The sequence below is a fragment of the Adiantum capillus-veneris genome, chromosome 5 (assembly GCF_014529385.1).
Source record: "Adiantum capillus-veneris isolate H3 chromosome 5, ASM1452938v2, whole genome shotgun sequence".
Classification (NCBI taxonomy): domain Eukaryota; kingdom Viridiplantae; phylum Streptophyta; class Polypodiopsida; order Polypodiales; family Pteridaceae; genus Adiantum; species Adiantum capillus-veneris.
Genome location: NC_140935.1, coordinates 48,971,379 through 49,043,467, shown reverse-complemented (window position 1 = coordinate 49,043,467; position 72,089 = coordinate 48,971,379). Strand labels below are relative to the sequence as shown.

At 42.7% G+C, this 72,089-nt stretch overlaps 1 pseudogene; it reads left to right on the top strand.

The window, feature by feature from the left end:
• The first annotated feature begins 43,894 nt into the window (after positions 1 to 43,894).
• Positions 43,895 to 55,264, top strand: LOC147457276 (uncharacterized; annotated as a pseudogene).
• Positions 55,265 to 72,089: the final 16,825 nt, after the last annotated feature.

Sequence of the window (72,089 nt, the reverse complement as noted above, 5' to 3'; positions counted from 1 at the left end):
AGACACTTGGGGAAATAGGGGGACGACCTGGGTAACACCTGAGGGGGATGAAATTCCTGTACCCTTAAATATGCTACAAGCAATGCATATCGCTTCCGACAAGACTCATCCTAATGTAACGAAGAAAACATACAAGTGGGTCCCTAAAACTTCTTTAGCGACCATAGCTAGTGCTAAAAAACAGAAGCCTTGTAAGAAATGTACCACTCGCTCCAAGAAAAGTAAGAAAATGTTGCGATGGATCCCTAAACAACTATTGGAAGCCCAAGGCTACTATCAAGGAAATGATCAAATCTGGGTACCAAAACGTAGATTGTGCTCTTACCTATCACCTGACCCAAGTGAGCCCAATCCCGTAGCTCCAAAACGAGTCAATGATCGTGGAAAGAAAAAAATCACAGAATGCTACACACCCGCTCTCGAGCTAGTTTGGGTACCAAAGAAAGAACGATTTGTTCCACCTGGCTCAGGAAGGGGGGAGTCCCATGAAGATTCTAACTCATCATGTAATACATCCATAGAGGTAAAAGCTTCTACACAGCCTCCATCTATAGTAGTGGACCTACATGAAGCTACAAAAGAATCCACACCTCCCAGTGTTCAAGAATCACCTAATGAACCACTTCAAGTTCGATCCTGGGAGAGTACCTTACCACCCTTGCAACTTGACAAGGCACCTAGGGTAATAGAAAACTACTGGCAAAAATCCTCACCTATTACCAACTGGAACAATTGGTTTCAAAGAGTGACAAGCTCATTTCAAACGGTATGATCTACCCAAGGAAGGGGGGAGTGTTTGCTGACTGTCATCATTCACTTGCTTCCCTCTCAACCTTTTTCCCTGACCTCTATATCTCCAATCTTAGGGAATGTACATATAAAGCTTTATACTCACAAAAAAATAAACAAAAAAAAAAAGAGCAAGAGCAATTAGCAAACGAGTATGCACATTAAAGTCAAAACATTGACTCAGACCTACACATGTCACATCTGGTACAGTGAAACAGAAACCTATGCCATAAAAAACCTTTGATCCTCATCACTTGAGTGATGGAGGGTAGGTAAGATTAGTACGATAGGAGTGTTTCTGTTTTAGAGTTGAGAGATTAGCAAAGTTCTCTTTTCCCACTGATGTTCCTCCTAGAGGTATTGTTTGTGTTTCATAGTGTGTACAGGAGCGTGTTGCTATTGATAGGATTTGGACCTTCATGGAACCTTCAAATCAAGCGCGACCATCAACACAAACAGGTGTTTCTTGTCCATTAGCATTGCCGTTATCTTTTTGCATCTATGATTGTCTGCTTTGATTGTGATTGGTAGCATAATATTCAGCGCATTTGCTTAGTATCAAACATTTAATTCAATGTAATGTTTTGTCATAATCACTTGTTAGGTTTAAAAATCAAGCAGTCCGACTAAGCTAGTTTGACCAAGTTAGGTGTTAGAAATCTTCTCTTAATACCATGGGGAATGCCTTCCTAATAAGCAATGGTTACTTAGGTTCTTAATCCGATTTAGGCAGCATTGTATGAAATGTACTAGGGCTTTCTAGTGGGCTTGACCCTATTGACCTTTAGCTTAAGTATTATAAAGGGAGTTTACTAATGTGATGAGCCTGGGGAGGGTAACAGTGTTATATGACCCCCCAAAGTTACAAAATTAAAATGCTGAAAATAAACAAACAAAAAATCAAAGTGCCACAATGTAAAATCTTAAGCTAGAAGAGAAATCTCGGCTTGATTTGGTACTTCACTCACATGTATCGCCTATGGTACTAGAGCCCTAGAGGTTCCCAGTGTGGGCGCTTTTCCTTGAAAAGCAAAAAACCCAAGGCATACAAAATAAGCACACACATCATAATTGAATCAATGTGAAAAGACTTTGGGGGGTCAAAGAAAAAGTAATCAGTCAGGCGATGATTTCATGAGAAATTCCTTTTATGGTAGCTTAACTACAAGGTTTTCTAGATATAGCCTCTAGTCAGCCCTCGAACATGAATACTTGGCTCTCGCGATTAAACAACTTAATTGATCACTGAAAATTAAGAAGCTTACCCATGGTATTAATATTCGATCTCTAGTGCCTTTCGACTGTCAAATTAGCGACCCCAGACTTGTTTAATTTTCTACCTTTACATCTGTTTATGCATTTGATTACATTGCAATTTAATGTTCATTGCTAACAAATTGTTTGAAATTCTTTGACCAATCAATGTGTCTACCTAAAACTGCATATGCTTTTTAAGAGAATGCAATTACTGTGCCAATGTTGTTTGATTTTGCAGTGACTGAAGAAGGCTAAGGACATTCATCTCAAATGCTCTTCCACCTCGACGAACCAGCTTCAACTCAATAGCTTCCGAGGACGGAATCTACATCAGGAAGGGGGGCATGTTAACCCTCACGGCACACGGACACCCTATGATCTATAAACGTTGTATTATTTGGAGTCAGGTACCGGGCTTGTCGGTCCAATAGGGAAAGGAAGAGTGATCGCCGATGAGAGGCGCACTTTAACTTGGACATTCAAGGGATTAGTTGGTTAAGCATGGGCGCCCAAGTGTGAATGGGGTGAACTCATATAAAAGCCAACTAAACCTAATTTTTACTCATTCTCTCATTTGTGCAATTGAAGAGTGCTCTTGCTCCATCTCCATCTTCTTCTTCTTCACCTCCTTGTGTGTGTGTGTGTGAGAGAGAGAGAGAGGGAGAGTGTGTGTGCGATCGAGCATTACGAAGGCACGACAGCGGCGAAGCGGTTGAGCGCGGCACGACTGCAGCTTCTTCTTCATCGCGGCGAGGAATCCACCACGAAGGCGAGCGTAGAGCGGTGAGTGACACACCCTTTGTTTTCTTGAGCTTGCTAGTTTAGGCTTGTTGTGTGCTTGGAGCCGTTTGAGGCTCGCATACGGTGTATTGGCAAGTCCCTTGCTTCGACAGTGCGGCAAGGAGCGCACACACACACACACACACACACACCCATGTCAAACAAAAGCTTATCTCTCAACCCATACTTATTTTACCGGATCTCACAAAGACCTTTGAGGTCCAATGTGATGCATGTGGTGATTGCCTTGGAGCAGTTTTGCTTCATGAAGGGCATGCCATAGCATATGAGAGTAGGAGAGTGAATTCGGACGAGTGAACATTGGGCATTTATGCAAAAGAGCTATTAGCTATCCTACATGCCCTAGAAACATTATCTCCTAGGGACTCCACTTATTCTACATACGGATCATTAAAGCCTCAAATGCTTCATGACTCAAACCAAGCTTTTTGAGGGAAGAAAGAGGGAACAAATGAGGTGGGAAAATTTTCTTTCGCAATTCAATTTTCATATTGCACGCAAGCACAACCAAGTGGCCGATGCACTTTCACAACGGCCAAAAATAAATGCTGTGACAATAGCAACTCACAATGTTTTATCTTCGATGATAGATGAGTATGCTATTGATCCATGATTTTATAGATGTGATTTTTTCCCTTGTGTTAGGGAAGAAAGAAGAACCATTCCTCCCAACTCCCTTTAAATAGGTCCCTAGGCCTCATTCCCTATCCACACTCGCAACAGTCCGTTGGGCCTGGTCCTTGACCATCGGGCTATGCCCTTGGCATGACATTACTCCCCCCTTGGAGAAGTGTTTTCGTCCTCGAAGAAAAGAGTGATGATACACTAATATGTGCCACAGTGGCATCCGTCAGGGATCCATTTGTTATGTGGGAGGTGCAACAAAATCATGAATAACATCCTGATTTTCTACATTGTTGTCCTTTTGCAACCATCTTGGTGTAACCGTCTCATATACAACAGAGTGTATAAACTCCTTTTAAAACTCACTTGAGTATGCCAAACGAGCTATCACAAGTAAGATGTACCCAAAGAGTACCCCTTTCACTTTTCATGAAAGTAACTTGCTGTCATAACTCATTAGCCAAGTTTAAGTCCTTGACTTGTTATCTTCTCGTATCAGTAAACAACCCCACCATTAATGGTCAAGGTTGAGAACCTAGATTATACTTGAAGAGACTAAACCTAGTTGCAAACTTACTTTAGCTTACTGTAGGCAAATTCCAACGAGAGCAATAAATGCATAGTAATTAGATTGCTTGGTGCTAGCGTACGCACTTTGCATATCCTTTAGCACAAGATTACGCTTTGTAATCTACCTAATTTGCCTATCCCCGTGGATACGGATAGTAGCATAACTATTGTAATCTGCCTATCCCTGTGGATACTGACAGTGGCATAACTATTGTAATCTGCATATCCCCTTGGATACTGACAGTAGTGAGGTTCCTAGGATTCCCCACACGGTTTACAGAGAGTCTTCTAAATGACTGGTAAATAGAGTTAATCGTCTTGGTTAACTTGAAATATCCACAAGCACCCAAACCGAGCCATGACCTCTATTGATGATTGGTAGACCAAAAAGTAATCTCATAGAGATACGGCACAGAGAGTGCAAAATGCTTCATAAGCAACTAATGTGATGAATATGCATGCCGCTCCAAATCAACCTTTGTTAAACACTAAGGCCCATAACACCTAGTGTGCATACATTTAGCCAAAAAAAATTCTGAACCTGTATATCCATGATCATCCTTGCCAATACTTATGGCGAATGTGATGCTCCTAGCACACATGAAAGAAGAATGTAAATAGTTTTGGAAAGAAACTAAATAATTTTTGCTGTAATCATTAGTAAGCCTTGCTAAAACGTTTGAACCATAATAGCTGGTGAAACATAAATCAATTCTAGGTCAATGAAACCTTTTAATTAACAACTCACGTGCTATATGCACAAATAACCATCCGTTAATGTTGTTTAGCAACACTTGTACATTTAACAAGTCATTTTGGGTATCCGACAATTTTTGGCCACTGAAATTGTTCCTGATACGACGTCTTGAAAATGATCTTAAATGGATTTGACCAGCACCGAGGGACTGTCGCGACACATAATCGGAATAACAGGCACTAGTGTCAGTCCGAGAGACTCATATTCTCCACATGTGGAATATGTCTCAAGTAAGGATGTCTGAAAAAAGAACTCCTTCAAGTACAAGATGTACTTGGGTGTGGAGATAACTGTAAACATGCATGTGACGTTGGAGAGGGGGAATGGGGAACACACCCGACACACACGCAACTGCCCCTATATAGCTCAGGATATTCACAACACCCCTGTCCTCTTGAAAACACTTTCAAAAAAAGCAACTCACACTAGCAGGGCCTCGCCTGCATTTCACCCAACGCACACACGTCCTGTAGAATCGCGAGACTGCGATCACACCAATCTTACCCGCTTCCAGTTCTTCCACATCTTAACACCTCTCTCTCTTTCTCTCACGCACACAGGGGGCCCGGGGGACGCACACGCTCACACACACCGACACCACACACCCTGGAGATGAGCAAAGAAGAAAGGGGGGAAGGGGAGAAAGAGGACGCCAAAATCAACAATGACAGCTTCTCCTTCAAAGGAAAACCCCATGTACAAAATCCGTACAGTCTGCTCTAGGCCGCACCATGGCCATCACCGATTTGTACAGAGGGCCACACACCTCCCTCAAAGTTTGACTCCATCGGCACATGCCTCGATAGAAAATCCAACTTTGGCTTCACTTTGACAACAACTTTTCCTCTTGGTAGCCTTCGTTGGCTACCTCTCTTTCAAATCCCTTGCTCTTTCGAGTCGCTTCACACACCACGCATCCCGACGTCGAGCGCACGAAGCCTCAAAGCACCTTCCATAGCTACCTTGATGAGCATCTTCATTAGCATGGTGCCACACAACACCCTCACCTGCATGTCTCCATTCCCAAGCTCTGATGCTATCACCTGCTCATCCTTTATAGTGGCAACCACCACATCCTTATGCATATACGAAGGTAACTTTACCTTTACCAGCACCGACTCTTTGGATTCTGTCTCCTAGCTTGTATCTCTATCCTCCTCGCTCGTTTCCCAGAAACTTGAGCTTGTAGCCTCATCATCTTCACCATAGGCCGATTCGGCATCATCATCATCATCCTTTAGCTGCTCCACAAAAGGTGGACCATGGTCGTTCCCACTTTTGTCATCAATCCCAAGCTCTCAAAACCTACCACTTGGCCATGATCTGTTACCCTTTCATACAAGCACTCCATGAGAACAGGCTCCACCTCTTCAAGCTTCACTGGACGCTTGGCATCTAACTCCTCAACACACAGGCTCTCTTTAACAAAAGGCGCATCTTCATTGACAAGCTCCTCCACAATCGGCATAGACGCTGCACCACAACAGGTAATTCCCAAGGAACATAGCCAATTATAGGTCTTACCCTAACAGGCTCCACACTTCGCATCACTGGCACCATCCTCGACGGGCCCATAAAACAAACTACTGCTTCAACAGGCACACAATCTGTAGGCTTTAACAAGCCTAACTCCAACTTTCTTTTCATTTTCCTGCTCTTCACCCTGGCAACTCTAACGGCCTCGGCATAAGACCTTGGCTCTTCATCATCCACCTTATCTTGAACTCGAAGACATAGGCAAGGTAGGAATTTCTCCAGCTTGAAACCATCCGCATTGAACACTCTAGTGGCAACAACTAGATCACTCCAACAAGCTTCAAACTTATCGATAAAAGCATCAAAATTTTCACTTACTTCTTGCCGCAGTCCTTTAATCTTTGCATCCGCTTCAACAGCTGACACCACTTTGCAAAACTTGCAAAACTTGCAAAGAAACTACTCTTGAAAACCAACCCAATATTGCTTATTTGCAGCTTCTAGACCATCGAACCATGCCTTTGCTTTACCTCGCAACACCAACGACACTGTCTGCATCTTTTCTTCACCACTCCACATGTGCAATGATAGCATAAATAACTCAAAATCTGCCAGCCACTCGTCCGCATCTTCATCATCATTAAAAATCGGGCCAACACTCTACCACATTTTTGCTTAAAAATACATCACCAAGGAGCAACCAGTGTGCTCCTCTGTGGGGGCACCAGAAGATGGAGAGGGGGAATAGAGAACAAACTCGACACACAGGCAACTTCCCCTATATAGCTCAGGGTATTCACAACACCCCTGTCCTCTCGAAAACACCTTCAAAAAAAGCAACTCACACTAGCAGGGCCTCGCCTGCACTTCACCCAACGCACACACGCCCTGTAGAATCGCGAGACAGCGATCACACAGATCTTGCCCGCTTCCAGCTCTTCCACATCTTAACACCTCTCTCTTTTTGTCTCTCACACACACAGGGGGCCCGGGGGACGCACACGCTCACACACATCGGCACCACACACCCTGGAGATGACCAAAGAAGAAAGGGGAGAAGGGGAGAAAGACGACGCCAAAATCAATAATGACAGCTTCTCCTTCAAAGGAAAATCCCATGTACAAAATCCATACAGTATGCTCTAAGCGGCCACACCATGGCCATCATCGATTCGTACAGAGGGACACACACCTCCCTCAAAGTTCGACTCTGTCGGCACACGCCTCGACAAAAAATCCAACTTTGGCTTCGCTTTGACAACAACTTTTCCTCTTGGTAGTCGCTTCGCTGGCTACCTCTCCTACAAATCCCTTGCTCTTTCAAGCCGCTTCACGGACCATGCATCCCGGTGCCGAGCGCACGAAGTCTCTTTTTCCTTTTCCCTTCTCCTCTTCTTTCCAAAAGAAAAACCCCCCTCTCGAAAACGCTGCCTTACCCTTTTCTTCTTTTTGCAAAACTTCTCTCCAGCACTAGCGCGGGCTTCACTACCTTCTCAATCCAAGCTTTCTTTTTTGGCCTGCCCAAAGGGCAAAGGCTATAGAGATCACTTCTCTTTTTGCTGACTAAAATAGGAAAAAGGTTGAGTTGTATTTTTAAGAATTTTTTGACATGTCAAAAATGTTGATTGGTTGAAATAAGATAGTGGGTACTCATTGAAATGAATTGTATAAATCTAATGATGGGCATGTCTTGAGCTTTGAAATATGAAATGAACTCTCATATATCAACGGAAAGATTTTGGGTTGCCCAGTGCCTTTGGAAGCATGAAAAGTTGACAGCCTTACATGTTAAATGATAAAGCCATAGAGGCTCCATAAATCCCAAGAGTCACCTTTTCATTTTGAAATTTGTGTTACCCACCTTTTCATTTTGAGAATTTGGTTCACCCCTTGAAACTTAAGGTAATAGACTAAAGTTGTCATTTTTGTTAGTTAAAACTTTATGGAAGGAATTTATCATTTGGGGCTTTAACCTTTAAAGATTTTTTATTTTTATTTTTAAAGATTTTAAAGCTAAGTTAGAACTTAAAGATGTAGAACTTTTAAAGTAAGGTCTTCGATGATCCAATGAGGACCTAGAGTTTTTTTTTATTAGAAGATAAAACTTTGAATTAAAGAAAGTGAAAATGTTACATGGATCCACAAGTAGGGGGAGGGTCACCCCGAGATGCTAGAGTTTTAGGACTTAGAACTTTAAAGCTTTTAAAGTGGGATTTACAACTTACGGATCTACAGTTTTAAATTTATAAAAAGGGTTCTAAAGCTTAAAAATGTAGAGTTTTTAAAGTGGGGTGTAGAACATAGGGATCTAAAGCTTAGGGTGTAGAGTTTAAGGGTGCTTTTTTAATTCAATTCTATGTGCACGCTTATGTTTTTTTTTAAAAAACTTAGAGATGTAGTGATTTTAAAGTGGGATCTACCCTTAGATCAAGGCCTAAAATTGACGCTTACTTTTTTTGTCAAGAGCTATTTTGCCTATCAAAACAATCTCAAAATTGCATGTCATTTTTTGTATTTATATCTTTAAGTTAACGTTATATATGGCCAATTATATAAGTTGATTGCATTACACAAAGCATATGAAAGGGGGCTTGAAAAATTGGATGTCAAAAAGAAATTTTGATCATGCCTGGTAGGCCTTGTGATTTTATCACTTGTTTTAAACAAACTTACGAGCTTTACTTTTTTTTCCCTTCTTCCAAGTCCACTCTTCCCTTTTCCCTTTCATTTACAACTCACAACTAAAGAGGTTTGTAGTCTTCATTTCCCATGCATTCATGCAATCGATGCTCCATGTGCTCGAGTTCGTTGAAGCCCCTTTTCGCCAAGCCACACGCTGGCCAACTCCAAATCTCGAAAACTTTGCCGCTTTCTATCAATTCACACCCTCGAACATCAAGTCGCCAAAGTGGGAAAAAAAAACTGATTCGCCTCCATTCCGATTGTCCGCCAACCTCTATTGGGCGTACCATGATGCGTTTGACTCCGATCAACGAGCCATAAATTTTGGTTGACTCCCCATACCGCACATGATTTTCCAGAACCCTAGCGAGCTCAAAAAAACTCTTGGCAGTGTGCCTGCCAACGTGGCCCATTGAGCACATATTTGACCCCCCAACAAACATTCCACAGGCCATAACTTGCCCGTTTGAGCTCCAAATGGCAATCAGAAAAGATCGGCATGCTTGCTAGCTCAAGCACTTGATGCCTATCCATTCACATCACCTCAAGACACCTGTCTCTGCCTGCCTTGTCCATCGGGGATCTACAAGGCCTTCTAACTTCGCATTGCAATATCTTGAGCATTGGGGCTCCGTTTGACGAGCCGTCTGGACCGGCTTCTAGAGCACATCAAACACTACATGCTTGAGCACCGACTCTGCACTTCGGGAAACTTCACATGCTACCCCATCTGGACCTATCTTGAAGCTTTTTGGCCTAAAAAATCTGCTTTAGACATACATTTCTGCTACCACCGGTCTGCCCAGGACCTTAGTACCTGCCCTAGCCTTCTGCACTACACTTGTCTGCAGCCTTTTTCTGGCATAGATCACTTTCCAGCGTGGACCAACTTTGGTTGCACCAACGTGCATGAGAGAGACCCTCATTATCTATGCTCCACACTGGCTAAACCGAACTCATTGAGTTCTTAGACTATGTTGTATCCCATGTGGCAACATGTGCCAAATCAAACCCTACAAGTGGGTTTATAACTGCTGCTGATTGCAGAAATTTATTGTGGACACTACAACCCAAATTTCTTGCCACTTACGTGAACTTGTAATCTCGGTGAAGAGCAAAAATGGATGAAAACATAGAAGTTTATTCATCCAACTTGAAAGAGTCAAGCAAAGCATATGAAAAAATAAAAATAAACAAATCATATGCGAACCTGGAGGTTGAACATAGTGTTCACTTAACTGGAGTCAAAGACACCTGCCCAAATTCTCGCCTGGAAAAATTAGTGATATGCAAGTAGTATTGCACATGTAACCTCGGTTAGTAGTATAAGCAGCCAATAATATCTGAATTGACTATCGAAGTTGAATATATCCACTACACTTGGCAGCTTATGGACTTCTTTCCTTGAAAGTGCAAGTGCGATGGTTCCATGAATTGACCATCAACACTTAATAAGTGATTTAGTAACCACCAGCTTAGTGCTAAAAGAGAAGACCACTGAAGTTGGAATTGTATCCACAACTAGATCGTTTTCGGACCCAAAAAGAATCCACAATCTCGGGTTTTTATGAACAACCGTGCTGGCTGAGATGGTGGCTTCACCTATACACCTTGGTAGGGATAAACTTTACACATTTAAGACATTCAAAAACTCAACTTGATCTTCACGCTTAAAGTGTGTAGCACCACAATAATGCCCCAAAAAATCACTAATGGCAAGACTCGTGCTTGTCCATTAGAATTGATGGGTGCTCAATGAAATATAATTATTCGATCTTGAAAGGAATCACTGGTGGATGACAAACAGATGACGCTCATTCCAAAAGAGGTGGCAATAGATGGTGGTTAACCCTTCATGTTGGCTCTTAGCCCTTCCTATTACCGTATTGATATAGAAAGATGTCAATAAAAGCATGCCTAGTTTCACCTTTCCCGCAAAGAAGTTGGAAAGAGAGAATGCTGGGCTGAGGAAAAATCCTTATTTGAATATGTTATATGCCCCTTGCACATGATCCAGTGCAGACCATGTTTGTGTCTTAGCTTATCCTATAAGCGTGTACAATAGTGTACTTGTACCACGTCCTCGTAGAGAGAGGTACCGTAAGTCACATCTTGACCGACATACCATGTATGTGATTGTGATTGTTCCTTGACAGAGTAGCTAGTGTGATAGCGGAAGCGTATACATTGATAGTCTCAACCATGTGCGAAGCTGGTATACGTGCCTTGCACGATTACACTGGCATGGATACAGCACAGTGCGCCGTTGCGTAAACTATGAGCTTATATCCACATAGTGCCAAAGATGTGTGCCATTATCATTGAGCTGAATTCAATCAATAATGCCTTGGCACATAAGAGAAGCCGTACTTTACATGAAGTCGGGCAAAGCACTTTGTTTTGTACAACGGCTTCTTATGGAGTCTGCACAAGCACTTTGCTGTGCACAACAGAGAGATCTTTTCCAAAATGAAAAGTAAAACATAGACGAAAACAAATATAACTTGAAAGTTACTAACCTTGTCGCCCACTCGTGGCTAGGTTTCTAGTAGTTCGCTTGAATCCGGCTCATAGCCATATGTACTGCTTGAGTGAGTTAGCGTGATGTATCGGATACACGCTCTTGTGATGTGAAGAAGCTGTAGACAGCTTGGCAAGTTTCCCTAAGAGCAATTAAAAGGTTCACATTATTGAAAAAAATAAGTTAGCACTCTTAAAAATCAGAGCTTTAGAAAATGAGATTCCATTTTTTTAAATATTTCGGAGTGGATGGTTTTTGGAAGGGAGTTGAAATAGAGTGCGTATTTCTCTTGGATGTCTATATTTACAAGGCTCCAATATCTGATATCAAATCCTAAAACAATAACAATAGTCATTTTGTGAGATATCAGCTCAATGAAATATATGTGCAACTTACCTTGAGCAATAAGGAAATATGACCAATCTCATTGTATATGGGCAATATGACAACCATGGAAGGACTCTTTTGGAGCTTTTCTTGCATTGAGGACTTGAGAAATTGCACAATCTAGAATAAAAACCTCTAGTTGAAATTGTTCATTAAGTTCACACTTTATAATGCTGCAAAATAATTCTAACCATTAGATGTACATCCGTACATCCAAATATGTAGCAACTAGAATCTAGCTACTTAAGAAAAAAATAATTAACGTGCAAAAAATTGAAGAAAAGTATTCAATAGATCTGTATCTCTACTTTTCAACATTTCAATTTCTTCATCTCTTAGAGCAAAGGCTTCTAGAGGTCCTTGGTATGTCACAAACTCTTTGACATTGATCTCAAACCTTCTAATCTTTTGATCATAAGCCTCTCTCTATGAAGGATCATTAATTGTTGAGCTAAAGTTTGTTATTTCAATTTATCTTCTTCCTTTCTTTTTTTCTAGTTTTCGTTTATCTTATTTAGTATCCTTATCATGTGTTATATCTTGAATCTTCACCCTATCTTTAGGAAGCCTTGCTAGGGGAATTGATAGAATATCTCTCATTTTTTTATCTACAAAAATTGGTTCATGCCTAAAGTTTAAAAACTTTGATCTTAGCATTGCGAGACTACTAAAATCTTTCCACATGATAGTAATTCTTTGTGCATGAGCAGCAAGAATACATGTGTCGTTTAAATACTCTATCAGGTAGTTCTACAAGCTTCTTGAACACATGCTAAAGCTATATTTCCTCATCTCAATCCCTATTTACATCTGGCACTAATTTTCTTGACAACTCAACCAAATGGAGCTTTTGAAATACAGAAGGTTACTTTATCTTGCTCTTTTCTAATTTTGCTAAGTACACATGCTCTGTGAAACATGTCTTTGCCGAGTTCTAATCAAAGTCTTTGCACATGATTGAATATTGTCTTTTGGTTGACCTACTCTTTGCCATTTGCTTTGTTCTAGCCATGAGTTTTTCTTTTTAAAAAAAACAAACATCAACTTTAACTTTTTTGTCTTTTTTGTTTTCTTATTTTTCTAAAAGATTTGAATTTTGTCATCCGTATATCTTTTTATAGTGATGAGACACCATCTATATTTTTCATATTAGAGAAGACACCAATTGATCAATAATCAAGCTGAATAGATATTTCAAGGATATTTTTCAATGAGTATTTTTAAAACCTGAATGCACCTATTGTGCAAAAATCTTGAGCCCATTAAGGTTGAAATTTATTTTTGAGAACGATAGCTATGTTTTAACCCTTTTAAGTGTGTTGACACCCCTTTCGCTTCCCTCTTCCCCCCACTTGCCTCGTACTGAATGCACTTATTGTGCAAAAAACTCAATCTGTTATGATTTGAAAAGCCTTTTTGGCATAGTGGGTATAGTTCAATTTTTAAGAACCCCCCCCCCCCCCCCCCCCCCCCCCCGTTCATTACTTGAAAGTCCTGGGACTTGCCAAAAACCAAAAGAAAAAAGAGCATGTCTAAATGATCCTCTTCATTTTTTGGTCATGCCTAGTAAAATTTTACCGGTTACTCTAACCTCCCAATCTGATCGAGATTGTATACACTAAATGGTGAATTTTTGCAAAAGTTGGGTGGTGGACGTGTGTTGAAAAATAAAATCTCATGGCTATTTTTGCAGAAATCTTGCATGCTTTTGGACCTACAACAATAGGCAAGGTCTAAGAATAGGCTCTCTCTCTCTCTCTCTCTCTCTCTCTCTCTCTCTCTCTCTCTCTCTCTCTCTTCCCCCCCCCCGCCCCCCATATAATTGTGTCAATAAGTAGACATTGATTGCACCATTCACTTCATTGAACTCAAGTTACTCACTCCCCCGCCCCTCAAAAACCAAAACCAGCATCACTAGGCACAAACATCCCTAAACTAGCAATCTCCATTGTTCCAAAGAAAATTTCCCCGTACATTTTAAAGAAAAGGGCTACCAGTTTGCATGCGGAGGGGGGAGAAAGATAGAGGGAGGGATAATTTTTTTTATTTGTCGTATGATGCACTAAGCCAAGCCGTAGGGAGATAGACAAATTTTCTTGTTTTTCTTCCATCATGCTGGCGAGCGAGTAGGTGATTCAATTCATTTAAAGGAAAGTAAGAGGAGAATCTAGGCATCAATAGATACACGATGGATTATTTTGCACTACCTTGGTTTATTCTCCCTAGACCTTTGACCATGTCGTCAATATTGGATCCTCTATAGACCTTAGCCGAAGAGGCAATAAGACAAGATGTGTGAAGGGTGCACATGTCGAAGGCCACAGAGCAAAGCCCTCACAAAAGCTCTCACCTCTCTCTCTCTTTCTCTCTCTCTCTGAATGCCTGCAAAGAACTCGTAGAAAGGCTCACACTCTCTAACTTGCTCGACAGACCCTTCTCTCTCGCTCGCTCTCTCTCTCTCTCTCCTCTATTCCTCAGACCAACCTTGCAGCCAGAGCCCCTCTCGACAGCCCTCAGATGGATTCCCTCTTTCCCTTCAATTCCCAATAGAAACCTTCTCTCTCACTCTCTCTCTCTCTCTCTCTAATTTTGCAGAGAGAGAAACTCTCTCTCTCTCTCTCTCTCTCTCTCTCTCTCTCTCTCTCTCTCTCTCTCTCTCTCTCGTTTTGATTCAAAACAAAAGAGCTCGTCTTTCCCTCTCTCTCCTCTATGGAGAGCATACACACACAATATATACACCGATGCTCGCAGATGCAACAAAAAGCTCACAACATACTCTCCATCAGCAGTCGGCACTTGGAAACAGAGCCCCTTGCCCCTCTTCTCCTTCACGAGCAGACACCAACCCAATGCACCCTTTCATTTCTTTCAAATCATGCTACTTCTAAAGAAAACTCAACCTTAGACTTCTACAAATTGAGTGAGCATTTGAAAATTAATCAAAGTGCGAAAAAAGCAGTTTGGCGCTTCATGTCGGTCCATGTCATGATGACTTCGCTCATTCACAATCCCACTGCAAAACTCCTATTTCTTGGGCACTGCAAAATGGAAAACTTCGCTTGACCAATATCAAGTGCGACACTTTTAGGCAATCATGGCATAGGCAGTGACCAAATGGATGCAAACAAATGCAACACAATAGAAATAAACATACATATGTAGATAAGTTGCATGTAGTGATACAGACATATAAAAAATAGCATCCACTCCAAAAAAATGCAACAAAATACCTTCCCAATGGCTTGTTATGCTTTAGATGGAAAACTTGTATTGGGTATTCTCTCCACACATTCCCAATTGGTATTCTCTCCACATACTCCCAATGAGATATAAAAGGGCTTATTTAAAGGTAAATAGAGTGATTAAATATGAGCTTTACACATACTTGATGGATACTCTCTTGATACACGGATCAAGATATCCTTCCACTAAGCACCTAAGCTTAGAAGAGCTGTACTCAACCCTAGCTACCATGGCTCTAATACCATGTAAAATACTATGGATTCAAGGGAACTAGGGTGGGTGATGCTTAACCATAATGCATAAGTGAGAGAGAGTAGTGTAAACAAATGATATGACTCAAGCAAATTAGTTTCCAAGATAGATTATCTTGGACTCATAAACACGATCTTGAGTTGAGTGTAAGTCATCACAAGTTCATAAGAAGCAACGATGGGCCTCTTTTATACCAAGCCATAGATTTCCATATTGCATATGGGTTTTGTGCCCTTCACTCTCTACCAACCCTACCATAATCTTCAACAATGCAGGGGTTAATAGAAACACCAAGTCTTACTTTGCTTTTGAATTGGCAGATTTGTATCGAATCTGGTGGACAGATCCGATAGGTGGGTCCAATGTTTTTTTTTTTTTGTTCCATTGGTGGGTATCTATGGAGATGCCAAGGAGAAAGGTAAGGAAAGAAAAACAGAAGAGGAATTTGTTGGAAAATGGGCTCTCTCTCTTTATAAATGTGCTCTCTCTCTCTCTCTCTCTCTCTCTCTCTCTCTCTCTCTCTCTCTCTCTCTCTCTCTCTCTCTCTCTCTCTCTCTCGATAGTGTGGCTGTGTTTAACCTAGTAGACAACAATTCACTATTTTGATCATAACTTCTTCATTCGAACTCCGATTTTGGTGATCTATAGCCTCAATCAAAGAGCATGATGTCCTCTACGCATTAATATAAAGACATAAATTTTTAGAGTTATGGAAGACATTTTTGTAACAAAATTTTTGAAGTGAACAGGTTCATGAAAGCTGATTTTCATCTCGTATTTTACATTCAATGTCTTCCGACACTAGCAAGGGTTCTTCTTCTTCAACAAGGTCCACAACCATTGTAGAAAATGATCCAAAATCTCCTAAGTGTATAAATAGCAACACAACCACTCAACCAACAACATAAAAAACCATGATCCCCGCATACTTGGCATCATTGCAAGAGACCGTAAACAAACAAGGTGAAGATTTATGGGCACTTGCAATGGAGACTGGCACCCTAAGGGTTCTTGTGGTTGAGAATGAGATCTCAAGAGGACGCTTGAGATTCAAACAACACGTTTGATGCAACTTGAAGAGGAACTCAAGGAATGTAAATGCTCTCTTAAGGACCTGAATACTTTGAAGGAGCGCATGAGCAAAGTAGGGCATGACCATGAATTGAAAGAGGAGAAATTTGACACCACGAGCCGGGATGTATGCGACATGAAAAATGTATGCACAAACAAGTCTTGGGTTGATGTATGTGCTAGAAATGTGGTCTCTAATTGCTCTCTCATGCAAGCTATGGCTCAAACAAATAATGTTGAGAATGTGGATGTGGAGGAGTTGAAGGAATGGGAGCGACGTTCCAAGAACATTGCTATTCGTGGATTCCCAAAGATAAGTTAGAGACGCCTCCTTCTCTTGTCATTGTTATTGAAGATTTCTTCAAAATCCACTTTGGCATGTCTAGAGTTATGGTCTATGGAGCACATAGAGTGGGTAAGCAAGGAGCTCCTCGCTCAAGAGAATGGCCAATTGTATGCACCATGCCGGACGAGACCAAACGAAAAATTATCCTTGATAATAGTTGGATCTATTTGAGGGATATCAAATGTTTTGTATGTGAAGATCACACTATTAAGAAATAAATATGCGTCGCAAGGCATATGAGGAGAGGAATAAGAAAAATAAGGAAATCTCTCATGAAGAAAATGTGCCCAAGGAGGAGGAAAGTCCCTCGAGAAAATAGGAATGTGCAACCTATGACGCCAAGTTACAATTGAAAATATGATTTTGGAATTGCAATGGACACCCATGGAATGTGGAGGTTGGCATTGATGAACTAACAAGCAAAGTCGATGTTGTATTTCTTGTTGAAACTTGGGAGCATGATAACAAAGAATTAATTGCTTGGAGGATTACTGTTGGAATAAGGGTTGTAGAGAAACACACACAGCTTGGAGAAGATGAAGAAAGCTCAAGGCACACAATAGAGAGTGTGTTACTTAGTGTGCAATGGAAAGATAGATAGCCCTAGAATAATGGACATATGTACAATGCATGAGGTAAAAACCTCCTAAAGAGGGAAAAAATGCCCCGACGGTCCTAGTGTGTTCACACACATCACTACCACATGTATATGGTAACAAATCCCCCCTGGAGTAATGCGGTGAACGAGAGCTGGCACATGAGTAAAGAGAAGTGCCATGCCCTGAGGACATGGTCAGTCCACAAAGGGAAGTAAGCCCAAAGCTTTGCGGAAAGCTTCAAGCTTCTCATGAGACAATGCCTTTGTGAAAAGATCTGCAAGGTTCTCCTGTGTTGGCACATAAGCCAAGCTGATCTCTCTTGCTGAGAGACTCTCCCTGACATGGTGGTAATGCACCTCAATGTGATTTGTGCGAGCATGAAAAACTGGGTTCCTTGCAACTGCCAATGCGCTCTGACTGTCAGTGTAGATAGTGTTGACAATGTCCTGTCCAACACCCAAATCAACCATAAGGCATTTGAGCCATACACACTCACCCATAGCTGTGAAGATTTCCCTGTATTCAGCCTCACAACTCGAAGTGGCCATAGGAGGTCGCTTCTTTCTCAACCATGATATACATGAACTGCCAAGCATGAAACAAAAACCACTTGTGGACACTCGCGTGTCAAAACAACCAGCCCAATCTAAGTCCAAAAAAGCATGTAAGTCTGGCGGCAATGATCCCCCCTTCAGATAAAACACGTCAAGATGTAAAGTGCCACTAAGGTAGAGGAAAATGCTCTTGACAGCCTGCCAATGCTTAGACCCTGGGCTATGCATAAATTTGCTCATCTAGGAGACTGCGAAGTGAATATCTGGCCTCGTGTTGCATACATATATGATGCAGCCAGCAACAGTTTGGTAAAGAGTGACATCAGCAGGATCACCAGCATCATGGTAGACTCAACTTCAAAACTGTTTCCATGGGAGTGGCAATAGGTTTGCAATCCTCAAGTCCAAACTTACACAGCAATGTCTCTATGTAACTTTTCTGACACAAGTAAATACCACCATCACACTACTTAAACTGTATGCCCAAATAATTATGGAACATCCCCAAATCTTTCATCTTGAAAGTAGCATTCAAATCAGCCTTAAGTTCATCAATATGTCTCTCATTTGGTCCAATGATCAGCAAATCATCTACATAAAGAACCACAATGAGAAGTACATCACCCTCACGCTTTACATACAATGTGCTTTCTGTTGGACTATTACGAAAGTCGCGTTTGACCAAATGAGTGTCAGCTTTCTCATACCAAGCATGAGGAGATTTCTTCAACCCATATAAAGCCTTCTTACATCTGCACACTTTGTCCTCTTGTCCTTTCACGATAAAACCGTGAGGCTGCGTTACATAAACTTCCTCAAATATGTCACCATTCAAGAAAGCAGTAACAATGCTTGATTGATGTACATCCCAACCAAAATGAGCTGCCAATGCACATAGAAAATGCACAGTAGTCATACGACAAGAGGGAGAAAAAGTATCTTCATAATCTATGGCTTTTTGCTGTGCATAACCCTTTGCAACAAGTCGAGCCTTATGGCGATTGATCTCACCATCCGGCTTGCGTTTCAACTTGTAAACCCACTTCGTACCAATGGCGTTTTTGCCAGGAGGCAAATCACATAAAGTCCATGTGTCATTTCTATAAGTCCATCATATTCTGATTGCAAGGCAGCCATTCAATTTTCTGAATTCTGTGCTTCATCAAAAGAGAGAGGTTCCTCAACATCACTTAAGCTAGACACAGCCAAAGCATAACAATCTGATGCATAAGATGCATGGTGAGATCCTGAACAAGTACGATTAGACAAAGATGCATCCAATTTACTGTCACGCAATGTATGCACCAGCCATTTTGGCATACCTCTAGCCTGCTCATTTTTAGCCCTTTCCTTATCAAGTACATCACGTACATCTACATCAGTAATAGGCTGATCTGTAACATTTTTGGAAACCCCCATAGGCTGTACATTTGCCTCATTGGAATTTACATTCAAACTTCCACCACTAAAAAGAGGCAACAAAGTGTCATAAATGTCATGTGAGCTTACATTACTGTGTCTAGTCATGACAGCAAGGACCGAACAGAATCTTCCACAAACACTAAATCCCGTGAAACCAGAATACGTTTTGTTTGCGGATGATACAACCTGTAACGTTTTCTTTCAGCACTATAACCAACAAAAATACATTTGTCAGCCTTATCATCCAATTTTTTGCGCTGTGTTTGTGGCACCAAAGTATATGCCAAACAACCAAAAATACGCATGTGCTCAATAGAAGGCTTTCTATCATGCCATGCTTCATATGGAGTAATAAACTGCAAAGATTTTGTAGGACACCTGTTTAGTACATAAGTGGCACACACATGATGGCCTCAAGCCAAAAAGAATGTGGCAAAGCTTGACTTTTGACCATACATCGTGCCATTTTCGTAAGTGACCCGTTTTTCCTCTCAGCAACACCATTTTGCTGAGGTGTACAAGGCACTGTACATTGGTGTTTTATCCCATGACTAGCAAGAAATGCATTGAATTCATGAGACATATACTCCCCCCCTCGATCGGAACGGAGGGTGCCCATAGTACATTTCGAGATATTTTTAGCCATAGCGAGAAATTGTTTGAAGCACATAAAAACTTCGGACTTCGCTTTAAGCGGAAATACCCGTGCATGCCTGGAGTAATGAGTGTTACCATGGCCCGAGCGATATTTCTCGAGCGAACTAAACCCCGAGCAAACTAGGCGGTATCACTTGGTGTCCTTCTTCGCTAGGTGGTACCACCAAGGCCCGAGCGAACTAGGTGGTATCACCTGCCCCATACCTCTTTCTTTCCACTGGTTGCCGTCCTTATCAAATTGGTATAGCTAATTGGCCTTTAGGTCAATGAGAACATCCTCATTCTCCTTGCCAGTACTGATAGCAACGGCATCAAGCTTGATGATGCGGCACCTATGTCTTCCTCCTCAGCTGCAGGTCTTGCATCATCACCTTCCTCTGCAGGGGCATTTTCCACGGGTTCTTTCTCTTCGTTGAGTGCTTAGCATCCATTTGGGCTGAAGTGGATTGAGAGAGAGAGAGAGAGAGAGAGAGGGGGGGGGGGGGGGGGGGGGGGGGGGGGGGGGGGGGGGGAACAACCTACAACAAGGACGAACAAGCTCGGTGTCGTTAAGCTCTGCACCAAGTACTCTATAGCAAGGGCGAGAATCAAAGTTTGCCCTGCATCATTACTTGATGCAAGGAACGCACGTCGGCATGAGCATGGCCCTCCAACAAGAGTAGGTATATTCAATTTTTTTGAGGTGTTGCATTTTGGGAATGTGTTGTTGTGGTAGCTTGGAGTAAAAAAGGAGCAAGGGTGGGGGGGGGGGGGGGGGGGGGGGAGAGAGAGAGAGAGAGAGAGAGAGAGAGAGAGAGAGAGAGAGAGAGAGAGAGAGAGGCCCACTATGATCCTTGAAACTAGAGTAGTAAAACTCCTTGCATTGAAGGTCTACAGAGTCAAGTTCATCTTGCATCAAAGTTTTCTTGGGAATGTTTGATTGCAAGATGACTTCCACCAGCCCTAGTTTTAGATGAGATACTCTCTCTCTCTCTCTCTCTCTCTCTCTCTCTCTCTCTCTCTCTCTCTCTCTCTCTATCTCTCTCTCTCTCTCTTTCTCTCTCTCTCTCTCTCTCTCTCTCTCTCTCTCTCTCTCTCTCTCTCTCTCTCTCTCTCTCTCTCTCACCGCCATTAGGAGAAAATTGGACTCACTTTTGGGCCCTGTAAGAAGTGCCACGTCGGCTTAGAGAGAGAAAATGAAAATGTTAACTCGTGCATTTTATGTGATACTTTTCTGCGCAACAAAAAGCCAAAATGACATTCTTTGGTAGGTAGCCGCCGTCTTTATCATTCTTATCCTTCGTTCTCTTGTCAGGAATCCAACTAACCGTATGACTAATGATTTGAAATGCCAACTTACAAGCGTTCCCTCCAGAAACATAAGCCACACGAACTCTATCAACTCTAAACTTGAGAATATGGCTTTCCCTCCCAAAACCTGAGACATTTCTCCGTCTTCTTCTCTATCAACTCTAGGAATGGAGAACGCATCTTTTCCTGATAAAAACACTAATTTGAACTTACAATCCTCGGCCCCTTCATCTTTAACACTTACCCAAAGAAAGAACACACATCATCTTCATGTTGATGTATTGCAAGAGTACGCACCATTGCAGAAACGTAGGAGGGAGTCTTTCTTATCTCAACGGGAGAAAGAACTTAGAGGGACAAACAAGGAACATCATTTGGATTTGTGGACCGATGGGTCTATTTATCCAAAGGATCCTACAACAAATGCGCCACCTCCCTTTGCTAATATCACCAACCTCTTACATTTCACAGGAGATGGCAAGGATGGGCTATTGCGATACACCGAACATTTGGAAATGAGAGGATTGAATGCGGAAAGGCAAAGAAATTTCCTGGCAATGAAGAACATGTAGCTGAAGAAACTTAATGAAGCATGCTCTCAAAAGATTTCATCAAACAAAGAGACAATCCAAGGCCTTGAGAAGAAGATCACAAGTTTGCGAGAGAAAGACACCGTGCTTGGTAGTCGAAAAAGAAAACGAGATCTGTGCAACCTTGAGAACATGAAGGTTGGTAGTAGTGGCCTGAAAAAACGAATACAAGCTTTAAGGTTACTTGAAGTTTGTTTCTTCAATGTGCTTCATTAAGAAGTGGATACACTTACTTTTCGATACATGATCATAACGCATTGTGCTTTTTTGGCAGGTCTTTACTGCATCCAAACTCGAACGGTGCAGGCTTCAATGTCGGAGTGCATTATAGCCGTCTAGTTCCAAAAGAAGTAGTTGAAGAGATGATAACTCAGAAAAAATTTTGTAAGTTGAAAGGGAGGCTACTTACCTCCTTCATGAACGAGAATCAGCTGGAACCAATGGAAGTGCAAGCAATACTTGATGAGAGTGGCATCTCGCAGATGGGATACATGGCACTCTTCAAAGCATTAGCTAAAAAGTCTCAAAATAAACTACAGAGAGGATCATTGCTGCCAAAGCCATCACATGTAAAGGCTGCTTGCCGGCACGTAAACGATGAGGTGTTTGAGAAACTTGGGTCACCATTCCATATTGAAGCAATGTTCTTAGGCAAGGGCGGTAGAGAGGTACAGTTTAACGAGCACAACAACATCTTCGTTGATCTTGAAGCATTGCAAAGGTATGCAGTTCACTTCTTTGACATCAGTCGAGACGAGTGCGGTGGGGTTCTCTAGTTTGTTTTGAAGCTCGACGAGTGCGAGGTCCTGAAGAACAAGAAGTTGGAGAGAGTCACCATTACCCTCATGAAGAGAGCTCTAGATCCATCAATAACGAAAGAGGATCCACGATACTTCAGCGTGCAATTAGAAAACAACATTCTATCTCTAGGATCATTTCAGGTATACTTCGTTCAATCTTTGATAACAAAAATATTGATTATTTGGTTGTTGATTTTGTGTTTTCATTTTTCACTGCAGGTTGATAAGAAAAATTTTGAAATCCTCGATTGGGTTTTTAGTCAAACCCAAATTCCTTCTATCATCAGTGAACAAAGAAACGGAGCCGTTCTTTCAGTGGAAGGATTTGGCGACTACACAGTGGAATGGCACATGGCAGGTGACTTAAAGACTCTTAAGTGTATGTACAACATAACACATGGAGCAGCTGTGGCAAATCCATGCTTATATTGCATGGCTGATGCACAATCACTTGAGAGTGTGCAATGGATTAGAGCTCCCAACAGACATCTTCAAGATAAAACCTTTAAACCAGTGTTTGATATTCCTCTGAGTAGAGTTCACGTCTGTACACTTCATGCACTCTATCGAATAATTGAAAAGGTGGTTCATTTGTACATATGTTTTGCATGGACATTAAAGCCAGAGAGTGAGTCGAAAAGAGTGATCAAAGCATTAGAGGGAGTGCCTCAGACATTGGTTTGCATGGAGGCAATGTCAAAATCTAAGAGGACCCTAAGATGTCTCAAAGTCGGTACAAGGTACCGAGGAAAGCATCGATAGGCGGAGTGAAGGCAAGAAGGTTTGTTGGGTTTAGCCTCAAAGATTCAGATAGAGAAAAAAGGAGAATCTCGTTCAACAAATGGAAACAGTTACGTAAAGTGGTTAAAGACAATGCTGGTGGTGGGGCAATCCAGAATCACAAGGCGAATGTGTGGAAATCACTAGATAAAATTTTCCACTACCTTGAGCAACATTCTTGGGACCAAAGTAAGCTCACATCATTTCAAGCAGCCTTGCTGGATTGGAAAAAGGCTTACCTTACAGGGTGGGGTGGGCAACATATCACACATTACATGGTAGGTTGGCATTCTACGTATACAAAACAAAATTTTAAATTGTACTCAACTGACCATTTTGTTTTATTTCAATGCAGCACATACTGTTCAACCATGGTTCATATTTTGCCAAGACATACGGCTCACTATCAATATGGTCCACACAAGGCATGGAAAAAACCCACTACATGGCAAGAACAGGTTATTTTAAGCACACTCGACATGGGGGAGGAAAAGAAAAGGCCAATAGCCTATTAGAGTTACACCAATGGACTTATAGACGACTAATTCATAGAGCAAGGTAGAAGGAGCTTCTTAAGAGTTCAGAAATTACACGGTCTTTACAACACATCCGCAAAGAGAAGAAACAGATGGCTTGGGGAGCTTCAAATGCGGCAGAGCACCATGCGAGGTGGCACCGGTCACGAGTCAGGAGTGGGAGAAGATGGACCTGAGCCTGTCGTTTTTATCCTCTTCGATGCACCTCCTTCCTCCTCACTTTGTACCTCTTCGATGTGCAAGCTCTGTAGACGAGCTCGTTCCTCTGTTGATGGCAGCATCCCCACGGGCATCATGCGTCTTCTTTCCCTCAGAAACAACCGCTTATTGTATGTATCTAAGCTTTCCGGGTCTTCAACCCCTGCAGCCAGAGCCTGAGCTGTGTAGGACATGAAATAGGGGGCTCTGAGTGCCTGGCACCCATACCCAATGCCAAATACACGTAGAGCAAACTGTTTTTCAATCAGAATTACTTTTTCTGCGTTTAGTGGGAGGGGGTACCCACCACACAATCTTGTAATAGCTTTCATTGCAAACACTGGGAACTTTGCATTGTCATCGGAGTATGCCTTGTGGTATATTATGATCTACATAATAATTGCAATGAATTTATGGGCCGTAAGTGAGATGAGTACAATTGTCAAGTACTTGAATTGTTTCTACAAACCTTTTTGTGGTTGAAACACCCGATGTAGTGAGACAACGCCGCATCCTTGCCCTGGACTCCAGTGACAAGCCCTTGCTGTGAGCCTCCCGCTCTTCTAAGGAAACTATCGTCATACACTAGCACCTGGCAACAAAAAAAAAGCTCATGATATTTTATCACTCGGCCATCTCTAATACCATCTGAATGCACGACAAAAGTTACCATCTGATTCTCGTCCATTTCCAGCATTGAAGGCTCCCCCACAAGTGAATAGGTTGACTATTCATTACATGATCTTCAGGTGCCACGTGTCTACCCATGTTTTCCAAGCCGAGTTGTTTTGTTGTCAATTCAAACTGCTCATCTGTTGGAAAATTGGCCTCTCCGGACTTCGCCTCATTGAACCTATCTTTAATCAGTTGTGACCCTGAAGTGAACTGTGAGTCGCGGACAACTGTGTCAGCAATAAGATATTGGTCCACTCCATCATCATCCACAAACCCCATGTCTGCCTCACAAAAATTTGCAATTACAGCTAGGCAGTAGTCCTCCCGTATATTGAGCTCATGCATGATATCTGTGAGCAGAACATAGTGGGTGTCGCCCGCCATAGCAAAGCTGGGAGCACAATTCAGAGGCAAAGTCGCTTCCATACTTGGGATTTCTTGCTTGCACCCTATTGCTGCATCCGCAAGAGAAACAAGAGTTAAGCCCGCATCAAATGTTTCCTTTAGTACCTCTTCCTGCTCTTCTTCTGGGTTGAATTGCACCTCCACATCCTCTACCTCTTCCTCAGGCGCCAATGGACAACTACCGAAAGTTGTTGACTGCGAAGTCTCTGACTCGCCATCCGTCTGCAAGTATAAGTAACAGACAAACCCATGGTGGAATTCCAATAAGCGACATTTTTTTCAAGTGCTTCATACACCTGTCTTGTACAAGCAGTGCATTGGAGGGACACTTTTCAAGACAACGATTCAGTCTGCTTGAAGCACTCTTGTCAGGGTCAAGGTCGGCAGGGTGCACATATCTCATGCCATCAACTGTCATGGAATTGTCACAAGTGACTGCCTCATACTGTTGCAAATGGTTTTGTAGGTACTCAAAGGAGAAATCTATAATCCTCTGTATAGAAAACTCTGCATTGAACATTCCTGATAGTTCTGGTGCACAGTGATGAGCACGGGCGTTATATAAGAATGTGAATAGTTTTTCTTCACATGTATCCTCGCTCACGTCTGTCTCCAGGACTATGATCCCCATGACTGAAAGAAAAAGCAAGCCAAAAATATTTGGTGTCATTACAAAGCGAATGTTGGGCCTCGAGTATCCCTCAATGTCCCATTTTCCTTGGTTCGTCCCCGTGCGCTAATGTCATAAGAGGTGACGTTACTTGAGTCAGAACCAAGCGAGTAGGTTCCCCAAGAATATCCGAAGGACCCTCTGCTTGATGGTTCTGTCCCGTGTGCTAATTTCATAAGAGTTGATGTTAGTTGACTCAGAACCAAGCGAGTAGGGCCCCCAAGAATTTCTGAAGGACTCTATTCGCTTGGTTCTGTCCCGTGTGCTAATGTCATAAGAGTTGACGTTAGTTGAGTGAGAACCAAGCGAGTAGGGCCCCCAAGAATTTCCAAAGGACTTTATTCAAACGCAAGAATGTTTACTTCCGTATTAGTAGTTCAAATCATTAATTGGGAAATAAATTGAGCGGTCCTATTCACTTGGTTCTGTACCGTGTGCTAACGTCATAAGAGTTGATGTTAGTTGAGTCAGAACCAATGGAGTAGAGGCCCTAAGAATCACCGAATGGCCCTATCGACGGGTTATGTCCCGTGCGCTAATGTCATAAGTGGTGACGTTAGTTGAGTCAGTACCAAGCGAGTAGAGTCCCCAAGAATCTCCGAAAGACCCTATTCACTTGGTTCTGTCTGGTGGCATTCGGAACAGGTGGATAAGAATTATCAGTGATAGATTTATAGGCCTACTCACTCACTATGCCCAAACTCAGGCACGGTCACATAAGGAGTAATTATTCCAACCATGAATGCGATACGGTCACATAATGAGTAATTATTACAACCATGCATGCGTTTTTATCCTAAAGCAGTGGCTTCAGTGCGCACACAATTAACAACACACAGGAAGGGGAGAGGCAAGGAGAAAGAACCTGTCTCTGCAATATCCAATGGCGCCGAGTTGGATGGTGATGTCGCAGGTCACCGACAGCAAGAACCGGAGGGGGGCGATGGCGACGCGGCGGCAAAGGACTCGACCCAGTGGAGGTCACTCAACGCAGGATCACGAGAGCTAGCCAAGGGGAAGAGCGCAGAAAATGCAAAGGCGATGGCGATGGCGATGGCACAGAAAATGCAAAGGCGATGGCGAATGCAAGGGCGATCGACGTCTGATTCTAAACGCAGGATCACGAGAGCTGGCCAAGGGGAAGGACGCAGAAAAGGCAAAGGCACGAGAGCTGGCCAAGCAGAAGGTGCGAGATGGAGATGGAGATGGTGACTGCAAGGGCGATTGGCGTCTGTCTGACCCTTAACGGTCACTCAAAAAGGCACATGGGCTGCGCTCTCAAGGGCAACTAGTATTAAATGGTCTCAGATTCCCATGTAGTACCATTTACCAACCGCAATCTCACGCATAAGTGAAGTTGTCACCCTCCCCAAGGCAAGCATTCTAAGTTAAGGCATTACCCCCGCCAAACATCTCAAGTTTCAACTATTCTTCCTCTTTTCGCGTCCTCTACTGTGCATCATTCTAATTAACTCTATCCCCATCGACGCTACGTGGTAAGCAAACTCCATCACCTCTTACTCTCGCGCATCCTCCTTCTCTTACTCTTGTTCTGCAGTGCTTCAGCGATGCGGAACTCTACACACAGTGAAGAGGTATGCTACTTACTACCCTTCTGTGCACTTGTATTTTGTGTAGTTGGTCAGTACCAAGCGAAGGTAAGGTCCCTTAGTCCGTAGGGCCCTATTCGCTTGGTACTGACCAAAAGAAAAGTTAAGTGATGTCTGCTAGTACAGAGGTCAATACTAAGCAAATAAGGGGAAGGTAACCCCTGTTGGTTGCGGATTTAGGGTTTTCTTTTGCCAAATACGCCTTTTGATTTCGGTCCCGGGCGCTTGTATTTTGTGTAGTTGGTCAGTACCAAGCGAATAAGGTAAGGTCACTTAGTCCGAAGGGTCTTATTCGCTTGGTACTGGCCAAAAGAAAAGTTAAGTGATGTATGCTAGTACAGAGGTCAATACTAAGCAAATAAGGGGAAGGTAACCCCTGCTTGTTGCAGATTTAGGGCATTCTTCTGCCAAATACGCGTTTTGATTTCGGTCAAGTGCGCTTGTATTTTGTGTAGTTGGTCAGTACCAAGCGAATAAGGTAAGGTCACTTAGTCCAAAGGGCCCTATTCGCTTGGTACTGACCAAAAGAAAAGTTAAGTGATGTCTGCTAGTACAGAGGTCAATACTAAGCAAATAAGGGGAAGGTAACCCCTGCTCGTTGCGGATTTAGGGTTTTCTTTTGCCAAATACGCCTTTTGATTTTATAAGAAAGAAACAAAATTACAACTGAACACCGGGTTTGAGTTAGAAAACACTTCAGACTTTACAAAGAGTGGCCTATTAATATCCGAGGGTTTCTTCACAGCCAGGCTATCTCTTCGCAAAGCCTGTTTGCAAAGTTAACGGCTTCCTCATATTTACTGGCTAGCTCAAGCACTTCATCCTTCATTTCCTGAAGCCAATCCTCCATAGAGCCATTCTCGACGAGCAATCGCTGCATGTCTTCAGGCCTTCTTGCTTCTAGAGAGTTTTTAAGGATTGAGACCCTCTGCCTGACGATCAATATTTGCTACAGCTTCAGGCTAGCATCCTGCACAGAGCATTTAGCAAGTAAGCTCTTCAAACTAGGAGCTTGGAAATTGGGAGCAGAAAGCAAAGAATTACCAGCGGCTTACCTCGAGAATTGACTCCCGTGTTGACAGCAACCACTCCAGAGCTATGTCGGTCGAGAACATTAAAGGTAACATCGGGGGAGGGCCAAGGGGGGACCTCATGAGGAGGGCCCAGATGCGGTGTTGCTGGCGCTGCGGGAGTATACCTTGGAAAGGAATCGCCACTATCCTAAGCTTCTTTTAGTTGTTCTGCGAAACCCTGAGGGAGGTTCTGAAACAACTACTTCTTAAATAGACTTTCAGACATGCCTAAAAAGCAGAGCCTGGGCTCTGGCTTATGAGTGAGTGGTCTGTGAGGGGTGGTACTGCCATGAGGTTTCATAGAGGTGGACGTGGGAGAGAGAATCAATGGTACCATCCCCTCGATATTAGGGGAAGTGATGGGAGGGAACGACATGACAGTTAGAACCACATCGATTTAAGATCTCCTTCACATTGGTATTTTGTATCAGCGGATGCAAACCTATTCGCTTGCTTGTACACTTTTCTGACGTCACCACCCAGCAAATAAGGTATTTTGTTGCAGAGGTTGCAAACCTGTTCGCTTGGTAGTGATCTCAGAAAATGTAAGTGATCTGCTATTACTATTTTTGAAGTCACTACCGAGCGAATAAGGCAAGGCAAACTCTTTCCTATGCACCTATTCGCTCGGTAGTGACCTCAGAAAATATAAGTCATGTCTACCATTACTATTTTTCTGAGGTCACTACCGAGAGAATAAGGCAAGGAAAACTCTTTCCTGTGCACCTATTCACTCGGTAGTGACCTCAGAAAATATAAGTCATGTCCACCATTACTATTTTCTGAGGTCACTACCGAGCGAATAAGGCAAGGCGACTCTTTCCTATCCATCTTTTCGCTTGGTATTGACCTTTTCTTAAATCTGAAGTCCCTTGTGCTGACAAATGAATTGTCTTTTGGTGTTATTGTATTTGTAGAGATGCCTCGTGTAAAGGCCTACGCTAGGAGGGCAACATGTGAATCTTTGAATGCTCAAGCAAGAAGACGCCGATATGAGGCGCGCAGAGGTGTACTGCAAGAGCTGCGCAGGATAGAACGACACGTTCAACCTGCTATTCCACGTCTCCCTTTCCAGCGAGTAGTGTGGGAGATTTGCAAGCAGTGGAGAGTCAACATGCGATGGGCCAGTAGTGCACTCCTCTGACTTCAAGAAATTGCTGAAGACTACCTTGTGGAATTCTTCAGCAATGGATATATCCTGGCTGCCCATGCACACCGCGTCAATATCATGCCGTGGGATTTTGATACTCTTCGTAGGCTTTGTTTTTGCTACGATGGGCTGCTTCAGCCAGTGCCTATCCAAGATAGTAGAACCATGGATATTCTCAACATCCCCCCTCTCCATCCTCGTGCACGACAGACAGAGCCGTTTAGGGCTGAAACAAACAGCAGAAGGACCCGATCTCACGGGTCGAGAGAAACGACACAGATGGGCAGGCTGAGATAGTTGCAGAGGGCCAAGAGCAAGCCAGAGTGGACCCCAAGGCAGTCATGGAAGAAACAGAGACAATTATAGAGGAGCCAGCTAGACACCAAAATGAGCAAGTCATGGAGGATCCGCAACCCATCGTGGATGATGAGGGACAAGAGCAGGTCAGGGTGGAGCCTGAGGCATCTATGGAGCAACCAATATTGAAGGAAAATGATCCAAAGCCTGAGGAGCCTGAGGCTGTTAGGGAGGCTGTTAGGGAGGAGCCTGAGACAGCCAGGGAGCCAGCTCAAGAAAGGGAAGGGCAAGGCTCTGCATTAGAAGGGCCATCCAACGTATCAATTGAGTCAATTATTTTAGAGCAAATCAATGAGGAGAGTGAAGAGGAGTTGAGAATTTTGTTGAGCTCAGCGCCTCTGCATGCGCACATACAGCTGCCTGCAAGGTCAGAGGAGGCATGCATTACCAACCTCGATAATGTAGACTTCATGTGCATGCGCAATTTCACCGACTCGCTCGCAACAAATGAGGTCGTCAATGTTGGTTTGTGGTACTTCACATGATCTTTAATTCTTATGCTCATTAAATGGGTCTCTACCGAGACATGGGTCAATACCAAGCGAGACAGTGGCTAATGAAATTGGATTTTTGTACTACTCGCTCGGTATTGACCCATGTCTCTGTGGCAGTTGCCAAGTTTTTCTTTATAATGGTTCACTACCTTAAAGACATGGGTCAATACCAAGCGGGTCAGTTGCTTATGGAATTGGAATCCGCCGCTGACTCGCTCGGTATTGACCCATGTCTTTGTGGTAGTCGTCAAGTTCTTCTTCATTTCAGCCAAGACATGGGTCAATACCAAGCGAATCAGTGGCGTATGGAATTCGATAGCTGCCCCACTCACTCAGTATTGACTCACTTGGTGTTCAAATCTAATCTTTTCCATTTGTTCATGTTAGCCACGCTGTCTCGCTTCTGCCCCCTGAGGTTCAAGAGAAAGTATACGTAATAGATCCGCTGATATCGCCTTATCTGTAGAACAAATCAGTTTCCTTTTTGAGTCTGATGAACTGGTTTAGCAGAGTCAACTTTGATCTAGCGCACTTTCTGATCACTGTGTACAATCAATCGTGAGTATTTTCTTGCCTTGTAAAAAACATCTTGCATTGCGAATCTCTCCTCATCTTTGATGGTGTCTTTGTAGTGATCATTGGAGTCTGATGTTATTTGACATGGAAGCTAAGATTGTTTACTACGCAAACTCAGGGCAAAGCAGGGCGTTTCACGGTCGTGTAAAAACGTAAGGTCCATTTGGGTACATTTGGAAAGCAGTGTAGTGTCTCTTTGCAATGTGTTGCTAACTCAAGTGGTTATGTATGTAGTGCCGCGAAAAAACTTGTATGTTGTGTAGAGCATCTTTTGTTAGAACATGATCTAGGAAATGTAGTCAAGCACGAACGGATAATCGTGCCCACACAGACTGATGACTATAGCTGTGGCTAGCGAACCTGTTTGAATGCCGTGTTGCTCATCAGTCAAATTATGGATATACCAAACGTAAGTAATCTGCTGTTTTATTATTTACTGCAACGTATGTATGAAGCAACAGATGTATGTATCACGCTTCTACAAGAACTTCGATTACAGAACTACACCAACAACGATGTGCGACATTTTTCTGTAATGGCTATCCAACATATTATAATCTCGGTAAACAGACGCACAAGAGAGGAAGCGGCGAGAGCTGACGAGTTCGAAGAGGCTCGCATTAACAAAATGACGCAACGCCACAATCAGACTCAAGAAGAAGTTTGAAATATGCAAGAAGCAATACACCAATATTGTGCGGACACCGCAGAAGTAGAGGAATGGGATGCACGTCGACGACAAGAGCAAGAAAAACGGGAAGCTTCACAGGTGAAAGAAGCATGGGAAGCCATGGAAGAGGCCCATGATTTCAAGCGACGCGAAAGGATGCCCGAGACCAGCGTCCCCAGAGGCAGAGGTAGCAGCAACCGGAGCAGAGGGCAAGGGACGAGTGGCACAAACCGGGGGAGAGGATAGGGGACGAGTGGCACAAACAGGGGGAGAGGACAGTAGCAGGGAAAGGGAGCAAATTACTCTTGACAGAAACAACACAATATGTAAAGTTTTGAAACATTGAAAATGTACATTTTTGAAACATTGTTTGACCGCCAAAAAATATCTCTGCATTAGTCATTTTGAAGAGTACATCATGGTTTGCATGGCATCAAAGCTCTTTGCGTGCACAAGGTATGTGACCTAGCTTCCGGTGGAAGCAATTAAGTGAAGTGTATTTGTTAGTGACTCCTTGCACAATGTTGTTTTCTCCTTGCTCCTTGGAATCTGAAAAGAAGAACAAAGTTAGATTCAGTCATAGTGTATTAAAGACAATCAAAATTTATCGATTTAGTAAGCACCTTTCTATTGTTGAGACTGAATGCATACAATTCCTGCAAAAGTGGAAGTTCTTCACATGTAAGATCTATCCTGAGTTGTGCCAGAGTTGTGCTTGACATTGTCTCCATCACAGTAAGTAGGCTATCTCGAAAGTAGAGCTCCATTGATAAAGGTTTGTTCTCAAGGCTGTTCTCTGTATCTTGGTCGAGTGGAATAAGCTGCCCACTAAGAAGATGATATCTAATATAGTAAAACGATACTAAGAAATTTTGAGAGCTTATAATGAACTTGAAAATTATGGACTTCTTTTGCAAAATACAGATTTTGTTATGTGATTGTTTCCTATCCCAGTTATCATCTAAAAAGTCCAAACAGCTCTCAGACTTGCAAATGAACATTGTTGCGGTAGTTCTTATTTGCTCATCGAAGAAAAAATCTGCAAAGGCATAAATAGTGCGAGTTGAACTATTTTTGTGGCAATTGAATACTTGCAGGACTTTTGGATATCCTGAAACAACTTATTCCTGAAGCTTTCACTAGTTTGCGAAGTAGGCAGGGACCAATCCTTGCTGTCAAAGGATGGAAGTGACAAAGAAGCTACATGACCCCAACCAATGGAAGTTCTCGGTTCCACATATGAAATATCATAAAAGAAAATTCCATTATCTGCAAGTTCCTTGTGTTGTCTTCCTCGGTACATTTGATCACCAATAAATGCATGGAAAGCATCAAAAATCCCAACTATACTTTCAACTGGTTGCCAATCTGTCCTATTCGATGGATAAATATCTGAAACATACCAAAGATGATATCCACCACTTAATATTCGAATATAATCATGCACTAAGCGAGATGCTGAAATAACTTACAGTTGGGTCGATGCCTTGGAAAACTTGGAGGAGATGTTTGCAACCTTAAGTCTGCATGCTGGAAAGCATGTTGTATGAGGACCTCTTGCACCCGCTTGCTTTGTGCACATACTTTAAACTCTTTAACTTGACCCTTGAAAGCCTCCACGAAATCATTGCGTTGCCTCCTCTTCCTCCTCCTAGTTTGCAGTAGAACCCAACTTCCGATAGTTATACGAGATGGAATCCATGCTTGATCGTCTGTAGTATAACTGTTAAAAATGCTAACAGAGTCAATGGTAGTGCTAGGCCTTCGAGAAGTAGAAATGGTGTGCAGTAGAATGAATACACAGAAAGGTTAGCGCAAATATAAAAAAGGAAAGAAGTTTTGAGAGGGAAGTAGAGCTACTCAAAGTCATATTTGGGCGGGAACAAAGTACTAGATAGAGTCTTCAATGAAAGTTCTGAAATTCCTCGGTACATATTTAGTACGACTTACGGCATTTATGCCTTGAAAGTGTGAAATTGTGCAATTTGATGAACCAAAATAAAATTTCCTCCCTTTTTTTTAAAATTTCAACGTAACGTTAGCCTCTTTTTCATTGGTCGAGCACCACTCTCTCTTTAGAACTGAAAGGCCCAAAAGTGAGTCCAGCTTTCTCCTAATGGCCACAACTCTCACCGGCCACACGCAACGGAAGATCCACATGTGCCCTATGTGATTGCTTCTCTCGGCCATCCACTGTCACACTACATGTTTTAATACTCACTGTTGCAAGGACCGCGCATCGGCGTGCGGTCCTGGCAGTAGTGAGTATTAAAATAAGCATATGATAGAGAGCTAACGTCTAATAAGGGCCCTTGATGTGGACCAAAAACAATGAAATCTATTAACTTTTGTGTTGGAGAGAGGATCTACTACAAGGAGTCCGAGGGGGTTCTATTGGTAGTTCCTATAATATATTGTACACGAATCTTCCGAGATCCAAGACTCGAATCCATTTCCTACCTTGGCGCACGCAGAGTAGCAAACCCACAATCAATGAGCACATTTGAACTTAATCGGATCTGCACAAATATCTTAGCGCTAACGACCTCAGCCAACTACTTTTAGAGATGTCTCTCCACACCTTTGATTTAATTAAAAATTAATTTCAAACCCCCTTCCCACCCTCTCATCCGCATGCACTGCCTTGCTGCTGCTGAGTCTAATGCCGCCGCCCTGCTGCCCAGGTTCACGCCTCTGCTTCAGTCCACCCCCCCCGGCTGCACAACTTCTGCTTTTGCTTTCTTCCCTTTGATAAGAATTGGCATCCACGCCATATTCTTCTTGTTTTTGTATTTTTCCTAGTCGATACCACCTACTGCAAGGACCGTGTGCGGGCGCGCGGTCGTAAACAGCCTCCCAAAAAACGTTTTTCGAAGAACTGGGGGCGGGATTATAAGGGCTGCAAGCAGCTGGGACTGGCTGAGTAAGAATTGAGAGGGGAAAGGATGCTTGTGCATCTTCACAATTGCAGACGCTGAAGAAGCCAGAGGTCCCTGCTACTATAGCATGTGCTTTGCAATGGGGGCGAGGGTTGGCATAGGAGGTGGCCCCGTAGAGCCCGTGATAAGCAGCGCTGCAAGCAACTTGACCACTAACTTGCGCAAGCTGGGATTGATGGTGAGGCTGGACGCTGCAGTATAGAAGTAGCTAAGGACACCTAAAATGGCCATGAGGAACAAAAGGCCCCACCCATGCTGTGTGGAAGCAGCCCCGGCTTGTTATCCCTTGCAAATTTGGACTCTCTTTATAGTCTCCCTCTCCGCATTCTGCCCTCCCGTCTTCTCATGGCATACACCCCCGCCTTGGCTTACAGATCAAAGCTGGACACCTTTCTTCAGTCGCGCTGCTTTAGCACAACACCTGAAGCCGCTGTTGAGAAGGTGTTCCGTTCGCATCTACGTAGCCCCAGAAACGAGAGAGAGAGAGAGAGAGAGAGAGAGAGAGAGAGAGAGAGAGAGAGAGAGAGAGAGAGAGAGAGAGAGAGAGAGAGAGAGAGAGAGAGAGAGAGAGAGAGAGAGAGAGCTCTCTTCATGCCCCTCCACTTACAGGGCTTCATGTGAGAGCATATGTGACTCCATGTGGAGCAGTGTTTGGGAAAAATGTGTCTCAGGTTAATATCGTGCCATCCAGTTGAGGGCAAGGGGAAAAGGAGAGATTCCAACAAAATAGTGTAAAAAGCCGCAAAACAAACCTAATTTTTTGAAAATTTCTCTTGGAGAAAGCATACCCTTTGCAACTAGTCCTGCCTTCTGGTGCTCTACGTACATCCACCAGCCAGAGAGAGAGAGAGAGAGAGAGAGAGAGAGAGAGAGAGAGAGAGAGAGAGAGAGAGAGAGAGAGAGAGAGAGAGAGAGAGAGAGAGAGAGAGAGAGAGAAGAAGAAGAAGAAGAGAGTTTTAACGTCATAGGAAACTATCCCAAGAGACCTTAAAGATCTAGCTGAAAAGGAGAGTTGAACTCAAGAGCGACACACACACACACACACACACACACACACACACACACACACACACAGAGAGAGAGAGAGAGAGAGAGAGAGAGAGTTGTTATATAAAACGTAGGCATCGGGACAAGCGCGGATGGACCATGCATCAGTGGCTACATAAAACGCAAGCACCGGGAGCAAGCAATACATTAATCTTCACAAAGGCATATTTGCATAAGGTTCTGCCTTTTGACGATTTTCATTGAATCGTCAGGAAATATTTGCAACATTTAGAAGACATTCCTTTTTTCCCTTATATTCTTTGGAATCTAAGATCAAAACCACTTAACCACTCTACCTCCTGAATGGAATCACATCATGAAATCTGTACTCAGCTTGTAGTCTCTCTCTCTCTCTCTCTCTCTCTCTCTCTCTCTCTCTCTCTCTCTCTCTCTCTCTCTCTCTCTCTCTCTCTCTCTCTCTCTCTCTCTCTCTCTCTCTCACACACACACACACACACACACACACACACACACACACACACACACACTCACACACACACACACACATTGTGGGAAGTCCTTGAAGCAAAAAATGCCGCTTGAGCGCAAGAGGAGAAGGAAAAACCCCGCTTAGATTTTTAGTGTAAAATAATGGAAAATTATCTGGATGGCAAAAATGGGTTTGCAAAGTCAAGAGATGAATAGGTCAAATAAGGATATGCATCTGCACATAGGGCTACACAGAATATTGGCCTAAGGTAAAGGTTGCAAAGAAGGTATGGGCAATTAGAAGAATTGAACCAAGTATATATGATTCATTAATGATGGCTCACATGGTATTATGCATGGGGTTTCTGCACCATTTTTTTGGGGTCGCAAAAAATACCCCGCATCCGGGTTGAACCATAGGGGGAGTGTGCCAAGGTCATGTTGGGTTTTCTATTTACTTTGCTACACTATCCTCTATAGAGTAATGATTGAGGTCTTCATCAACTCTTTTTCATCTTATGCGCTCGCTCGGTTTCTTGTGCGCTCGGAAGTTCTCGCTCGAGGATTGGGATTCCTCTGGAGTAATCATCAATGAAGGTCACAAAGTAAAGGTAATTGCCCAAGGATAGAGTTTGCATGGGTCCACAAACATCACTATGGACAAGCTGCAACTTGCATGTGGCCCGAACTGAACACCCCTTTGGAACCTTAGAACGCTGCATCTTACCCAAAAGACAGCCTTCACAAACATGTTTGACAGGTGCTTCAAGAGGCGGCAAAGAAGCAACCATATCAGATTTCTGCAAACGCAGCAAACTGGCAAAATTCAGATGACCAAAACGTGCATGCCAAAGTTTTGCATCTGAAATAGCCCTTGAATCTGCAACTGCATTTGCAAAATTTTGTCCACACTTGTCATACAAAGTGAGCTTATACATCCCACGGAACAAAAGCCCAGATGCAACAATTTCATCACCAAAATTGAGATCATGAAATGTACATCTGTCATCCACAAATTTGACTATAAGTCCAAGTCTAGCAAGTGCAGATACAAACAAAAGATTCTTCTTGATCTCAGGTACATAAAGTGCATCAACAAGTGTGAAAGAACTGCCATTTGTAGAAGTTAGCACAATTTTTGTAACTCTCTGAACTAGATAAGAGGCATTGTTGGCACAAGTGACTGAATTCCCATGAGGGACAGACTCGAGAGAGGTGAACAATTCACGATGTGAGGTAATGTGCTTTGTAGCACCACTTTCGAAATACCACACATGTGAATCTGCAGCCACCCACTGACAAGCATGCATCATGGACATCAGGATTGTAAGTGCATTCTGCGCTACAAGCCCATTATGCATCAACATCAGCATCACAGTCTCCTTTCACAGAAGACTCAACAATGGCTGCATTTGTAGTGGAACCAGCATTTGCAGTGGAACCACCCTCTTTCTTTTTAGACTCTTTGGCCTTCAACTTAGGACATTGCTTGATCAAGTGATCATTAGCATTACAATAATGGCAACACATCTTCTTTTTGCCCTTATTACCAGAATTGCTAGACGAAGTGCTGCCAGCAGAAGCATTGGGAACAAAAGTTTTGCCACTCGAAGTAGAACCATAAGAAGTGGCTGCATTACTGTTACCACCCTTTTTTTGAGAAGCAATAAAAGCCTGTTCACCTGCACGTTGTTTAATCCTGCTTTTTTTGGAAAGTGACTCGTGCAAGAGCAATGTGCATAATGCATCAAACTTGACAACTTCAAGATTTCCTTGGGTCATAAGTCTCCAAGTACTAGCAAAAGTCTGGTAAGAATCCGGTAAGGCATCAAGAACAGTCTGCACAAGGGAACTGTCTGAAATGACTTCACCTGCAGAAATAAGTTGCTCATTGATGTCCTTGACACCAGCAAGGAAAGTGTCCATATCATTTTCCTCATGCATAATCTTCGACTCCAGCTCTTTATGCAGCAAAGCAATTTTAGCCTCATTGCGACTTGCATAAAGACCAACCAAAATATCCCAAGTCTGTTTTGCAGATTTTGCTGAATGTATGTGAGGAACAGTGGTGTGCTTCATAGATAACACAATCAATGCATGAGCCTGCACATCCTTTACATCCCAATGAGCTTATTCTACCATAGGCAAAACAACTCTAATAGCAGCAATCCTTGCAGCAAGACCTGCAACATTCTCAACATCGCCTACATCCTCAAAACCAGGACGTACATCAATGCCCTTCACAATATTCCCGATGCCCTTTGACACAAAAACGTGTTGCATCATATAAGCCCACATAGGGTAATTGTCCCATCCAACCTGTCCTCAACAAAAAATATCTTGAAGACATCTTCGTTGTTGTCAGCCATGATAAATACTGCACCTGATGTGAAAACTATTCGAAAATAGGAGAAACGGAGCGGGAACAACACGTGCTATATAGCACAAACGGTAGAAGACTATAATGCACCTATTATAAAGAAAACTGTACTGACAAAAATTTTGCACAAAATGATGAAATTGCCTGTGCAGACCTACCTGTAGTGGAAACAGAGGCCGAAATGAGCCCGAATAAAAAATCTGAGCAGACTGAGCTCTAAGAGCACACCCAAAATATTTGTCAACCTGCGGACGCTCGCCAAACCTCACTGAAATCGAAGAAAGTGAGCAGGCGTGTGCTGGAGCAGCTGACGACTAAGCCCCGGAGGACGCAACCTGCTTTGATACCAATTGTTGGAATTAGGGTTGCAGAGAAACACACACATCTTGGAGAAGACAAAGGAAGCTCAAGGCACACAATAGAGCGTGTGTTACTTAGTGTGCAATGGAAAGATAGATAGCCCTAGAATAATGAGCGTATATACAATGCACGGGGAGAAAACCCTCCTCCTCTACATAAAGAACCACAATGACAAGTACATCACCCTCACACTTTACATATAGTGTGCTTTTTGTTGGATGGTTACGAAAGCCTTGTTTGACCAAATGAGTGTCAGCTTTCTCATACCAAGCACAAGGAGATTGCTTCAATCCATACAAAGCCTTGTTACATTTGCACACTTTGTCCTCTCGTCCTTTCTTGACAAAATCGCGAGGCTGCGTTACTTAAACTTCCTTAAATATGTCACCATTCAAGAAAGCGATAACAATGTCTGATTGATGTACATCCCAACCAAAATGAGCTGCCAATGCACATAGAAAATGCACAGTAGTCGTACGACAAGTCGGCGCAAAAGGCTCTTCATAATCTATGCCTTTTTGCTGTGCATAACCCTTTGCAACAAGTCGAGCCTTATGGTGATCAATCTCACCATCCAGCTTGCGTTTCAACTTGTAAACCCACTTCATACCAATGGCCTTTTTCTAGGAGGCAAATCACATAAAGTCCATGTGTCATTTTCTATAAGTGCGTCATATTCTGAATGCATGGCAGTCATCCAATTTTCTGGATTTTGTGCTTCATATCAAAAGACAGAGGTTCCTCAACATCATGTAAGCTAGACACAGCCAAAACATAAGAATCTTATGCATAAGATGCATGGCAAGAGCGTGAATGAGTACTACTAGACAAAGGTGCATCCAATTTACTCTCACGCAAAGTGTGCACCAACCATTTTGGCATACCTCTAGCCTGCTCATTTTTAGCCCTTTCCTCATCAAGTATATCATGTACATCTACATCAATAATTGGGTGATCTATAACATTTTCGGAAACCCCCACAAGCTGTACATTTGCCTCATTGGAATTTACATTCGAAATTCCACCACTGAAAAGAGGCAACAAAGTGTCATAAATGTCCTATGAGCTTACATTACTGTCTCTAGTATATGACAGCAAGGGCTGAATAATCTTTCACAGACACTACATCCCATGAAACCAAAATACGCTTTGTTTGCAGATGATACAACCTGTAACCTTTGCTTTCAGCACTATAACCAACAAAAATACATTTGACAACCTTATCATCCAATTTTTTGTGCTACACTTGTGGCACTAAACCATAAGCCAAACAGCCAGAAACACGCATGTGCTCAATAGATGGCTTTCTATCATGTCATGCTTCATATGGAGTCATAGACTGCAACGCTTTTGTAGGACACGTGTTGAGTACATAAGTGGCACACCTGACAACCTCGAGCCAAAACGAATGTGGTAAAGCTTGACTCTTGACTATACATCTTGCCATTTCCGTAAGAGACTTGTTTTTCCTCTCAGCAACACCATTTTCCTGAGGCATATACAACACTATACATTGGTGTTTTATCCCACGACTAGCCAGAAATGCATTAAATTCATGAGACATATATTCCCCCCTCGATCAGAATGCAGGGTGCCCATAGTACATTTCGATACATTTTCAGCCATAGCCACAAATTGTTTGAAGCACATAAAAACTTTCGACTTTGCTTTAAGAGGAAATACCCATGCATGCCCGAAATAATCATCAATGAAAGTCACAAAGTACAGGTAATTGCCCAAGGACAGAGTTTGCATGGGCCCACAAACATCACTATGCACAAGCTGCAACCTGCATGTGGCCCTACCTGAACCATCCTTTGGAAACTTAGAACGTTGCATTTTACTCAAAATACAGCCTTCACAAACATGTTTGATAGTGCTTCAAGAGGCGGCAAAGAAGCAACCATATCAGATTTTTGCAAACCCAGCAAGCTGACAAAATTCAGATGCCGAAAATGTGCATGCCAAATTTTTGCATCTGAAATAGCGGGGAAATAGCCCTTGAATCTGCAACTACATTTGCAAAATTTTGTCCACATTTGTCATACAAAGTGAGCTTATACAACCCATGACATAAAAGGCCAGATGCAACAATTTCATCACCAAAACTGAGATCATGAACTGTACATCTGTCATCCACAAATTTGACTACAAGTCCAAGTCAAGAAGTGCGGATACAGACAAAAGATTCTTCTTGATTCCAAGTACATAAAGTGAAACAACAAGTGTGAAAAACTGCCATTTGCAACGGTAAGCACAATCTTTCTAACCCCATGAACTGGATAAGAGGCATTGTTGGCACAAGTGACTCAATCCCCATGAGGGACAGACTCGAGAGAGGTGAACAATTTACGATGTGAGGTAATGTGCTTTGTAGCACCGCTGTCGAAATACCACACATGTGAATCTGTAGCAAATGACAAGCATGCATCATGGACAGCAGGATTATAAGTGCACTCTGCACTAAAAGCCCATTCTGCATCAACATCAGCATCACAGGTATCCTTTTACAGAAGACTACATAAGACTCAACAATGGTTGCATTTATAGTGGAACTAGCATTTGCAGTGGAACCACCCTCTTTCTTCTTAGACTCTTTGGCCTTCAACTTAGGACATTGCTTGATCATGTGATCATTAGCATTACAATAATGGCAACACATCTTCTTTTTGCCCTTATTACCAGAATTGCTAAACGAAGTGCTGCCAGCAGAAGCATTGGGAACAAAAGTTTTGCCACTCGAAGTAGAACCATAAGAAGTGGCTGCATTACTGTTACCACCCTTTTTTTGAGAAGCAATAAAAGCATGTTCAACTGCACGTTGTTTAATCCCGTTTTTTTGGGAAAGTGACTCTTGCAAGAGCAATGTGCATAATGCATCAAACTTGACAACTTCAAGATTTCCTTGGGTCATAAGTCTCCAAGTACTAGCAAAAGTCTGGTAAGAATCCGGTAAGGCATCAAGAACAGTCTGCACAAGGGAACTGTCTGAAATGACTTCACCTGCAGAAATAAGTTGCTCATTGATGTCCTTGACACCAGCAAGGAAAGTGTCCATATCATTTTCCTCATGCATAATCTTCGACTCGAGCTCTTTACGCAACAAAGAAATTTTAGCCTCATTGCGACTTGCATAAAGACCAGTCAAAATATCCCAAGCCTGTTTTGCAGATTTTTCTGAACGAATGTGAGGAACAATGGTGCGCTTCACAGATAACGCAATCAATGCATGAGCTTGCGTATCCTTTACATCCCAACGAGATTGTTCTGCCGTAGGAAAAATAACTCTAATAGCAGCAATTCTTGCAGCAAGACCTGCAACATCCTCAACATCGCCCGCATCCTCAGAACCAGGACGTACATCAACGCTCTGCACAATATTCCAAACGCCCTTTGACACAAGAACATGTGGCATCATATAAGCCCACATAGGGTAATTTTCCCCGTCCAACCTGTCCTCAACAATAGCAAACATCTTGAACACATCCGTGTTATTGTCAGCCATGGTAAATGTTGCACCTGTGATGTGAAAACTTCCCAAAAAGAGGACAAACAAAGTGGGAACAACACGTGCTATTTAGCACAAACCGTAGAAGACTGTAAGGCACCTGTTATGCAAAAAAAGGTTCTAACAGAAATTTTGCACAAAATGACAAAATTGACTGTGCAGACCTACCTGTAGTGGGAACCGAGGCCGAAATGAGCCCGAATCAGAAATCTAACCTGAACGCTCGCCAAAGCTCACAGAAATAGGAGAAAGTGAGCAGGCGTGTGCTGGAGCTGCTAGCGACTGAGCCTAGGAGGACACAACCTGCTATAATACCAATTGTTGGAATTAGGGTTGTAGAGAAACGCACACAGCTTGGAGAAGACGAAGGAAGCTCAAGGCACACAACTAAGAATGTATTACTTAGTGTGCAATGGAAAGATAGATTGCCCTAGAGTGATGGGCGTATATACAATGCTCGGAGAAAAAAACATCCTAAAGAGGGGAAAAATGCCCCGGCGGTCCTAGTGTGTTCACACACATCACTACCACATGTATATGGTAACAACACTAACAATGGGTGGGGATGTCATAGAATGTTAACATCATGCGTGATAGAGATGATTGTTACATTATCTTTTGGGTGAATACCATGAGTCTATACCTTGCACTTTCTTTTAAGGGTGAATGTGGGCTTATCATGGATTTATCTAGGTATAAACTACTTTATTTTTTCTCGTATGAAATATTGCAGAAAGATTATTTTGATGTGTTGTTACATTTCCACTAGTGAACTAGAAAGACCTATCAATTTTGAACCTAATGGCTTAGAAGCATGATCATTGATTCCAAGATTCCTCGGTTTGAACAAATGTAAGTTAAATCACAAAATAAAATCATACGTCCAAACTAAAATTTACTCGCGAGATAAAATAGTTAACATTAGCTATTATTAAAGGTAGACTTGCTTGGGTGCATGGCTTATGCCAATATGTAATATATCCAGAATGGGTTATAGTATATGCTTGAAAGGTGCGAGGTGGGTTATAGTATACATTTGGGATATAATAATGAATGTTTTAGTCAATAGTATTGGTTACAATGAAAGATTTTGCAAAGTAGAGCGCAAGGAAATATTTAAGCAAAAATATAACATGCAATTATCGTAAGCTGTGTAAATTTGGGCTTTTTTTACCATTCTTTTGTGTGCAAATTTTAAATTTGAATAAGTAAACTAAATTCCTTAACAAAAAATAATGTTTAAATATTATCCATTTATCGAGGATTTTGATAATAATATGGTTCTAAGCCTCGAATATTTGGTGAGCCTAAGAAAGAATATATATTTTTATTTTTTTGTGATACAAACCATGGCTATGCAAGAAAACCAAGATGACATTTCCAAAGATAAGTCCTCAAGTATATATGATGGTTTGGAAGAGCCTGAGAAAAAGAAAACCAAAATAGGTAACTATGTGCTATAAAAATAGCTAACAGAGAAAAGCAATTGTGCATATTAATATTTTATTGGTTTTTGTGAGATAGAAATAGAGGACCTAGAGAGTTTTCTTATAGAGAATTATGATAGCAAAGCCCTTAATGATTATGAGCTCTACTACAAAATGTTTAATACTCCTCTTGATATCTCAAAAATATTATCATTTCATTCATCTTTCCTGGAGGAGCAAGCTTTAGATTATGACCAACTAGTGAAGGCTAGAGAGATAACCTACCTCAGAGAAGTATATGTACATGAAATAGATCTGGTAAAAGATTTTCCATTAGCCACTTCAAGACTAAACAAAAATATACTGCAATTATTGAGAATAGGAAACTCGTTCTCTTTCATTGTCCAAAGTACAAACATAAGTGTCGACTCCTTAAGAAAAATGAGGGCTTCTTAGTGTACTTGTTTTTATTTGAGATGATGAAGGGGAGTCAAAGAGGAAGACACTAATAGTCCTATTAGTGGAGAGGTTAATGAAGATGTTGAATTTGAAGAAGAGCTCAATATGTTATCAGAAGAACAAGAATTTGAAAATCTTGATCTTGCAAGAATCATATCCCAAGGTCTTTGAAAGCTTTATTAAGCATGTGGAACACTTACCTTTACTTGTTCTTCCGAGGGTGTATGCATGATAAGGTGTACCCACTTTCAGCAGTTTCCCCCACCAAGACAACCAAAAAACAGTCTCTTTTTTGTCACTCCTACATACATTTGACTTTCTTGCACTTACATTGAAGAAGCAAGATTTGGTAGCCACACAAAGCACATAGTTGCAAACACAATGGGAATCTCTAATCTTCATTTTTTCACATCTAAATGAAAATTTTATTGTGCAAGGACTAATCTGGCTCAGCTTGTCCGACATTGTCACAACATTTTGACCTTGACAAAATACTTATAGCTTTTTATGGGCTTTTCTTCTTTACTTACCTTTTGCACATCAAAAGTTCACTTGGAAAGAAATTTAACTTGATTTATTGACATTTTTGGATCTTTGTATAATAATTATTATTTTTCTTTGTAAGAATTTCTTTTTACAAAAACCTAATTTTTTAACACCAGATGTTTCAAATGATGTAAAACTTATTTTGAGAGATCCAACAGTCATTTTATAGATTATGACCCAACGACTATGACCATGCAAAGAAACTTAAACTTCGACAATTTATTTTTTAAAGATCTACCTTAGAAAATAACAACGACTGCTTAGAGGACCTTGACATAGTTTTTTTTTAATCTAATAAATTATGTACACTGCCACTCATTTTGATTTTCATATACGTCATAACGTTTAGTGTAAGATCCTCATACAAACAAAATTTAGTCAATTTGAGTGAGGGAAAGATACTTTTTCATTCTTTTATTTTTTTTCACTTGCACCATTCACTTGTGTGCCTCCTTAGGTTTAGTAAAATACCAAACCTAGAAATTTTGACACTTGTCAACCAACCATGGATTGGCTCTACTGTCCCAATCCTAGTTGCTAGTCCACCTCATACAACGAGGCCACCACGTCACCAAAGGTCCATGTCATCACCCCATCTCACCTTCCACATCACCACAGTCAACACTTTGACCTTAGCACTTGGCTTGCTATGTCACTGTAATTGCCAACTCATCCACCACCCTCCAATGCCACCTTGTCTTGCCATGTCATTCTAATTGCCAACTCATCCACCACCATCCACTGCCACCTTGCATACCACTTCACCTTAAGTGCCATGTCATCCACCACCTCACATGCCACATGTAAGTATTGCTTGCATGGCTTGCCACATCACTCGCCACCTCATGAGCCACCAAGCATGCTACATTACCACCTTGCCAACTCATCAGTCTCCTTTTTTGTCACCTAATTATTACATATCACCATTTTGATACGTTGGTGCACCCAGTTTGTGTCGACCCAAGGAGAAGCGAGCGACACCTGTGTGAAAGTTATCATGTTGATGACTCAATGCTTGAGCAGCTACTAGATGCAGGGTACAGTAAGCACCGCAACGGTATGCATGTCAAGTGCGGCCCTTTGCAGGTCAAGTATTTTTTTTTTGAGCTTTGTTAATAGTCGGAAGCAGCTATGGTATGTATGCCAAAATGGATGGTCAAGATCAGCAGGTGCAGGGCTTTTCATGTGCTTGAGGATATGAGTTTTTTGTTTGTCGATCAAATCCCCGAGTAGGTGGATATCCCTTTGATGTTGTCGACGATCGGGACGATAAAGCTATTCTCAGTAGATATTTTGGAACTTGTTTTTTTAAAGAGTTGATTATATTCCGTTATGGTCGGTTGTGGCCATGTCATCATCAGCGTGAGCAAAGGTCCTTTGTATGAAGATTCGAGTGGAGATGGGCTCCCGGGTGGTGGGACCGGTCGCCAAGCAAGACCTAAAAAAAGAAGAGCTTTGAGGTATTAAAAGGAAAAACAAAAAAACGTAGGTCTGCGATAGAAGGTGGCGCTGCAGGACGTCGCATGAAGGAAGGCCAGGTGGTGAACGAAGGAGTGGGGGGCGCCAAGGGGCAGGCCAGACCAGAGAAGGCGGGTGGTTTTGAAGGCAGAGAAGGAGACGAGCAGGGGCAACCGGCTGTGGAAGGGGCTGCAGGTAGTGGCGGCCATATCACAAGTGGGAGTGGCCAGGGCGTGAGCAAGAGAATGAGCCGCCAACGGCCTGCATGAAGGAAGAGGCCGCCAGGAGCCGACGAGGAGCAGAAGAAGGAGGTGGCTTTTCAAGGGTTGAGGGGTGCCATCTGAGAAGGGGGAGAGGGTGCACGGACAGGTCTGCAGGCTGCAAGAGGCCGGCAAGAGGAGGACCGCCAGTGATTGGGGGCCTCAAGGGAGCGCTGCAGAAGAGGAGAGGGAGCCAAAGGTGTGGAAGGGAGCATGAGGGAAATTGGTCGCAATGCATGAGAGCAGGGAGGCGTGTCTACTGTGCAGAGGAGGAAGCTATTGAGGGGAAAAGCATTACCTTTGGTTGCTACTGGTCGCCAAGGGAGGAGGCAATTGGGCTGCTATTGATACAAGAGAAGGTGTTGTGAGCAGAGCAGCAAGAAAACCATGCTAAGTTGAGAGGGAGTGCTGGTTGAAGGAAATGTATGAAAGGGGAGTGGTGAGTTCTAATGGTTGAAGAGGCTTGCCTTCGGGAGCTGCATGCAAGGCCGTCAGTTGTAGGTTGGCGGACGCCAAGAGAGGACACAAGAGATGCTGCGGGAGCTATCTAGGTGCATAAAGAAGTGAAGATGCAAGCTATCTAGAGCCGGGCCAAAGAATTGAAGGGTTGCAGGAAGAGGATGAGGAAAATCGGGCCATTCCCTTACTCATAATCCACCAAGAGCTTGTTGAAAGCTTCACCAAGGAGCACGTCTTTTTGAAACCCATCAGTATAGTGCTTGCTCTAATTTAAGCCAATTGAATTATCTCTAGTCTCCATATGCTTGTTGTTTTTCGTGGACATATATCATTTTTCTTTCCCCCTTGCACATGCTTATGTGGATGTCATATGTGTGAGTGGATCTTGTGTGTGGGTACTTTCTATCTAAATGTGGCGTGTACCAGTCATTTCAAAGTGTCTGTGTATGCCATGGTTATGAAAGTATCCGTATGTGTTGGCCTACTCTTGATTACATATTTATGGGATCGGGTGCTCTTAAAGGTTGAGGCTTGGTGCTATGATTGCATGATGGGAGGTTGGGTATGGGCAGTCGGGGATATTCAGGTTTGAGCAAATTCAATAGTCAATTGCAAATCAAGTTTCTAGTTGTGTGTTAGATAGTGGATTGTGGTGTTGTGGAATCACTCGGCTATAGAGAGGCATTCACTGAGTGTGCTGGTGGTTTTCCGACTTCCCCCTTTCCAACGTCATCATATGACATGGCAGATCCCATCTGCCACCTCATATTTCCACCTATGCATTCCAGGTCATCAATCATCCACTTCAGCTTTCCACATGGATGACCATGTCATTCATGCATCATGCATAGCCACCTCAATACCCATGTCATTTTTTAATTTTAAAAAATTAATGTAAATAAATTAAAAATGAAGATACCTCAACCTTATTACTTACATGGCAATTTAAGCCAAAAAATATATTTTTCTGTAGTTTTTTTTAAAAGTGTAAATTAAAAATAAAATTCTATTTATTTAAAATATTATTGAATTTCAACAAACTTTTGGTCTACTTAATGCACACGAGTTCTAGACCTTCCATATCGATACAAGCCACACTTGAACGCACCACGGCCTAAGTGGGAGCTCACCGTCGTTAGCGTCGTGGCCCTGAACACGGCCCGCCATCACTCATTGAACCTCGTTGGCCACCCTGAGCGCGTCGAGCCCCGTGAGACCCCAAAATGGCCCAAAAGTAGCCAAGCCCGTCGGTAGAAAGGTAACCTTCGCACTCGCCCAAGGGAGGGATTGTATCCCAACCTCATAAGAGGGGTGCGAGAAACTCGTCGCTTCACCTCACCCATCCCTCGATCTGCGGCCCGCCCAGTTTTCGTCTCAACCAAGCACCACTACCCTTATAGTTGCACACAATTCAATGCAGGTCAGTAAACCCCCCAAGCACCATGGCAACCCGGATAGAAATCCCAAGCATGAACCCCACGGTCAAGGGCACTTGAACCCCACGGTTGGGCATGAACCCCGCGATCCCGAGAAACCACACAATGCGTTTGAACCCTACTAGCTACCAAACGGGGGAAACCCCCTAGTTGGGGGAAGGCCAAGAGAAGGCTTGTCATGAGAGGATGCAATGGTCGACGATGTGAACGATGTGTCCACGGACAACACTCGGTGTGACAATGGGATGGCATGTGATGGGGTGAGGAGTCGGGCCCGCGGACGAGGGCCAACAGGTGCTTGACTAAGCCATCGGTGACTCCATCGTGACGTGGTTGACTACGTCGATGAAGGACAACTGAGCGCACGGACGCGTTGACGAGATGGCGCAAGATGATGGTTGGGTCGATGTATATCATCGATGGCACTGTGAAAGAGCCGATCAAGGTCGGGTGCACCGACATGGCCAACTATGTCAAGGGAGGACAGCCAAGGGACCGTTCGTGTGAGGCTTCGATGACTAGACGGAGTGGGCTAACGGGAGTGGACAAGCGAACGGATGCTTGAAGGCGACGTCGATCGATGGGTGAGCCGATGCGACGGGTATGTTGGTGAGAATCAACAGGTGCATGAAGCATGGAGCGGACGATGCCATTGCCGACTCCACCGTGATGGGGATGGTAGCATCGGCGAGGCCGATGGACCGTGCATGGGTGCAACGATGGGGCAACGTGGATAGACAGGTGTGTCGGCGAGGATCAAGGTGTGTGAAGAACGAAGCAGACAACAACATGACCAATAACACCGTGACGGGGCCGATAGCGTCGACGGGGCCACCTGTGTTATAACTACAAGGATGTCCACAAGACTTTGTAGGCATGGAGAAATGGTGCTCAAATCCATGCATGCAAAGTCTCCTAGCCATCCAATATGGTTTGGGTGGTCCCTAACCATACTATACGCTAAAATGGGCCGTACGAGCCATATGACCCATTTTACAGTATAGTATGGGCCTTGACCCCCGATAGTAGTTCAGATGGTTATGCAACTTTGCACGGGTAGGGAAATAGTACTCACCTCCACCCATGAAAATTTTTGTGTCCATCCGATATCGTTTGGGAGGTCCCGATACATAATATACGCTAAAATTGACCATTTGAGCCATACAAACCATTTTAGTACATAGTATGGACCTTGATCGCCCAAACCATATTTTATTACTGTGAAAATTTGTAGGGATTGGAGAATGGTTCTCACCCCACCTATGCAAAGTCTCACTGCCATCTGCCGATATGGTTTGGATGGTCCCAACTCATACTATGCCCTAAAATGGGTCGTATGAGCCATAGGGTCCATTTTAGCGCATAGTTTGGGCCTTGACTGCCCATATCATATTAGATGGCTGTGAAAATTTTCACAGGTGGAGGATTGGTGCTCAATCCTACCCATGAAAATTTTCAGAGCCATCCAATATGGTTTGGGTAGTCCCGACCCATGATATGCGCTAAAATGGCTCCTATGGCTCATAGGGTCCATTTTAGCGCATAGTATGGGCCTGACTGTCCATACCACATCAGATGGTTGTGCAACTTTGCATGCGTAGAGGAATGGTGCTCACCCCCATCCGTACAAAGTCTTGTGTTCATCCGATGGACTATCCGGAATCATATTATGCGCTAAAATGGGTCGTATGGCTCATACGACCCATTTTAGCACATAGTATAAGCCTTGACCCCTCAAACCATATCGGAAGGTTGTGCAACCTTACAGGGATTGGAGAACGGTTCTCACCCCCACCCGTGAAAAGACTTGTGGCCATATGATATGGTTTGGGTAGTCCCAAACCATACTATGCGCTAAAACGAACCGTATGGCATACACGGCCCATTTTAGCACATAGTATGGACCTGCACACCCATACCAGTTTAGATGGTTTTATAACTTTGCAAGGTGAGGAAATGGTGCTCACCCCTACCCATGAAAACTCTCATGGCCATCCGATATAGTTTGGGCGGTCAAGGTCCATACTATGCGTTGAAATGGGTCGTATGAGCCATATGATTCATTTTAGCGCATAGTATGGACCTTGACTGCGCAAACCATATCAAATGATTGTGCAACTATGAATGGATGGGGAAATGGTGCTCACCCCCACTTGAGAAAAGACTTGTCACCATCGGATATGATTTGTACAGTCCCGAACCATACTATAAGTTTTAAATCCTAAACTCTGAACCTATTTCCTAAACCATAAACCCAAAACCTTAAACATTGAACTCTAAACCCTAAACCCTCAGCCATGTACCCTAAACCCTAACCATATACCCTAAACCCTAAATCGTAAAGCTTAAACCATAAACCATAAACCTTAAACCTTAAACCTTGAACCACAAACGCTAAACCCTAAACCCTATACTCTAAGTCCTAAACCCTAAACTCTAAACCCTACTCTAAACCCTAAATCCTAACCCATAAACCCTAAACCCTAAATCATAAAGGTTATAATCCCTAAATCATGTACTCTATACCCTAAATCCCTAAACCCTAACCCATAAATCCTAAACTCGGATGGCTGTGCAACTTTGGACTGGTGGGGAAATTGTGTTTCACAATTATCCAGTATGGTTTGGGCGGCCATGACCCATACTATGCGCTAAATGGGTTGTATGGCTATCCCCTAAACCATGAACCCTATCCCTAACCCATAAACCCTAAACTTGGATGGTTGTGCAACTTTGCATGGGTGGAGAAATGGTGCTCACCCCCACCCGTGCAAAGTTTCATAGTCATCTCATATGGTTTAGGCGATTTCGACCCATACTATGCCCTAAAATGGATTGTATCATATCGATGGTTGTGCAACTTTGCACGAGTGGAAAATGGTGCTCACCCCTACCCATGCAATGTTTCACAGTCATTTGACGTGATTTGGATAGTCCTGACCCATACTTTGCTCTAAAACGGGTCGTATGGCTATACATCCCATTTTAACCCATAGTATGGGTCTTGATCGCTCATACCAGTTTGGATGGGTGTGTAACTTTGCACGAGTGAAATAATGGTGCTCACCTCCACCCATGCAAAGTATCACATCCATCCTATATGGTTTGGACAGTCCCAATCCATATTATGCACAAAAATGGGTCACATGACTCACACAACCCATTTTAGCGCATAATATGAGACTTGGTTACCCATACCATTTTGGATGGATGTGCAACTTTGCACATGGGAGAGAATGGTGCTCACTTCCATCCGTGCCATGTCTTACGGCCATCTGATATGGCTTGGATGGTCAAGGCCCATACTATGCGCTAAAATGGGCCGTATGAGCCATATGATCCATTTTAGCACATATTATGGTTCCGGACTGTCCAAACCATATTGGATGGCCACAAGACTTTACACGCGTGGGGATAACCACCATTCCCCCACCCCTAAAAATTTAATCATTCATTATGTGCTAAAATGTACTCAACCTCACTCATGCAAATTTTCACAGCTATGTGATATGGTTTGGGCAGTCCCGACCCATACTATGTGCTAAAATGGGTCGTATATTGTCTCATACGGCCCACTTGAGCGCATAGTATGGTTCGGAACCCGCCCAAACCATATTGGATGGCCATAAGACTTTGCAGGGTGAGGATGAAAATCATTTCTCCACCCTTGCAAATTTGCACAGCCATCCAATATGGTATGGACGGTCCCGAACCATACTATGCGCTCAAGTGGGCCGTATGAGACATACGACCCATTTTAGCGTATAGTATGGGTCGGGACAGTCCAAATCATATCAGATAGACATGAGACTTTTCACGAGTGGGGGTGAGCACCATTTTTCCACCCCTGTAAATTTGCACAGTCATCCGATATTGTATGGGCAGTGAAGGCCCATACTATGTGCTAAAATGGGACATATGGCTCATACAACCCATTTTAGCGCATGGTATGGGTCGAGACCACCCAAACCATAATGGATGGCCGTGAGACTTTGCATGAGTGGGGGTGAGTAGCTTTCACTCCACTCCTGCAAAGTCACACAACCATCCAATATGATTTGGGCGGTCAAGAGCCATAATATGTGCTAAAATGGGACATATGGCTCATATAACCCATTTAGCTCTTCTATCATGGATAAGGATATGATCATCTGGTATGGTTTGATCTTTGGCCATGTACATGGGTCTTTATATGGTTATCTATATTTTCATCTATATGATTAGCTTTATGGCTATATATGTGGACCTTTAGCTTTATGGCCATATATGTAGACCTTTATATGGTTATCTACATTGGTATCCTTTTCTAATGGATTAGGACATGCTTGTATATATAGTTTCTATATAGGTGTTTATATGGTCCTCTACAAGTGCATCTACAATGTTGTCTCTATGGTCATCTATACAATTTTCTGCATGGACATATACATGGTTAACTTTGCAAAGATTGGTTGTCTACGTGGATCATCAATAAGTTCATCTTCATTATTATCTTTCTATGATGGATTAGGATATGATCCTTTTTATAGTGGGCTCTACAAAAAACTATATTGGCCTCTATATGGTCGTATACATTGTCATCTATATGGATTAGCATATGATTGTCTCTATGACAATCTACATGGACATTTATATAGTCCTCTACATTTATTGGCATCCATATGGTCATCTCAATATAGTGCTATCCTTTTGCCTACGATATTCTATAGAGGCATACATATGATTGTCTATATGGTCATCTATTGTTTATAAGATTTCTCCAAGCCCTTTTAAGTGGTTCTTTGTATGGTTAACTAGATTTTTTTATCTAAAAGGTCTTTTAGATTATTTTCTATATCATCATATTTATTGTCGCATATATGATCAACCAAATTGGTGTCTACTTGGACAACTAGCTCAACCAGATTTTCATCAACTAAAATTTAAAAAAAAACTCTTTCTTTGTCTCTTCTTCTCTCTCTCTCTCTCTCTCTCTCTCTCTCTCCCCCAACAAGGGGATCCAAGGAGGGGCGGCGACTAAAATTTAAAAAGAAAACTCTTTCTTTATCTCTCTCTCTCTCTCTCTCTCTCTCTCTCTCTCTCTCTCTCTCTCTCTCTCTCTCTCTCTCTCTCTTTTTCTATCTCCACGGGGATCTAAGGAGGGGTGACGCAAATAGATGCATTTTTGGATATGAATATGTATATACTTTCAATAAACTTGGTATGATATTTATCATGTGGTGAGGGACTCTTATACACATTGTATGAAGAGAGAGAGAAAGAGAGGGAGAAAGAGTCTCAATAGAGACAAGCGATTTGATCCAGAAATTCTCTGAGTTGGAACCTTAGTAAGATTCTAGTCAAAAAAGTTCATGCACGCATGTGAGTCCATGTTCAATCATCTCTACAAGTCTCACCTCTTGAGTGACCTCTCTTTGTCTCTACATGCTTGAAATAGGGTTCATCCATGTAATTCGACGAGTTATGCGGACCCTCCACGTGACATTGAGCTCGGTGCCGTGCAAGACGTCCACGTAACTTGACGTAACTTGATGAGTTACGCGGACAAAACCACATGGCATCATTTGAAGGCTCGCAAGGCCACATTTCTTGACAAGATATGCAGCTTGAGTCACATTGTAAGTGTCACACTTGGGGGGGGGGGGGAGATTGTGAAAAGTGGGTACATATGATCATACATACACCCGTGACCTTCCCTTTCAATGAATATGAGTATGTCCTATAGATCGATGTTCAAAGAGCTTTCAATCTTAGAGAAGATGAAATACTTACTATTCTTGCTCAAAGATGGAATTTCAATGTGGATACTGATGATGAACCAATGAAATATTGGTTCATCATCTTGAAACATGTTTTGACTCAGCAATAGCTCTTAGAATATGTGTTGATAAGGCTTTGTATTATTGTGAACCTACAAAAGAGAAGTTTCTCTCTACAAAACAAACTATTAAGGACCCTCACTTTCCAAATGAAAAAGACGACGACGCAAAGACAAATAGATCTCAAGGTATCGTTTCAATTGTAGAAGAGCCAAAAAACCATGAGAAGATTGAGGAGTCCATCAACATTTGGAAAGAAAAACAACTAGTCTGTGATGAAAACATCAGCGCAAGTCATCTTCACTGATTTTGTTGTTTTTTTTTTCATATCTTAATTTTATTTTTATTTTGAAGGTACAAGCACACAACAAGGATGACTTTTTGAAGAGACCATGAGGATCAAGGACACCTGACCTTAGTAGAAATGTAGCTTTTAAGTTTTATATAGAAAAATAGCGAGTCCATATCTTTTCATATTCCATTCAAAGTATTCTGTGGATGCATACATATCAATTTTTTCTTTGAAGACATTGTAAAGATAACTGGGTGGCTATAACGTTCCTATAAATAGCAACAAAGTCATTTTTCTTGAAAGAAATATTACAATCGATATTTTTGCGTATGCTTATGGTCTCCAAGGATCCTTAGCTGGACATTATCTAAGATACATAGGATATGCACTTTCTATTGGAGAAAAAGATCCAAGTAGGAGTGTATGTGGCTCGTTTTTGAACAAATGGTTAAAATCCAGAATCTGGAGACAGTGATGCATGGCGGCTAGGGAAGCAGGAAAGAAGACGCTCTCGAATGCTCTCTGTTTGGACCGGTGGCAAAAGACGCTTGCTACAAGGGTAGCAGGTTGATGATTCAGTTGCACTTTTGTACCAGATCGTGGATTATGGATGACAAAGGCAGATCTCTTTCCTTCTTGGCGCAGAGGATGTTCTTTTGATTTTACATTGTCCATCCAAGGATGGAAGTTCCAATTCTTGCCTCAGTAGTCTCTTGTTTATTGGGTATGCAAGAATTCACGTACATGCTCCAATGCATGTGTTGGAGTTGGTTTTGAGAGGCAGAGGGGGATATTTCCACTTCTTGTTTGACCATCCGACTTCCTTGGATGAGGTGTATAGGTGGAGCATGTGGTGCCAGACCCTTAGCCAACAATGACAATGGTTCAAGCAAGTTTTGTTGGAATGCGGACTTCTCCTATCTCCTTGTTCTTTCCTTCCCCACTGGTAGTGTGGCCCTACAGATTTGGTCAATTCTTTGCGCTTTTGTGAGCTTGTCAGTACCAATTGTGGGACAATTTACAACTTCTTGTGAGCTTGTCAGCACGAGTTTCGGGATAGGTTTGCAACCTCCTATGGGCGGTTTTCTTGATGATCGGCAACAGATTTGTCAAGATCCTCTAGATGACAGGTTTACAGTTATTGTTGACAGTTGGTGGGACATGTAGTTAGAACTCCCATAGTCAACAACATTTCGATGCTTCTTCCATACATCCTTTGGAGAGCGCCAACCTTGGGGGCATCCCTTCTCAAGTGTGCAGATTTGGTCACGATTGGGTAGCTTAGAAGGTTCTTTCCTTGAATTCTTTTGCCCAATTTTCTGGCATGTTACAAAAAAGCCTCCTAAGAGATACACTAAGCCAGATAAGACAAGGTTCTCTTAGCTTGCATTCACTGGATTCTAGTTGCCAGTGTAATGTTTGCAAGGCTACAAACAAGTGCAAAGCTTGTGCTCACCTAAAACAATAAAGCTATACTATGGGAATCTATTGTGTTTCCAAGGTTTGAAGGTTCCATCTATCACAATTTAAAATGTTTAATGGGAGAAGGCTCTCATTGTGGACCCACACAGATACAAGCGTACCCAAGGGAAGAATCAATGACAAAATGTGTCGTGACAACCAAGCTATTCGAGGGCGTTGGGTTGGCGACACAGATGCACGTAAAATGAAGGAGAAGAAAGACAAGTCCTATCTTTCAAGAAGAGGTAATGCTAGCGCTGGTTTTTTTATATATTGTCTTAGCAAATTGCCCTACCCAATTTCCCAACAAAAGTCACTTAAATTAATAAGTGAAAAATGGCTAAAATAGGAAAAATAGGTTTTATGCACTGGAAAATGGTTTTGACGATAATCTGATGGTCGTGTTGTGTGCAACCAGAGGATATGCATCTAATCTAAGTGTCTAGCCATGCACAGTTTGCGAATAGACTTACAGAAGTGCCAGAACACTTTCTAATCTAGACTGACTGGACTGAACTGAACCCTGGTCATGAAGTAGCTTGTCCACGGACACATAGTGTTGGATGTGTCACGTGACATCCCCTCCTTTTTAAAGTGAGGTACTGGTACCGAACTGTATGGCGTCGAGGGAGATCGCCAACAGGATCGGAATCCTGGAAAGGTCTTCGTCGGCCCACTCTGATGCGTGGGCCATGCGATACTTGCACTTCATAAAGTTTTGCAATGCTTGCTTCTTTGGGCCGCGTCGAAAGCGACACAAATTCATCTGAGACTGCTTCAATGCTTCCACTTTGTCTATGGACGTAACTCCACCTTCTTTAAGAATCTCCAAGGCTGAAAATTCCTGAAACCACTTTCAATACAAAAACATGAACATACCCATTCCATATAATGGAAAAATTCTAGTCTTCCGAAAAGACTATGCATGCAATGTAGATGAATATAGAGACGGAGTGCCAAACCGTTTATCATACACACGCAAACAATGAGATCGAATCGTGACTTTCTGATCTAAATCTATCAATTGTGGCAAATCACAATGGAAATGCCGATGCTTGATGCTCAATCTTGCTTGTGCTCTTTTTGAGACTGTGTCATGCCAAAGAAGAGACATGGAATGTGAATTCCTTGAATGCAAACATTTCATCATTTCATGAGTAATCCGCATATATCCATGCTCATCGTACAATATGGCATGTTTGTGAAAAGGGATCACATAAGGACGCTGACTAAAATACAGGAAATGATCATGAATGAAACACTCGAACAATGCGTGCTGACTAATCATTCGAACACATAATACTTTCTGTGGGGGTTCCTAGGACCTAGGTTCGAGAGCCAAGATCGGTTCTTCGGGATCGATCGAATCTGCAATGAGGCTAGCTTTACTAGAAAAAGCATCAACTACCCCATCATTCTTATGAACAATCACATCGTTCTCTTGCAAATCATCATGCTCGTGAGAAATCACATCTTGATCATGCAAATCATCATGCTTGTGAGTAATCACATCTTGATCATGCAAATCATCATGCTTGTCATTGTCATACAATTCTTCATGCTTATCCTTATCATCCAAATCATCATGCTCATCATTATCATTCAAATCATCATGCAAATCCTATGTGTCATGCTTGGAGAAGGCAAGACTGCTAGAGTCTTCTTCTCTTGGTTCTTTTCAATCTTCGCATGCACATTAGAAATGAGAGATGAAGAATGAACAACTTTCTCTCCACAAATGACAATGGGAGAGTCAATTTTGGCATTAAAATTGAACGTATTTTCCACCCAATCAATGAGAGGGTTATGCTCACGAAACCATCAAATGCCCAAACTCATATCACATCGTGAGAGAGGAGAGACTAAATAACACATCAAGGCACTCTTTCGTGATGAGAGAGTCCATACCGGGAGCGGGAGCGAAGCCAAACACCTTGAGAAGAGATTTTTGACTAACCTCTAGGCGGGCTCTCTCAACAAGAGAGGGACTAATCACATCATGCATACTGCCTGGGTCAAACAATATGACAAAACGCTGCCCCGTCATATGACCATAACATTTAATGAGAGACTCATCAATGGGAGGATCATGAGAAACTTCGGGCACACTCGTGTTGTCATTTATTGCATGATATGACAGTGATAACAACGACCTTCCTTAGAAAAAATGCTTTGCTCTTCCGACGTGATGTATCCTCCTAAAATTCCTTATTTTGCTTTTTCATCTGGAGTGAGCTTAGGTTTAGCAATTTTGTTAGCTTTACCCTTAGGTTCATTTGAAGAGTGCTTTTCTAAGAGACTATTGGAAGATTGGTTAGAAGAGTTACCGTTCTTACCATTCTTACCGTTCTTATCATTTAGGGGGTTCTGAGAAGTCTGAGAGGTACTCGTGGAAGTCTTGTTTTCCTTAGGCTTGCCCTAGTTGTGCTTCATCTCCTATACAAGAGCAATTGCTACCGCCTTGTTGAGATTGATTGGATCAAGTACCTCCACATCAAACTTGATATACTCGTCTAATCCATAAAGGAATTTCTCTTTGCGCTCCGCATTCGATTTGCATAATTGAGTGCCGAGCTGCAAAACACGATTAGAGAAAGACATAACTGGCATATTTGCTTGAGACCGCGCCAATCATCCTTCAATCGTGCGAGGTACTGGGGTGGCATAAACCGCGCCTTGAGCTTGTCTTGGAAGTCGGCCCAATTGAAAGAAAGGGACACGCCATCCTCGGCTTCCTCTAGGTGTGCGGTCAACTGTGCCTCTTACAATGCGTGGTACCAATTAATGGCATCACCGGCAAGGTACATAGCTGTCGTCAAAACCTTGCTATTTCCTATCTTCTTAGTTGTCGCAGAATAAGCATTAAATTGATGCAACTAAGAATGAATAATAGTAGCATCCATCTTACCATCATACTTACTGAACGTGATCTTCTCCATAAGACTGGGTTATTGGAGTCCGAATCTCGGCTTGCGCCACTTGATGAACTATCACCATCTTTGGCCGGCTCGGATTTCAAGGTGAGAACATGTCGGACAAACTCTTGCAAGCATAGTTCTCTCTGTGCCTCACGCTCGACCTCCCGCCGAAAAGACAGACGAGTGTAGAAAAGAAAACCTGTACTCGCAAAAAGACATGGACAAGCAAAGCTTCAGAAAGGGCAAGAAAAAGGCAAAGAAGCCTAGATTTCGCCCAGTTTTTGACAGTTCTAGCGAGGACTCACCCTCAAATACTTCAGACTCCGACGATCACATGTTTTATAAAGCCAATCAATATGACTTCCTCGAAGATAAAAGCAAGAAAGTAAAAGAATTTAAAGAAGGTGGACACTCGATTTGAATCCTTTCCGAGATGCTCAAACATGGTAGTTCACTCTTCTACTGAGAAAGGAAGCTCCGGTTCAATGGTTGAAAAGCTTTTTATTTCTTCTTGGTTGACTCGGGAGTACAAAAGAGATATACAAACAGTTGTCAGGAGTTTTTTGGAGCAAGGGATTGAGCATATGTACATACACATGCATGGTGCATCAAATAAAGGATTTCCCATTTTTCAGAGCCAGGTGGTTACGTGGGGCCCACATGTGTATAGGTAGGACAGCATGTACATAGTGCATCGATTTTCATCGTTACCAGTACCAGTGTGTTTTTTCTACAATAATGAGGAGTTGGTAGTGCGTAAAAATTCTTGAAGAAGCTATCCGCGGGCCGACGACATGAGGTAAGCAGGTGCGTTAGATGGCATCTAGTGGCGTCAAGAGGACGAATGGGGTCAATACTTGCACGTGGCGAAGTACGGACACAACGTGGGTGTTTCCTTGTGACAATTATGCAGAAAGGTCATCATGAGGACCATATTTTGCGGCCACTTCACGTGGTGGCGGGATGCATTATTGAAAAAATTTGAGTGCCAGGTGTGCAGATGATGCAAAAAGGTGACAACTATGCAATGCGAGGTCAGTTTTTGGCATGTTCGGGGTCCGTTTGAGGTCAACTAAAAGGCCAAGGGTGCCCAAGTAATAAAGCTAAGTGTAGAAGCTGAAAAAACTGAGAGAAGACCAGAAAAAATGTGGAGAAGAGAGGAGGAACAGCCCCAACTGTGTTTTTGGGGTTTTTGGAGACTGTTTTTGGAGACTCTGGAGAAGAGAGGAGGAACAGCCCCAACTGTGTTTTTGGGGTTTTTGGCGACTGTTTTGGCCGTAAACTACTCATCTGAGGTTGGATTTGAGCACTTTGACATTGAAGACTGGAGTTTTGGGCTGTTCCGGACGCGATGGCGCTGTCCATTTTGCCAAATTCCTCCCTCTTTTTCTGATGTTTTGGCTGTGTAAGTTTCTCCTATGAGCGAAGTTTCTGCTCCAGTTTGTGATTGTATCTGGCTTATTTTACCCATATTGTGTGAGCTATTTGCCCCATTGGTGTTGGCCCAAGCTCATTTGTACCTAAACATAAGAAATTCTCCTCTTTTGAGCTGAGTTTTTTTTTTGTGTGTGTGTGTGTGTGTGTGTATCTCTGTGTAGAGTGGGTAAACGGATAGTCTCTCTCCTCTCACTCCATAGGTGTGTTCCCTGTCTCAGCCAGGTGTGTTGTGTAAGCCGAGTGGTGCCCCATAGTGTGTGTGTATATCCTTCCAAGAGTGCGTGTCGGGTCATTATAGAGGCGTTCTGTGTGTTTCCATCCCGCTCACATTCTTTTGGTGCCCCCACTGAGGATCTTCTTCGAGTACCTTCTGCTTCGAGCTTTGAGCTTCGAGATTCGGACTTACAGGTTGCAAGTTGAAGATTACAGGTTAAAGTTTACAGGTTACAGGGACAGGTACAGGTATATGTGATTCACACAGGTACATGTAGCTGGAGTACAGTGATATACCAGCAGTGATGTCACTTGCAGTTGTTGTGGGTATGCATCACTTGGCGCCTGTTTGAGCGCATTGTCTGTTGGATTGTACGTTACTTGTGGAAACTGCCATTGTACGCATTTACGGAGCCATACTTGTTTTTATTTGGCAGTCCCAGCCATTTCTGAGACTTTGTTTGGAAGATAGTCATTTTTGAGACTTGACTATACGCGATTTGCATTAGCCTTCGTGTGAGGTTTTATTGAGCTGGGGGATTCTCAAATGTGGAGACCCTTTCGGTGATATAGGTAGCTGGAGCACCCTTTTCGTGACCTCGCCATAGGCTATGTACTAGTGAGTCCTATTTGATGCTCGGGTTCTATTGTTGACAGTTTATGCATACATATACAATCTATATTTTGGGTTCACATTGCTCTACTTCTGGGAAACTTTTGTCAAAAATTTTCCCAAGTTATGATGGCTGGCTGCTGAAATTTTGGCAAAATCAGAGGATAAGTCTGGTGTGCCTTCTTGGGAGCTGCATGGTTGGCTTTAATGGATGATCAAAATGGCCCTCAATTCACTCCTTTTCATATAACTTAGAGAATCCAGATAAATGTTCATGTGTCCTGGAAGATTTTTTTCCAACAGCGCATAGTCTTTATGTTCGGGCCAAGAAGATTACGAGAGATCCTGGAATGTCCTTTGCCTGTTGTAATTCCGATGATTAACTATGAAAACTCATTCAATGTGCATGTGTTTGTCCTTATCTAAAGTTGAGCTCCATTGAAGTTTTTGGGAATTGAGTCAGTTAAAAGTTTTGGGTTCTTGCACGTGTGTTCGAAGGGGTTCTCAAAGCATTGAAACTTGGGTAGCCATGGCTTTCTCTTATCCATAGTTTCATGAAGGAAGTGATGAAGATGTGGAAGACTTTTTGGAAAAGATGGAGGTTGCCTGCATTAGCAACCAGATTCATGACCCTGCATAGATGTTACGTCTTCTCCAAATCTGTTTGAAGAGTGATGCACGAGTTTGGTCCAAAGCATTTGAAGAGGAGTTGCGTGCGACGGATCCACCTGTGAGATTGAGTTGGGACAATCTAAGGCATGGCTTGGAAGTGGAGTTTGTGAAGATAGAAGATCTTGACAAAGTGTGGCAAGAAGTACAAGGTTTGGTGCAGAAGGAAGGTGAGCCAGTAGATGCGTACATACGAAAGTTTTCATTGGCATGGGAGCGGATGTGCAAGGTCTTAGCACCACAAATACCCCCGCCTGACATGATAAAGAAGGACAGGTTCTTGGCTGGTCTTTGGGAGAATATACCTTGGAGAGTGGAGCTAAAGAAGCGTAGGACATATGAAGATGCACTAAAGGTAGCAAGGAACAAAGAGTGGAAGCTAAGAAAAATGAGCCAGTTAGAGGTAGAGTCTTTGCCCTTGAGGTCTGAGTTTCAGTCTATGGATTCTTTGCAAGGTCACATGCAAGGGGTTCATCATGAACCAGTGGTTTCTATTACTCCTCAGGTTATGCCTGCAGTGGTCACTACACCCGTGCAAGATGATGGGCTAAGGCAAGACATGAGGCAAGTGGTAGATTTAATGAAGAATCTCAGCCTCAACCTACTAGGTCAAGTGGGAAATAATCGAGGTCCAGGAAGGTTTGCAAATCAGCCAAGAGGTGAAGAAAGACCTAGGAATGGTGTGGACAAAGCAATGGTAGGTTCTGGAGGCAGACGCCCACATGTTATAGTTGCGGAGAGTTGGGCCACATCATCCCGCAATGTGATAAGCCACCAAGGATGGGTGGAGATATGTATCCATTGCCAAGACAGGTGCTAACTAGGTCAAATGATTATGGCATTGAAATTAAGGGAGATGACGGAACCAGTGGATTAACCCAAGAGGAAAAGGGAAAGACAAAAGTGCTAAGTATAGTCACCTTGGAGAAGGCATCAAAGCTAGAGGATACATTAGTGATACCTATTGGGAAGAGGACCACAGAGGACAAGGAAGGAAGAAGTGCCCCGGGTCCTAGTAAGAAGAAGGGAAAGAGCCATGAAGGCGAAGATGTCAAGGCCAAGAGGAAAAGAAGGGCTCGTCGAAAGTTTCATGTTTCAGATTTTCCACTAGGGGATGGGCAATTAAGCTATGACTTAAAGGAGGATCTGACAAGCAGGAAGGCAGATGTTACTTTTGGGCAGCTTATAGAGATGGTTCCTAAGCTAAAGCGACAGTGGAAGAGGATGGTTAACCCAATGGAGAAAGAAACAGAGATAGGTTCAGTAAAGGTGTTGGCAATGGATGAGCTACCAGACATTTGTCCAATAGTAGATGTGTGGCATAAAAGAAAAAATCTGGGACAATGTTATGTGGATGGTGGAGCCCAAATATGTGTCATAACACACTCATGCGTTTCGGGTTAGATTGGCAACCTTTATACACAAAGTGAAGTACATGGCAATTGGCAACCTTTATACACAAAGTGAAGTACATGGCACGATTTATTCCATTGTCTTCGCAGCTTCTTTATCCATTACAGCAAGTGGCAAAGCATGATCCATTGCAATGGGATGACAAGTGTGAAGAAGTGTTTCAAGAGGTGAAAGAGGTGTTAGGGGGTCTGTCAGCCATGCAGGCTCTTGATTGGGAGCAAGTGTTTTATGTAAATCCATTAGTAGGGGATGCTGCCATTAGAACCATGCTATTGCAAAAGGGGAAGGGCAGCCATTATATGAGGCCAGTATATTGTGCAAGCCGAGTGAAGTCGGTAACAGAGAGAAAATTCTCGGAAGTAGAGCTAGTGATGGCCAGTGTAATATTTGCTTGTCGACGATTTTGTCATTACTTGCTACCACGACCTTTGGTTTTCTTGATGAGCTATGCTTTTTTGCCACAGTTAATCAATGGCACTAACATGTCAAATGTGGTGAAGAAATGGGTAATTGAGCTGCAAGAGTTTGAGTTCTCTTTTCTAGTGGAAGACAATACAAGGGCTACCCGAGCTGATTTGTTGACCTACAAGGAGAATCCCCTTATTGTTAAGGAAGAGGTGGTGAGAAAGGTAGTTGAAGAAGTGCCACAGATCAACAATGCACATGTGTTGTTCTTGATGGTTCATACAGAAAGAGCCATGATGCAGCTTCAGGGGGTATGGCACTTTATGATCCAGAGGGGAAGCTAGTATGCAAGAGAGGGTTCAAATTGGATGCTCATAGTAACAATGAGGCTGAATATTCTACTTTGGAAGCCGGATTACACATTTGTTGAAGCATGGGGTTCGAAGGTTGAGCATAAAAGGTGATGCCTTGTTAGTAGTGAAGCAAGTGATGGGTGTGTGGAAGAGCAAGAACAACTCATTGAAGGAAATGTGTTCAGAATTAAAGAGATGTTAAAAAAGTTTGAAGCATGGAGAAACACACATTGAACGTTCTCTAAATGGAGAAGCACATGAAGCATCTCAAAGCATGATTGGGGAATTATTTGTGTTGAGGACCACTTTACCTCTTTATCATGGCCGGGAAAGTTTGGCTCAAGAAGAGGAGTTTTTGCTAACAGGAATCATTCCAAAGGAGATTCAGAAGTCTAAGAAGTATGGTTTTGTGCGTAGAGCATACAGGTACAAATTGATTGGTGATGTCTTATACATGAAACGGGCTGATCTCGTGTTGAGACGTGTACCTTGGAGGGAGGAGCTTTATAGAGTGTTGGAAGAGAATCATGAAGGCGCATGTGGCGGCCATTTTGCTCTAAAGATCACTTTGCATAAGATCTTGCAAGAGGGGTATGTCTGGCCTAGTTTGCACAAGGATGTTCACCATTGGTATAGGTCTTGCAATAGGTGTCAAGCATTTGGGAAGAGAGTGTTGAAGCCAGAGCTACGAAAAACCATTATGGCGTTTGATGTATTTGAAAAGTGGGGGATTGATGCAATAGGCCCATTACCTATTACAAGCAGGGGCAAAAGCTATATTTTGACTGCAGTGGACTATCTCTCTAGATGGGCAGAGGCTATAGCAGTAAAACAGATCACTGCAAAGGATGTGGCAAAATTTGTATATGATGAAATATGTTGCAAGTTTGGGGTGCCATTGGAGCTACTTTCGGATAAGGGGCCAGGATTTAGAGCTAAACTGCTAGACTTTTTATGCGCGAAGATGAAGATTAGGCACCAACATCCCACTCCTTATTACCCGCAGTGTAATGGCTTAAATGAAAGATTCAATGGTGAGTTGGTATAAATTCTTTCGAAAGTGATAGAGCACCAAGGAAAGAATTGGGATTTGGAATTGCCTAGTGCATTATGGGCTTATCGTACTTCGGTGAAGACAGGTACAGGGTTTACTCCATTTCATTTGATATATGGAAAGGAAGCACTATTGCCTGCGGAAGTAGAGTTGCCTACAGTTAAGATGCTAGAGAAGTTGCTTGGGCCGTCTAGTGATGCATTCAAAGAGAGACTCTTGCAGTTACAAGAGGTTCAAATGGATAGGATGAGTGCATTGGAACATTATGGGCAGATGCAGGATAAGGCTTTGGAAAAGATAAATGAAAGGGTCAAAAGTAAGGGTATCAAGAAGCATGACTTGGTTTTGCACTATAACAGTAAGCTGGCAACACCTTCCAAAAGAAGTTTCAAATTAAGTGGGAAGGCCCTTTCAAGGTAGTGGAGTGTTTCCTGAATGGTACATATCAGTTGGCTAACCTGGATGGGGTTCTACATAAGTCAAGGGTAAATGGATTGCGTCTTAATTGTATCATGCCAGGTTAATGATGGTGAAGCAAGATGAGCTGTCTGTGAAGCACGTAATGTGTGTGAGGGATGAGGAGACTTGTGACGCTGCGAGTCTCATATCGCTTTTTGTTGCTGCTGATCATGAATGATCTAGCAGGCTAGGGGATGGGCAAATTATGTAATGAGTTTTTTGGAGCAAGGGATTGCGCATATGTACATACACATGCATGGTGCATCAAATAAAGGATTGCCCATTTTCCAGAGCCAGGTGGTTACGTGGGGCCCACATGTGTACGGGTAGGACAGCATGTACATAGTGCATCGATTTTCATCGTTATCAGTACCAGTGTGTTTTTTCTACAATAATGAAGAGTTGGTAGTGTGTAAAACTTCTCGAAGAATCTATTCGCAGGCCGACGACATGAGGTAAGCAGGTGCGTCAGATGGCATCTAGTGGCGTCAGGAGGGCGAATGGGGTCAATACTTGCACGTGGAGAAGTACGGACACAACGTGGGTGTTTCCTCGTGATAATTATGCAGAAAGGTCATCATGAGGACCATATTTTGGGGCCACTTCACGTGGTGGAGGGATGCATTATTGGAAAAATTTGAGTGCCAGGTGTGCGGATGATGCAAAAAGGTGACAACTATGCACTGCGAGGTCAGTTTTTGGTCTGTTCGGGGTCCGTTTGAGGTCAACTACAAGGCCAAGGGTGCCCAAGTAATAAAGCTAAGCGTGGAAGCTGAAAAAACTGAGAGAAGACCAGAAAAAACGTGGAGAAGAGAGGAGGAACAACCGCAACTTTGTTTTTGGGGTTTTTGGGGTTTTTGGAGACTGTTTTGGCCGTAAACTGCTCATTCGAGGTCGGATTTGAGCACTTTGACATTGTAGACTGAGGTTTTGGGCCGTTCCGGACGCGATGGCGCTGTCCATTTTGCCAAATTCCTCCCTCTTTTTCTGTTGTTTTGGCTGTGTAAATTTCTCCTATGAGCGAAGTTTCTGCTCCAGTTTGTGATTGTATCTGGATTATTTTACCCATATTGTGTGACCTATTTGCCCCATTGGTGTTGGCCCAAGCTCATTTGTCTCTAAACATAAGAAATTCTCCTCTTTTGAGCTGAGTTTTTTTTTGTGTGTGTGTGTATCTCTCTGTGTAGAGTGGGTAAACGGATAGTCTCTCTCCTCTCACTTCATAGGTGTGTTCCCTGTCTCGGCCAGGTGTGTTGTGTAAGCCAAGTGGTGCCCCATAGTGTGTGTGTATATCCTTCCAAGAGTGTGTGTCGGGTCATTATAGAGGCGTTCTGTGTGTTTCCATCTTGCTCACACCGCTTGGAATCACCTTCGGATGCCCAAGGGAGATTCTTTGGACGCTGATTGCTAGAGATTTTGAAGCTCTATTCTACCAGATTATTCATTTCAGAAGGTCTTGTTTAAGGAACAGATTGAGAGGTTTTGTTGCGGACTTCCTACAGAGATTTGAGACTATTGCTTGGAACAAAAGTCAAATTCTGTTCAAGAATTGATGGGTCATGCGAAACGGGATTTTACCATACACTTGGGCAATTTGACATACCCCACTGATGAGATCTTGACTCAGTGAACTCAACAGACTTCTAATAATGAAAGTAGAACGAGAAAGAGTGTAAGGTGCAGCGGAATGAATGTTGAACTTTGCTCAAGATGAGCGCTCCGAACTGTGCTCAAGATTCCTTTTGTTCTTATGGAAGGGAGAGCCATTGGTGTTGGCCCAAGCTCATTTGTCTCTAAACATAAGAAATTCTCCTCTTTTGAGCTGAGTTTTTTTTTGTGTGTGTGTGTATCTCTCTTTGTAGAGTGGGTAAACGGATAGTCTCTCTCCTCTCACTTCATAGGTGTGTTCCCTGTCTCGGCCAGGTGTGTTGTGTAAGCCAAGTGGTGCCCCATAGTGTGTGTGTATATCCTTCCAAGAGTGTGTGTCGGGTCATTATAGAGGCGTTCTGTGTGTTTCCATCTTGCTCACACCGCTTGGAATCACCTTCGGATGCCCAAGGGAGATTCTTTGGACGCTGATTGCTAGAGATTTTGAAGCTCTATTCTACCAGATTATTCATTTCAGAAGGTCTTGTTTAAGGAACAGATTGAGAGGTTTTGTTGCGGACTTCCTACAGAGATTTGAGACTATTGCTTGGAACAAAAGTCAAATTCTGTTCAAGAATTGATGGGTCATGCGAAACGGGATTTTACCATACACTTGGGCAATTTGACATACCCCACTGATGAGATCTTGACTCAGAGAACTCAACAGACTTCTAATAATGAAAGTAGAACGAGAAAGAGTGTAAGGTGCAGCGGAATGAATGTTGAACTTTGCTCAAGATGAGCGCTCCGAACTGTGCTCAAGATTCCTTTTGTTTTTATGGAAGGGAGAGCCTTCCGTTCTTAATGAGAGAGTGCAATGAACACAAACAAGTGAATGGACACTGTGCGTGAAAGTGAATGAGACTGAGAGATAGAGAGAGAAGAGAATACGACACCAGAGACGTTGTAAAACCCTCCTCCAAAGGCCCCACTCTCGTTGGCGAGAGTGGTCTACTATTGATTGCACAAAGTGGAAGCATGTGACTGATGCAAATCTAGGCTAGATCGATGACGATAACAACGGGGATTGCGAGACCGATCTAAGAGCCGAAATCTGCTTCTTTCTATCTACTATCCAAAAACGCAAATGGGCTAAAATCTGTTGGGGCTGAAAACGCAAGGGAAAACATTGATTTTGCTGGTCCTTATTGCTGAATTTTTGCTCCTAAAAATACTGATTTTGGCCGGTCTTGATGGCTGAATTCTGTTGGTCTTTAGGTGGTCAAAAGCTGAGTTCTGTTGGTGCTCTATCTGCTGACAACGCCATGCAAATGGGCGATTTGGCTTCTTGGAAAAACGCAAGGGTTGAGGCTTGCTACGCCATCTGGATGAAAAACGCTAGCAAGGGGAGAGGCTATGGCGATGGGAGGTTGTTGAAAATGCCAAGGAATGAAGTTCTCTGACACTAGTGGCTTACTGATGAAAACGTTAGGGCTAGGGTTTCTTTGCTTGAAGGAGAAAACGCCACCAAGGGTTCTTGCTAAGAAGTTGTCTGTTGAGCAATGGTGCTCCTGCTGCCTCTTCTGCCAATTAGTGTTAGCCTGGGTTTTCTTATATACAAACTTACTCAATTTGCCCTACCTACTTTCCAACAAAAGTCACTTAAAAATAATAAGTGAAAAATGTCAAAAAAAGGAAAAATAGGATAAATACATTGAAAAATTCCCTTGAAGGATTCTGATGGATTCTGATGGGAATGCTTATGATTATGCTGTGTACAACCAGAGCATATGCATCTACACTAAGTTCCTGGGCGTGCACGGTCTGCGAACAGACTCACAAAAGTGCCAAAACACTTCTAAATCTAGACTGTCTGGACTGATTGCACCCTTGTCGTGGTGTAGCTAGTCCACGGACCCAGAGGGTTGGATGTGTCACGTGACATCCCCTCCTTTTCAAAGTGAGGTATTGGTACCGAACTGTATGGCGTCGAGGGAGATCGCCAACAGCATCCGGAATCCTGGAAGGGACTCTTCGCCAGCCCACTCTGATGTGTGGGTCGTACGGTACTTGAACTTCATAAAGGTCTGCAATGCTTGCTTCTTTGGGCCGCGCCGAAAGCGACACAAAGTCTTCTGTGGCTCCTTCGATGCTTCAACTTCGTCGAGAGTCATGCTTCTTTCTTCTCAAGAATCTCCACAGTTGAAAATTCCTAAAACCAATTCCAACACAAAACCATGAACATACCTATTCCATGTAAAGTGAGTGGAAAAAAAAATCTTGTCATCCTAATAGACTATGCAGGCAATGTAGATGAACAAAGAGACGGAATGCCAAACCGTTCACCACATGCACGCAAACAATGAGATCGAATCTTTCTCTTATGATCTAGAGCAATCAACTGTGGCAATTCACAACAGAAATGTCCATGCTTGGTGCTCATACTGTCATGTGCTCTTTCTACAAATGTGTCATACCAAGGAAGAGACATGGAATGTGACTTCCTTGAATGTATACTTTTCAGCTTTTCATGAACAATCCGCATACATTCGTGCTCATTCATGAGCGAAACGTGCTCAACGTACAATATGTCATGCCTAATAAAAGGGATCGCATAAAGACGCTGACTAAAACACAAGAAACGATCACGAATGAAATACTTGTACAATGTGTGCGTACTAATCATGCGAACACATAATACTTCTTGTGAGGGTTCTTTGGACCGAGGCTCGAGAGCCAAAATTTGTTCTTCCTGACGGGGTTCTTTGGACCTAGGCTCGAGAGCCAAGATCGGTTCTTCGTGATTGATTGAATCTGCAATGAGGTTAGCTTCACTAGAAAAATTATCAACTGACACATCATCCTTGTGAACAATCACACCATCTTCATGCAACTCATCATGCTTGTGAGAAATCACATCTTAATAATGCAAATCATCATGCTTGTGAGAAATCACATCTTGATCGTGCAAATCATCATGCTCATCATTATCATTCAAACTCATCATCATGTAAATCATGTGTGTCTTGCTTTGGAGAAGAAGAGACTGAGAGAGTCTCCTTCTCCTGAATTTGTTCAATCTTCGCCTGCACATTTGCAATAAGAGAGGGAGAATGAACAACTTCCTCTCCACGAATGACAATGGGAGAGTCAATTTTGGCATTGAAAGTGAACGTATTTTCCGCCCAATCAATGAGAGGGTTATGCTCACGAAACCATTGAATGCCCAAAATCATATCACATCCTGAGAGAGGAGAGACAAAAAAATTTCTACCGAAAGCAGCTTGTTGAACTGTAAAATACATATCAAGGCACTCTTTCGTGATGAGAGAGTCCATATTGTGAGCAAAGCCAGAAACCTCGAGAGGAGATTTTTGACTAACCTCTAGGCGGGCTTTCTCAACAAGAGAGGCACTGATCACATCATGCATACTGCCTGGGTCAAACAATATAACAAAACATTGCCCCATCATATGACCATAACATTTAATGAGAAAATCATCAATGGGAGGGTCATGAGAAACTTGGGACATACTCTGTTATCATTAATTGCATTGACATAGGAAGTGGGTTCTGTGGATTCTTTAAATTCATTAGAGTCGAGCTTAGGACATGTTCTTTTTATGTGACCCTTAATGTGACAATGAAAACAACGACCTTCCTTAGAATAAGTGCTTTGCTCTTCCGACGTGATGTATCCTCCTAAAATTCCTTGTGCTACCTTTTCACCTGGAGTGAGCTTAGGTTTAGCAATTGTGTTAACCTTACCCTTAGGGTCATTGGAAGAATTTTTTTCTAAGAGACTGTTGGAAGATTGGTTGGAAGAGTTATCGTTCTTACCATTCTTACCGTTATGAGGGTTCTGAGAAGTCTGCGAGATACTCGTGGAAGTCTTGTTCTCCTTAGGCTTTCCCTTGTTGTGCTTCATCTCGTGTACGACAGCAATCGCTACCGCCTTGTTGAGATCGATTGGATCGAAGACTTCTATATCAAACTTGATATATTCGTCTAACCCAAAAAGGAATGCCTCTTTGCGCTCATCATCCGACTTGCGTAATTGAGTACCTAGCTACAAAACATGATTAGAAACATAACTGGCATACCATTTTGCTTGAGAGCGCGTCAATCGTCCTTCAATCGTGCGAGGTAATGAGGTGGCATAAACCAAGCCTTGAGCTTGTCTTGAAAATCAGCCCAATTGAAGGAAAGGGGCGTGAATTCGTCGGCTTTCTCCACGTGCGCGGCTAACTGTGCCTCTTGCCATGTGTGGTACCAATTGATGGCATCACCGGCAAGGTACATAGCTGCCATCAAAACCTTGCTATTTCGTGTCGTCTTAGTTGTTGCAAAATAAGCATTAAACTGATGCAACCAAGAATGAATAACCGTAGCATCCATCTTACCATCATACTTACTGAAAGTTAACTTCTCTGTGACTGGGTTGTTGGAGTCCGCATCCCAGCTTGCGCCACTTGAGGAACTATCAACATCTTTGGCTGGTTTAGACTACGAGGCAAAAACTTTTCGAACCCATTCTTGAGTGCGGAGGTCTCTTTGAACCTCACTATCGGCTTCCAAGGCCGCTCGTCTTGCTTCGTCTTCCTCCTTTCTTTGTGCTTTTCTTTCGTTTCGTTCATCGCGCTCGCTGTCCAAAGCAATTCGAGTCACTTCTTGTTGTATTACATTTCTTTCGTTTCGTTCGTCGCGCTCGCGTTCCAAAGCAATGCGAGTCGCTTCTTGTTGTGCCAGTGCAACTCGATTTGCTTCTTGTTATTGGGCCATCATATCCAACATCGACTTGACTAT